The sequence below is a fragment of the Tauraco erythrolophus genome, chromosome 6 (assembly GCF_009769465.1).
Source record: "Tauraco erythrolophus isolate bTauEry1 chromosome 6, bTauEry1.pri, whole genome shotgun sequence".
In the NCBI taxonomy this organism is placed as follows: domain Eukaryota; kingdom Metazoa; phylum Chordata; class Aves; order Musophagiformes; family Musophagidae; genus Tauraco; species Tauraco erythrolophus.
Window position 1 is genome coordinate 54,813,625 of NC_141470.1, and position 65,389 is coordinate 54,879,013.

The window sequence follows — 65,389 nt, forward strand, 5'->3', positions numbered from 1 at the left end:
TAATTAAGGAACGAGTTGTTGAGAGATATACATTTTCACACTAAGCATTTCACTTATATTCCACTCCACTGCGAGAGTGAACTTTCTAGTTATAGTAGAAAAACTGTGGATCTTTAACAGAAAAGTTAACTTTTGCTAGAAGGTCTAACATCTCATTGTACATTAATTTATTGGTATCTTTTAAAAAAAAAAGCAGCACAGCTTCTATCATATTTATTACTTCTTATGAATGACATCAAGAATGGCTTCTTCTGAATTAAAGAAAAGCTTGGAGGTTGGTAATTTGGTTACTTGGAAGATAGTTCAGTTTCTTTGCTTAAAAGTGACCAAGGTTAAAATAGTAATCAGCTAAATTGTAATAAACCCTTTTTACTTGTTCAGTCGTTTAGATTGAGGGAAAAGCTTTGTGTGAACTTTGACTAGATAGCAGAAAAAAAAGATATCTTAAATCTCCAAAAGATGTAAAAAGAATCAGATATGGACTGCAATTTGGGTACTTATCTCTGTTCCTACTCCACATTGTATGACAAGTAACTTAAATATCTGTATGTCTGTTTTCCCAGTGGAAGAATAGCCATGGGAGTATTCACTTGTACATAATTAATATTTGAAAAGTATAATACATGTGGAATGTATTAAAACTATGTGTTCTGAATATAGTTCAGAAGGTTGCATTGCTAACTGTCTAAAAGCATTTTCAACAGAGAAGTAATATTAGAGATTATGGCTTGGTAGGTTAATCCATTTGTGCTTCTGCAATTTTAAAGTTACAATGAATTTTAGAAAAGTGAATACTCTGTGAAATGAATATTTAGTAGGGAAGAAGTCAGTCTGTTTCTTACATACAAAACTTTGCATTTTATCCAGAATGTTAAAGCGCATATCTCTGGCTAATTTATTGAAAGATTCAATTTGCATTTAGTGATAAAACGTCAATGAAATAACTCTTTGACTTTGATCTGCCTTTTGGGTTATAACTTAGAATTTCCCAGTGATAATAATCTTGGTGAGGCACCAGGAGGAAACAAGCTAAATTCTCCAGCAACTCAGATTTGAAAATGTTAAAAAAATAACTGTGCTTTGTGTTTAAATTTATAATTATCTTTCTGTTAAGGCTGAAGAGTTGATTTTGACAGGAGACTTGAAGTCTCTCCTTCCGGTTATGCTAAGAAGAATAATTCGCTTCAGCAGGCTGAGTATTAGTAATACTTCTGGAATGGCAGAGGGTAGGTAAACCTAACAGCTCTAAATGCCAAAGTGACTCTATTTTAGATTCATAGCTATGTATTTTCTTTTTTTTGTTTATAAAGGAATGGAAGAATACCAAAAGCACTGAAGTAAAACAGAAGAAAATGTGAAGTTGACTTACATTCTTAAGTCACTTGGGTGTATTTGAAATGGCATTCTAAGCACTTGACACTGTGTTCTTGAATCATAAAGCTACGTCAGAGATAATATATCATCCTACTGTGTAAAGTGCATGGACTTGTGTAAAGTACAATGGACTTTGTTTTCAAAGTTTGCAGTGCGTCCCTCAGCTCCCAGTTATTCAGTGAGAAATTACATATGCAGAAAATATTTGAAAAATCTTTAACCAAATCTGGCTTTTCTTACGTATGCTGTTATCACATTTGTTATGTTCTTCACAGAGACCTTGCTTTACTTAATATGTAGGGTATACTTTGGGGAAGAATGAGAGACGTATAGTTACAGAAGTGGTTTTCTCCTTCATTTGTTGCAGAAGTCAGAAATTACTGAGTCAGCAAGATGGGGAATTAGAAGGGGGAAGGAAAGAATAGTTTACATACTCAGATAACTGAATGCTTTCTGGAAAATTTATTTCTGTCTTGCATCTCATAGCTGGACTTCTGCAGAAGAAGAGAAGTCTGTGCTATTGTTCTCATCAACTTTAAAATGTAACTTAACATACTGTGGCAAGAAAATATGTTATAATGTTTAAGATTAGCAGCTTACCCTAACTGTATTTTAAGTGCGTATGTTGCTGCAGTAGTTTTAAATGTATTAGTTTTAACATTTGAAAAGAATATTGTTTACATACAAACCAATAACATTTGAAAAGATTATTGTTTACATAAGAAACAAGTTCAGATTTCTAGCCATGAGCGTACAGCTCAATTATACCAAGACTAAAAAAACCTAAGGTAATTGGAATTTCTCAGAATCCTTAGAGTTGTCTTACATCGTTGGGTGATGTGGCCAGCAGGTCGAGGGAGGCAATTCTGCCCCTATACTCTGCTCTCCTGAGACCCCACCTGGAATACTGTGTTCAGCTCTGGAGTCCCCACCACAAGAAGGACATGGAGCTACTGGAGCGAGTCCAGAAGAGGGCCACGAAGATGATCCAAGGGCTGGAGCACCTCTCCTATGGAGACAGGCTGAGAGAGTTGGGGCTGTTCAGCCTGGAGAAGAGAAGGCTCCGGGGTGATTTTATAGCAGTCTTCCAGTACTTAAAGGGGGACTACAGGAAAGCTGGCGAGGGACTTTTTACAAGGGTGCGTAGTGATAGGACAAGGGGCAATGGATTTAAACTGAAAGAGGGGAGATTTCGATTAGATATAAGGAAGAAATTTTTCACTGTGAGGGCGGTGAGGCACTGGAACAGGTTGCCCAGTGAAGTTGTAGATGCCCCATCCCTGGAAGTGTTCAAGGCCAGGTTGGATGAGGCTTTGGACAACCTGGTGTAGTGGAAGGTGTCCCTGCCCATGGCAGGGGGGTTGGAACTAGATGATCTTTCAGGTCGCTTCCAACCCTAACCATTCTATGATTTTATGATGTATTACCAAAATAATTATTTCTATTGCCCTCATTGTCATTCACCAAAGAAATTAAAAACTGTCTCTAAACTTCTCTGAATTGAGATAGAAGTGTGTTGAATTAATGCATGGGTTGATCAGCATGTTCAGCATGTTCATAATGATGGATACATAATGCAAGTATATACATAAGCTGATATGAGAAGGGAAAAATATCTTTTAATCTATAAAGAAAGTAAGGATAGTTGTCAGAAGGAGAAATAAACTTGTCAAAGAGTTAAAATGAAGCTTCTTGAGTTTATAGAATAACTGAAAGTTGCCTACAGATTCAGTCTGTCAGCTGTGACTAGTGTTTTAAGTTCAGCGTTGTCTGAGTTGAATGCACTGACTAAAACCATAATATTAAGAATTTGAAAATATCACCAGAAAAGTAGAAAGTGCCTGTGGATTTCCTATGGACAGCAGGGAATGAAGTTGAGGGGTTACTGAAAGTAGTATTTTATTCAGTAGTAAATTTAGTATGTTTATTTAACAAGAATGTATTTCTCTATTTAGCAAGAAACTATTTCTGTATTTAGTAACTTTTGCTAGGAATAAAACAGACTTTTGTGCCGAGTACTCCCAAGAGAGAAGTTTGTGGGCACATTCAGTATGCTAATACATGCTTACCTCAGCCTTTGCTTTGCATTTTTCCATTAGGAACAGAGTTTTATCTTTTGGTTTCTTTGTTAGCTTTGGTCAAGAGTAAGATTTGGCTGATTTTCTACAGCCTTTTAAGGCAGATCATTGATTCCAACTAAATGATTGCCTCTTGGATGACAGACTACCACAGTATTTAAGAAAGCAAAAGCTTCTACGCAGCTTCTTACTTGCCTGTCTAATACCAGGCTTAGTAACGACTTTTCAAGACAGTATCCATACGGGAGTTAGGGGCTGTTAATTTACAGTTTTATACACCACAGACTAGTTGTACTCCAGATTTCCTCTCTGTATTTGGTCAGCTGATGTTTACATGCAGGAAAAATAAAATGGCATTGAAATTAACTACTACTGTTTAGAAAAAAAAAAGCTAAATAAATGAATGCCAGTTTTCTTCGTTAATACATTAATACTCATTGCAGAACTGTTAATGTCTTTAAAAGCTATTGCATGGTAGCAGTCAATAACTTTTTAAATCAGGTGATTCCAAGTGAAGAATGTGTAGCAGTTCTGTTAATTTTGATTTTTAAAGTTAGAAGTAGTAGAAATGAGTAGTAGAATAGTTAGAATAGTAGAAATTGACAGGCAAGAATAGTTAGAATAGTTAGAATAATAGAAATTGACAGGCAAGTTTACTCCTCAGCTGTATTTTTGTCTTGTTAAATTGCAGCCCACAGTAAAACTCCATAGCCAACAAACTCTAAAGAATGGGCTACATAACATCAAGATTCCAGGAGTTTATTGTTTGACTGGCCATGATTTATAACTTGGTATTAAATGAAAAAAAACAGTGAAAGTGAGGTATGCAATAGCCTCTCTTTGACTCTGAGCTAACATTTGCAGAAGTAAAGCATTTTCCTATAGAATACTCATTTCCCAGGTTAGGTAACAAATTATGTTTATAAATAATTTCATAGAAGTTTTTATTAAAATAATTGTGCTGCCTTCATATTCTGGTACTACCCCTGTCTGCCAACTATTTTAGCTCTGAATGAGTTCGCATACAAAGTACATCTAGCAATGATTTTAAGAACATTGCAAAAAGTTGTCTAATTTAATTACAGAGTTCTGAATCAAAAATTTAATTTGGGTAATTTTTATAGACTATCTAAAGAAATCCATACAGAAAAGTTATTGTTTCACAAACAAAAAGCTGAATTGATAACCAGTCATTCTTACCTTGACAATTTCAGGCTATAAACAGGCCAACATTGTGATATTGCACAAGTCCCTGGCTGATGACTTTGAGAAGTTTTGCCATGCAAATAATGGACCCCTGCCACTGCTGTACAGAAGCAAACCAGGTGACTGGAAGTGTTCTCTGAGTAGTGATTCTGATATCAGGTAACTACAGACCAACTCTGCTTCTCAAAGTTCTGCAGTGAATGCTACTAATAATTAGGAGGGTTTCAGGGAACAGCCTGCTTACACTGTTGTACACTTTGAACAGTTTTTTTTTTTTTTGAGTTATACCTTTGAATGAAAACTATGCATGAGTATAACAGCCTGATTCCCTTCTTCTTGAGAAACATGTTATGATAATTGTCAGTATTACAAGTATTTCTCTAAAGCAAAAGTGATTTTTTTTTTGTGTAATTTCTAATATTTTGCAGTCTGAGCCAGCAGAATTAAATAATAGAGTTTTACCTTTGTTTTATTTATTAGTAATGTAGGCATGGTGACCACATGATATTTGTAGGGTCTCTGAAATTTAAAAGACATAGTCTTGTAGTAAACACTAAAAGCAAGACTTAAAACAGCTCCCTGATTTTTGAAGCCCCAAGACAATGTGTAAGAGACATTTACCTATAAAACTTAAAAAACAAACTCTAACACGTCCTGTTCACTGTGTTGTTTTTATGTGTAGAATAAGGTGTTCTGGGTTTTGGCATGCATTTGTTTCATTATTGCTCAGAAAGAAAAGGAATGGATAAAGTAGGCTGTATCTTGTGGTTTGGTACTTGGTTAATGTCAAGTCAAACAATTTACCTTGTTTTCGAAAATCATGATAAAGCTGTGATAACTTCTTATTTCGCTAGAACTGATTGCCTACAGTACAGAATGTATGAGCATGGAGCTTGTACTGGATCACTGAAAAGCCTAAAGGAGTATTCCGAACAACTTAAGGACATGGTGACTTTTTATTTAGGCTGCAGCTTCTCTTTTGAAAAAGCAGTCCAAAATGCTGGCATTCCTATAAGAAACGTTGAGCAAAAATGTAATGTAAGCATGTATAAGGTAAGTACATGCACACACATAGTCTTTGTTGCAACTTTGCCTTTGAGTATTTGTCCATGTTCACATTATGTGCATGTTTTTCCTACCTACATAGTAACTTTAGGCATGTGCTAGTGCTCAGTGCATAGAAACACAGGGTAAAATATGCCCAGCATCAATTCAGTGCTTTTGTCAGGTTCCTGCAAGGTGGATCTGCTTTATCTTTCATTTACGGTGACAAAGTTTTTCCCTGTGTGCTATGACAGCCATTTCATTTGGGTTCTGTTCTGGTTTGCCTTCTCTGTTTCAACTGATGACCCATGTGCTATTCTGACCATACCTTTATGCATGTCCTGCTCTCCTTACCAGCTCTGGCTTGCAGTAGGAATATTCCTTTTATGAGCCATGACAGTAGCAGTTTCTTCTGCACGTACAAGAGCCACATTTTGTGTTTGTTTTTTTTTTTCCTGTGACAATAGAGCCTTTCAACTGTGCATTTGCTATGAGCTCAGGCCTCTGGGTTAGAAGATGTTACCAAAAACTTAAGGTATCTACAATAGCACTGAAAATTACAACTGTGCTCAGAAAGTTTATAGTGCAGATTTTAATGTCAGCAGAAGTCCTAGAATAATTCTGGCTCCAGTACATAGGCCTTTTAATATTAAGCACACTTTAGTACACATCTGCATGCCATTTTTGTGTTGTTCATATGCTGTTCTACTAGACAAAGTAGTAGATCTTTTCACAATCTTCTTGCTATACTCTTGGTCAAAATGAAGGCGCAAACGTATGTCACGCATGAGTCCTTCTACCAAGCTTAAAGAAAAATACAACTATATATCTGCTTATAACATTTCAGAATTAGGAAAGTTTCATAGTTTATAGCAGATCAATACTGTGAAGAGCTGTACAGTGGGTTTCTTCAATGACAGGTATAATGATTTTTATCATAAAAATTGTTAGTGAACATTTTCTATACAGCTGTATCTGTCTACAGATCTTGTTTATGTTCAAATGCAACTTAGGTATCAGACATTTTGTTCTAAAAAGCCAGACTGCTACATTTCTGAATGGAAAAGGTGCTTCAGCATCCCAGTCAGTGAGGATGATGAATTCCATAGAACTTTTCTAGAGACACAAACGATTTTGTAAGTGTGCAACTGGCATGCTGCTTCTGTAGAAGTGGGTACTGCCAGCAGCAGGAGTTCTGACTGTTGCATGTTACAGAGCACTATAGCTCCCCTGAATTCAAATACAGAGGGCGGATTCAGGCCAAGAAGATTTGTCGCTGTGTGATACTTTTTTATTAGCTTTTTCCCTTTCTGTTTAGGGAGCACACCATTGTTTTTTGACAATTTTCAGAACGAGTGCTAGTATGCAGCCTTTCTAAACTCAAGTGCAGCACACAGTTCTAGACTTATTTCTTCTCATGCTTGAGAAGAATTATTTAATATTCCTGCTAACATCTTTGATTCTTTTAAACTACCAGACATCTGTGCCTTGCCATAGCGTTTCTACGTTTTGCTGCAACTTAGTAGTCACAATGAGGCCTATTCCTGAAAGCAAGTTGGAAGCAGCGGTGTTAGCAACATCTGAATTAAAAGAAGCCCATGGAGCACCAATTCACATGGGTGACCCTGGTCAGTGCTTTTCGTGTTTCACTCTGCATGCACTTTACTGTGTATAAAAATGGAGAGGGGAACCATGGGAAGTGGTAGGGCTGAAATATCTGCACCAGTAAATTTATTCTGTTTTAATCTTTCTAATGGTCACAAACCTGAATTAAAAAAAAAAAAAGAAAATAAAAAAAGAAATAAAAAGTAGGTTTTGAATGAGCTGAACGTGAAGACTTCTTGGATAAAAGTATCTGTCTGACTTAGATAAATTAAGTTATATGGCAGAAGTGGTTTTGGTAAAAAGTATAAGCACATTTTTCTAAAATGTCTGCAGTTTGGTTTATATGTGAATACTTTCTTGCTGTCAGAGATTCCAGTAACAGGGTAGCAGTGATTGACAGCATGGGGAGAAGTATGTGTGGATGCATTTTGTGTCTTAGTGAATGACTGTGAAAGTAGATAATGCATTATTTTTAAAAATACTGAAATAGGATACATTGAGCACAACACTTAAGACAGAATAAACAGAAATATGACAAGAATATATTTTTTTTTTAAGATCCAGCTCAAACAAGTATAAGCCTATTCTTTGCAAGGGAAAACTGAAAAATAATTTATTAAATAGGAGACTGTTTGGAAAAAAACAAAACCAAACACCTATAAGATTCAGATAGATCACAATAAAAAAAAAAAAATCCCCTTTGCTGAGGGGAAGTTGTCTATCAATATACTTATGGGCTGCATGCACAGAAGGATCATGTTGCAGGGCACGGAAGGTGTCATTGGTAACAGTACACCCCAGTAATACGTTTGGTTTGAGGGCTTAAATCTGAGGAACTAGCAGTAATTCATTACTTTAAGTAGAGCAACAAGCTGATTGAGCAAGTGAAGGTCTCCACTGTTTATTTGGTTTTAACAGAAAAGAGTAAATGATTATATATACAGATTATATAAATTAAGTCCAGAAAAAGACAGTGGCGTCTAGAGAATTTAAAACCAAGGGAAGAGAGCAAGTGCTTAGAATGACCCAGAATATTGCAAGTAGGTGTTAGAATAAAGCAAAAGACAACTTAGCAAAAGCTGGGTAAGAGTGAGATGTAGTTATCTAATGCAGAGAGGTAAAAGAGCGGTTACTCGTTTCTCTAGCTAAAGAACGTAGGAAGCTGAAGCAGAGGAAAACATGTTCTAGAAAGAACTCATTTTGCATTGCAGTCATTTATTCTTGTTTGCCAGTGTTACGAATATAATTCTTCTGTTGATAGAGAAGATTTATAATAGCTTGGAATTGGCATACACGTCTAGCTTGTGTTTTGTTGCAGAAATAAAGTAAATACATTTTTACTGATGTCATCAAGTACAAAAAGGCAGAACAAGTCAACTCGGGTTCTGGGGATAGAGACTCAAAGGCATACTAAATATGCCACTTCGGTGGGACTCGCCACTGTTGCAATTCCAGCTTAGCATCACGGAATGATGCTTGGGCTTTGCAGTAGTACTGCTTAATTGGAATCTCTCATGATTTCATTTTTGATCAATTCCAGGTCTGCTGGGAATACAAGATCTTTCCAAACCGGATTATGGAGATCCAGTTCACTTTCACCCTGGTGATATTCCAGTGTTTTGGGCCTGTGGAGTAACAGGAGTAGAAGCAGTCATCAACTGCAGTATTTACTATATTTGGAGACTTTTAAAATTATCCTTTAATCTCTTTTACTCGCTCTCTCTTTTCTACTTATTTTTTAAACATGGACTAAATCAGTTGGCTGATTAGCAGGCTTGATTTTAGAGTGAGCTAAAAACTAGCCCAGTCAAGCAACAAGAACACCTTAGGCAGGATTATTTTCCATTGTGAAATACAGGTCTACCTTCAAAGAAGTTCGTACTGAAATTCCATCACTTTTGTTTGAGTATTTTAAAGACAGAAATCTAAAGCTCTGGCACATTCAAAGCATCTTTTTAAAGGATTGTTAAAAACTAGAAAGTTTAAAGGCATTCTTATTTTGATTCAACGTTATCAAGAGCTAACAAATTGACCTGGAAAAGAATTTCAAGCTTTTAAGTTTTGTTCTAAAATGAAGTAAAGGTGACACACTTTACATAAATGAAGCTTTGTCCTCCACTTTATCCAGTCGTTTATAGAAGGCATGAGCACAAAGGGCAAGAAAATGCAACTAAATCGTAGTGACAGTATTATATACTGCTCTGAATCACTATCATATTTTAGTTCTTACTGAAAAAGAAGCGTAATCATCATAGGCAGTAGAATGGGAGAGCCTTGAGAGGTCATCTGCTTCGTCATTCTCTCCTTGCAGGATCTGCTCCATCCTTGTGGTCCTTTACAGATGTTTATCTAAACTGCTCTCAACACTTACTGTAAATATGTTCAGCACTAAGTGCAGAGACTTCTTTTTCTTTCTTACATACAGCCCCTTTTCTCCAGTCCCAAATCCAAACTGAAAATCCTTCTTTTTCCTGTGTTCTCCAGCAGTTTTATTGATCTTCCTCATGCATCCTTGTTGCAGGGAAAGGAGAGAACAAATTTGCCAACCTCTCTACAATCTCTTACCCAAAGCAGCTGTCTATCCTGCCTTTGCCTGGAACTGGCTTTTGCTTCTGTTTATTTCTCCATTTTCTATATTAAAACCAGTTGTCATTAATGCATTCCAGGAATTTTTTGGCAGTTTGCATCATCTTGTGCTCCTTTCTCATCTAGGTAGTTAAAATTCTGCCATATCACCAGTACCCATATGTTAGGTGAATCAGCTATCTTCTCATAAAATAATAGTCTACTCATGTGGTTTGGTGAGGTGTATTAAACCTTAACAACCATGTTCCCCAGCTGCTTTTAAATTACTAGACATAGACTCCCAACAGATCTAGCACAGACCAAGCATCTATGTACTTTTTAAAGAATTATCTTCTCCATTACACCATCCTAATAAAGTAAGATTTTGCTTGTTTAAGTATACTAGCTGTGATTTATCCAGAAACATACCAATTTTGCCAAATCAAGTATAATCTAGATCAAGACTTCTGGAATTAGCATAAAGACAGCAAATATTTTCAGCTTAGGGAGCTACTATGCTGTCGGGTCTAAATAAGCTTATTGTTCACCAGGGTTTTAGATGCTCCTCAGATTCCCTTTGCTAAAGGCTTACTAGTTACCTATTGTCATTATTCCTTGCCAGTTTATAGGTCTCCTAGCTAGTTCAGCAAGAAACTGTGCAGAGATGCTATTCCCCATTTTCTTAACTCAATAAAGGACTACTCCAAGTCAGTAGTTGACGTAGTTTTGTCGTATCGCTATTACAAGGATATTCAAAGGTACAAGAGAGATGCTATAGCTGCCAGCAGCACTCTAAAACCTAAAAAAATAATGTATTCTTATGGAAACATTTTCACCTACATGCTGTGCAAACTTAAGCATTAACTTTTTCTTCTGTGGATGACTAGTTTCTTCATGCATGTCAAACTCAATTTTCAGACTTGCCAATCCTGGACAGACTTCCTTAGAGGGTTGCAGTTTTCAACTTCTAAGTTGCCTGAAGTTTAGATGAAAGAGGATATTGTAGAAAAACCTGATCTCAGCTACCCACATGAGTTTTTAAAAGTGAAAACATTTTCAGATATGTATGCATACATTTATTTCTCAAAGAGTATTAACTACTGCAGTGTAACTTAAAATATCACCTGGTTTTCTGGTATGTGTCATCAGGCAAGGACTCTATGTTGTTAAATTAAATAGCTTTCTGTGATTTTATCATTCTGATATTTCAATATATTGCAATAACAACGTGTTTATTTAAGTTTTTTCACCCATTTTAGGAGCTCCATTAGCTTTTACTCATTCTCCTGGCTGCATGTTCATTACCGACCTAAAGAATGACAATGTCACAGTTGGATCCTCAAGAGAAATCCCACAAGTCCACTGCATTTCTCATGATCCTCTGCATTATAGTGTTGTTTCAGCAGAAGCAGCCCAGAAGATACAGGCTCTAGAGACCCTAATTGCCATAGATCCAGGTAAAACCAAAAACTTTCTTCCTTTAGTGGATTTGTTATGAGACAGATACAACCTAGCCTGATTTTTTTCAGATATTCATAAGGTTCAAGAACACAGTAAGGATCTAAAGGCAATTTTAAGATTTTAAAAATTCTTTATGACATACAGAGAGTTCATATAACTAGGTCTTACATTTTCTGTTGCTGTACTTAGTATCAGAGTCTAAACAAAACCATTCAGCCCTACAGGTAATGGAATATCTGATCTTGATTACTGTATACTCTCAAAGTACACGGAAGCATTGATGCTTACAGCAGACTGGAGAGTCCATAGGGAATAAGAACTGTTACTGAGTAGAACTGAAATTGGTATGTAAAGTACAGGGCACCTCAGCATGCTGGTAATAGCTACATGGGTATTCACTAGTCAGTAAATAGCACGTTTCTTTACATATATTCATGACTACTGTGCTTGCACCAGAAAATTTAGTTGCATGTGCTTCTCAAACATCCGTCTCTGATGGGTGCAATTACATCAAGCTCTGCTGACATGTTCATTACAGAGGTGTTATGTGATGGACCAAAGTGACCTGATCATCACAGAAAGTTGAGAGATAGGGCTGTGCGTGTGAACAAGGAAGATGAGAAGGAAATAAAAGCAAACCGTATAGCGTAACCATTCCTAAATACACAATGAATTAGTCCCCTCTGTCTGCTGTAAATTCTGGTCTCAGTTTCCCATCAATTTTCTGAAATCCGCTGTAGGCAGTAGTGGGAAAACAACTTACATCCAGCTCTCCCAAACTCCAGGTTGGGGCTGTGTGCATATGTTTGAGTCTGTTTATTTTTACTCACAAGGCCTCTCCTTTTCCCAGTCTCAGGAGTTCAGCTTGGAACAATGCCATGCTCTGCAGAAATACAGGACCTAAGTTAAGAGTTAGCTGATTTTATTGCTAAAGGAGAGTACGCTACTTTATCTTAACTATAAATAGTTAATATATTTGACTTCTCACAGACTTATAGTCCCTGCTTCTGTTACTTAAGTTTTGTTCAGAACTTTTTTCTGTGTCCACTATTTATATATTGCCTGTACATTATGTAGGAGGAATAGAGGGAGAAATGGCAAAGGGGAAATTGAGGACAGAAAGAGGAAAGAGCGAGGCAGGGAGAAATTTGAAAAAGATGAAGATGTGAGGACGCTAGAAAACAGTAGTGAGGATTTACCTCTCGCTATCAGCTCGTGAATATTAGCATATCATGCTGGCATTTGTGGTTTTCAGGGGCGCTAGCAAATCGAAAGGACTGCACTGTGAACTTGTGTTTCCAAGTGCCAGGGAAGGGAGAGGGTATAGGAAGCGTTTGAACAATGAAAGACATACACGGATAACACAGCGTTACCTCTTAGGGACTGATACATGAGAATTGACATCCTGTTAACATTCACATATTTTTCAAGGTCAGGTAACATGGTTCTCTACAACACAAAGTGTTAAAAGATCTTTTAGCAGTCACCTGGATACCACTGTATTAATTGTGTTTATAGAGTCCCCTGGTAACTTACAATGTCTCTGAAACCTCTCTTCTGCGAGTAATCATTTAATTAAGTGGAATTTATTTGGGAATTAGCTCTTCCCTAAGGGGATTGAGTTAAAGAGAGACAAAGGACCAGCTTACTCATCTGAAGTCTGCGTCAAAGCTTCTGTAAGATCTGGAATGCTTGCATTGCAATCTAGCTTCAGTAGCTAGACATGGTCTAGCATGACTGTCACCACAGATCAGAGGAAAGCAGAGGGCCAGAGGAAAGGAAACAATATGCAGTAAGCTCTTAGAAAAAGAAAAAGCTATGTATACTAATACCTAGAAATGCTAGGTATGGTAATTTTCAAAATCCAGTTAACTAAAATTCTTAACCTGGAAGCACAGCCCATTATCTTCATTACTCATATCCTACACCTTCCTAGATTTCCTGAGGAAATTACCCCAATTCCTGCCTTGACCAGAGGTTTTTCTTCCTCTTTTTTTTTTTTTCATTTTAACCCATGTTATGTCATGAAAGTGTGCAGGTTTACCCACGCAGAAACTTCAAAAGGAGAAGAATATGTTGAACTGTATTGCTCTCTTTAAAAACACTTTTGTAGGAGACCGGGGTATAATTCACCTACACCACCAGGGCGAGCTGCTGAAGGCTTGCCTGTCCATCTCCCATGCTCGGTCAGTGCTGATAACAACTGGATTTCCTACTCACTTCGCTTACGATCCGCCAGAAGAGAATGATGGGCCCCCGGGAGCCCTCGCTATTGCGGCTATGTTGCAGGCCTTGGAGAAAGAGGTTGCCATAGTAACAGATCAGAGAGCCATGAATCTGCATAAAAAGATTATTGAAGAAGCTGTTCAACTAGGTAAGACACGTTTTTGCAGGTTTTATCTTGCCAATTTGAGCCAAGGTTTGCTGCGGTTAATCTCACTGTCGCTTAGTACAGAATTTTTTTTTTTTTTTTTCCAGAGAACAAACCAGAGTTCACCCTCCAAGCTCTGACCAGTGTTGCTAGGATGATATTTTATTAAACTTAGCTGGCACGAAGTTAATGCTTATGTGCCTGGGTACTGATTCTGGATGTCTGTTCTTATTCTTGTAGACCTGTTTTCTATCTCAAGGTCTCATTTACTAGCATTAACATCCAAATTACTTAAAGTAAGGATGCAGGGAGCTTACCAGGAACTGTGTAAAGACATTGAGCCCTTAATATTCTAACTGTTTTGCCTGCCTTTTTTTTTTTTTTTAAAAAAAAAAGTTACTCAAACACACATTAAAAAAAAAGTATATAGTTTCTGAATTGTATTTTGTTTTCCTGTAGGAATCCTGAAGAAACCTGTCCCTCTATTGAGTTATCAAAAGGAGAGTGCTGATTCAGCTTTAATGTTTTTGTGTGAGAATGGGAATCCTGAAAGACCTAGGTATGTGTGTTCAGTCATTGAAAATGGGTCACACCTCTACTGTGAAAAGTTAGAATAAAAATAATGAACATCATCTAAGAGAGAGTAATGGTTAAATCTTTAAGACTTGGAATAAACAGAACAAACTTTGAAGCCTAACATTGGTATTGGAGCACACCTAGAGTACAGAATTCCACGTTATTCTGCAATTATGCATTCTGGAGTACAAAATAAGAAGCTATGCTTCATATATCAGTAGCTCTTTTCCTTTGAAAAATTTTTAAAAGCTTTTCAGCTGTTATTCTATAGATACAGATGTACACACACACACTGAACTATTTTATCCATTTTAAAATCAGTGGGAAATCAGAAAGAGGAAGTATTACGTCAGAGTCAGAGAGAGCTAGGAAGAGAGTTGTGGAGTCTGTTCACTTTGTAGACCTTTGGCTCCAGTCTGACAACTGGGGGATCTGATTTGATTTAATAAAATATCATGTGTTTGTAATAGTGTGAAAGCAATCATCTTATTGTCATTAGGCAGCCAAAGCCAAAATTACAGATCCATGTATGCACTTCTCAATATTGATTTGAACTGTTTGCATATGCGTTGTTGAGAATACAATGTTGGGCGAAAGTTCAGATTTATGTGTGATTAGGGTTAATGCACTGGAGAATTTGCTAAGTCACTGTACACACATTTCATTACTTAGCAGGCAACTTACATTTCCTTTAAGTAGGCATACATTGCTCATTTTTATTGGTCTTTCACTGCAAAGCATTTTAATGTAGTTGACTTCAGTTTGTTCTCTTTAATGAAAAGGATCTTTCACCCTGATATTTGCTTCACTGACTTAATCAATTCCCATTTCTTTCCACAGGTTAGTGTATGCTATAATTGTATGCTGTAACAGTATGCACAATACTGTTTTCATTTTTTCTATATTGTTTTAAAAATGTGTTTTGTAGCTATGCATAATATAATTACAGCCGGTTTCTGTTTCAATTGATCCCACAGTCCCAAAAAGCTAAAGTAAGTGTTTCTTTCCAGTAGACAGCTAGCCTGCTTGAGTCACCTCTGGAGTCATCATAGATACCCACTCACAAAAACATTTAAGTAATTCAGCAGAACTAGTAACCTCTTAACAGTAAAACTGAAGAAACAGAAGCAAGATAACTTAATTCTAACATACAGTGGCAGAAGTGAGTACTAAAATTCCGCTTAAAATGTAGGATATTTGCAGTACATCCATCTACTTTCATAACTAGCGAAATAGCCATAGACATAAAGAAAAATCCCACAAATCTAAAGACCCAAACCAAAAAACTCCCTAACTAGAAACAAATGAACATTTGCCAAGCAATGTACTTTAAGCAAAAGCTATATTTACACTAACAAGGATTTAGATGATCATTAATTTGCTACTTTTTAGTTTTCTTTGAAAACACCTATAGAGACTGATGTCTCTATACAAGATATGTTGTATTTGAACATGAAACAGACCAAGGCCTTGTGGCTGATGCAAACGATTGCTGGTTCAGAGAATTTCAGGAACTTCTCCATTCTCGGAGGCAAACGTGGTTTGAGGGAGTTGCACTAAAGCTATAGAGAAACTAGACTAACCTTTGAAAACAAAACGCAGAGAACTACATTCAGAAATAAAACAGCATCCAAGTTTTACCTTGAATCCCAAACGGTCAAAAAGTAGAACCAAGCACAACAGGAGAAGCAGCCAATAGAAGAGTTTGTTATGTGAGAATCACAGCTTTGACCCCTCTCGTCTCTTTTTTTCACTCATCTCTAACTAGATTTGATCACCTGATAGCAATAGAGCGTGCTGGGATGGCTGCTGATGGCAATTATTACAATGCCAGGAAAGTTAACATTAAACATCTAGTGGATCCCATAGATGAATTATTTTTAGCTGCACAAACCATTCCAGGAGTCACAACAACAGGTATGTGCGACTTTTTGTGTTACATTCTCAGAAGCAAGAGAAACACAAAACAGGAACTCTTACTGGAAGTGAAGGAGAACAGGAGGCAGGTGCTGAATAACTGCTTGTGGGCTACAGCTGTTTGTCGTGGCTGAATTTAGAGAATGTTGCTGGAGAAAAATTAGAGGTTTCTATTGCAGGATTCTCACAACCAAAAAAAAAAAAAATGGAGGAGTTGATTTCAAAGTTAGTTAAGGATGAAAAAGCAAGCCCAGATGTGTGTATTATCTATACATCAGTGTGCATACATATGCTTCTCTAGCTGTAGCTTTTGATACTGACTTCATTCTGTATTTTATGGGTGAAAGGCTGCATAAAAAGTACGTGACTACTGAATGGAAACATTACATATTAAAAATATTGCAGTTATTTTTATGATTGTTATACTTGCGTTAAAACAGCAGTCTGGATAGAATCTTAGTTTATGTTGCCTTTCAGCAGTACATTCTTTTGACCAGGGCTTTCATATTTGCATATGTTATAATAGTGCCTTCTCTAACAAAATATACGTATACAATAATAGTCTTTAGAGGACTATGTTGTCCTTCCTGCTGAAACTACATTGGCATTGACTATTATGTCTGAGAGTGCCATTGTCAACATGGTGCTCCTCTCTTTTGTCAATAGTCCTTTTTTTCCTGAAAACTGACTTGTATCTGGATCTGAAAGAATATGCCATAGGTCAAAGATTTCCCAGATATATAGAGAATGTTGTTATACTACATCCTTGTACAATCAAATGCTTCATGCTACGCTGTGTGGCCCAAAACGGAGGTAGGAGATAGGAGATATATAATCTAAATAAGTATCAGAAACAAAATTAGAAATAAATGTCACAAAGTAAGTTTCCATGCAGGGCTGATTTCAGTCACATCAGAAGATGTCTGCTGATCTGGCTTTTTTTTCTTCTTGTAGTGCTGTGGACTCACTCCTAAGTATTACCAAAAGCACTGGAGCTTTGACTTCTCAATAGTGATGTTTTTCAAATGTTTCCACAGAATTTAGAGAATTAGAATTATCTCCTGCAGAGATAATGCATAGTCTCATTTCAGTGTAATGGAATCATTTAAAAGCTCTATAGCAGAAGAGTTCACTGGTATTTTTTGTATTATCTTAAAACTTGTAATACATTTTACTTAGATTTAATTCAAATTTTTGTCCTATTTCTAAACAGTAACTTTCAACATTCAAAAAGAGTCACTCTAGATGGCACTCTGTTGGCAATCTCAGCAGAGAAGCTGAAGATTGACTGAACAAGGATAGAAAAAGATCTTTTTCATAAAGATGTTTAGCAAAATGCCTCAGAGCTCTATCTGCTGCAGCTAATTTCAATTCTTTTATCCCTGATTTTAGTCTGTTGATACAAGGACTTGATCTCTCCAGCTACTTATGTAACATCATATCCTGATTCCTTTAATAAAAATACCTTAATCTCTTAAAATATCTCCCAGAGTGGCTCAAAGTAAATTATTGATTTGGTGGAGTTTGGAGTGTTCTGCTCAGTGGGAATTTGAATCTGGTCAACAGAATTTAGTTCTTTTTAAACACTTTCTAAATATTCACATATACTATGAAATGTCATTAATTAAAATATCATGAGCTTGTGCATGAGAAGGAAAGCAGTTCTCCACATCCACCGTGTCCCATTGCCGTGCATTTTCTCTGAAGAGCTGTCTGCATAGAAATGGTATCACAAGTCATAGGATTCAAAAAACAATGAAGATATATGGTCTGATCTTCCATGGAATTTGAGTACATGGATATTATATGCTGGAGAGCTAACTGAGTATCTATCAAAAAACGATGTGATTTTTTTCTTACATTGTCTTTTACTTAGTTAGCATTTCTTATTTTGCTTATCACACTAACTTTTTGTGTCTGATTTTTAGTTTGATTACGATTTCTTGGGATGGCTGTTGGCTTCTTCAATGTATTTCTGCAAAGCCTAGCTTGACAAGGCACAAATCTGGGCTATGGCCTTTGTGTCTTGTCTCTCATTACTGACGATGAAGTATTGTTACTGATGATGATAAATTTTTCTGGTGAGGCTGTCTTTGACCTTCTTCATGGTCAGTAGGAATTTGGAGGCATATGTCTAGTTCCAAAAAAAAATGCAAATATTGTGCAACACCCATTAGGGCGGAGTACTCGGATAACTTTATGGACTAGAAAAGGATACCAGAAACATCAAGTTTTCAGCCTTAGTGAAGTTTTTATATAGTGTGCTCAGTGGCAGAAAGTACTGTGTTAGTAGGTGGAGAGGGGAAATATTAACATGCTGATTAATTGCTGTCAAGTTTTACATTTAAAACAAGATCTATGTTAAAAAAAATCTGACCTAGGAGTCTGGCTACAGACAAATCATGAACAATATCTGCAATTGTATGAGTACCAATGTCATAAAAAGTCATGGAGTAAGCAGCAACCTTCAGAAACATACAAAATAAGAAAACGCGAAAGGCTGATGTTGGAAGCACTCATTTTCCACAAAAGATTGAAATAAAAGATTGAGATGTTGCCAAAACCACATGCTGGTTTTTTTCAGCTGCCATACACTTGAAATAGCTATATGCTATGTATATGGGAGCTAATGAAAAGCTTTCCAAAGTACTGCAGGAAAAAAATGTGGTTACACTCATTTCCCTTTCATGCAAATGATATTTAACACAGGAGACTGACGTTTCCTGCATTTTTCATGAATGTAGTTTCAGAAACCGATGTAGTCAGTGAAAACTTGTGTGGAAGATCTGACAGAACTATTTTTCCTCTTCCTGGAAAGCACTCAGGCCTTTAGGAGAAGAGGATTCGTCTCATCTGTTTTCAGACATCCATATTTGAGATGTCTGCCTTGGGCTGAGATGAACCGAATGTTTGAAGGGTCTGTTTCTCTCTGCTGACTTCAAAGGAAGTCTAGCTGACTAGCTTGTGTGTAGATGGCTGCATTTTGTCTGGTCAATCTTACTCTGGAAATCTACGGTAAAATGTAGTCCTCTGCCAATGCATAGAGGAAGAAGAAAATGGATGGAACAGGAAAATTTCAGTGTGGTGTTCTTTTCCTCCCGCAATAATGCTAATGGGATCCATCCACAGCAGTAGATCTACTAAATGCATAACCATCCTGGTGACAGGACTTCCACAAAGGTAAGAAAAAGCAAAGCAAGGCTGATACAAAAATCCCCTGAGCAACAGATTAGTATCTTTCAGTTAAAGAAACTGTTGATGATCTTCAAAGGACAAGAATTCATTTTAGCCTTTTAAAGAATGTTAAGGGCACAATTTTGGATTTCAAATATAAGAAAAATCAAAACGTTGTTGTGGATTCTTACAAAAGAGTGGTAACTACCATATTTATATATGATGATTATGATATATATGATTATTATTATTACCGTGATTATGTCATTACCTGTTTGAAAAGTACTACCAACAAACGGATTTTAGGATGCATCATTAAATCCCAAGACAAAATAAATGTGAACACATTATTAAAGCAGATAAGAAAAAGGATTAGCTGTTCCAAGGCAAATCCTTTTATGTAAGTTGTGTGTCACTCCGTTACACTCCCCTTGACTATATAGCCTTACGGAGTTCAATAAAAAATTGCTACTGAGAAATAACTTCCAATTTCACTTAAAGAAGAAATTTGCTACAGACTTATGTGAGATATTTATACAGTTACTAAAAGTGTTAAATTTACCAATTTTCAGGGCTTGAAGTGTAAGTTACAGATACCATAATTTCTCTCCTGTAACACATGCTGTGCATTAGAGCACAGTCACATTTCAAATTTAAATACGATATATTGCAGTGAGGAGGACTTGGAGCTCTTCACTATTCTGTTTCATGGACATTAGCTAGGATTTTTCTATAAAATTGTCAAACTTGAGAAGATGCCATTTAGGCTAACAGGTGAAAGAGAAATGTTAATTTCCATTTAAATAGGTGGATTATTTTTGTGGGTTTTTTATACATTGGTAAGAGACTAAAGATGCCATCTAGCTTTCATGTAAGCTGCTAGTTATGCTATCTTATCTCCAGATCTCTGAATGATGTGTAACAATTTTATGTCTTAAACGTAGCGTTGCCCAGAATTTTCCTGAAATAGCATATGTCCCATTGATTTTACTGAAATCACTGAGACAAATACTTAGTGTTTCTTGCTGACCAGCAAAAATCAAGGCCCTACACCTTGAATAGCTGAACACTTAAAAACAAAACAAAACAAAAAACAACAACTGGGAGGCTGTGTCGATCTGCTCGAGGGTAGGGAGGCCCTTCAGAGGGATTTGAACAGACTGGATCGTTGGGCTGAGGCCAATGGCATGAGCTTTAATAAGGCCAAGTGCAGAGTCCTTCACTTGGGGTATAAAAACCCCAAGCATCGCTATAGGCTCGGGGAAGAGTGGCTGGAGAGCTGCCTGGCGGAGAAGGACCTGGGGGTGTTGGTCGACTACCGGCTTGATATGAGCCAGCAGTGTGCCCAGGTGGCCAAAAAGGCCAATGGGATACTGGCGTGTATCAAGAATAGTGTAACCAGCAGGAACAGGGAAGTGATCCTGCCCCTGTACTCGGCACTGGTGAGGCCGCACCTGGAATATTGTGTCCAGTTTTGGGCCCCTCGCTTTAAGAGAGATATTGAGCTCCTGGAGCGAGTCCAAAGAAGGGCGACTAAACTGGTCTAGGGGCTGGAAAATAAAACTTATGAGGAGCGGCTGAGGGAGTTGGGGCTGTTTAGCCTGGAGAAGAGGAGGCTGAGGGGAGACCTGATTACAGCCTACAAATACTTGAGAAAAGATGGTGGGGAGGTAGGGGAAGGGCTCTTTACATTAGTGTTGGGTGATAGAACAAGAGGAAATGGGCATAAGCTTAGTCAGGGGAGATTCAGGTTGGACGTTAGGAAGTATTTCTTCTCTGAAAGGGTTGTCAGCCACTGGAATAGGCTGCCCAGGGAGGTGGTTGAGTCCCCATCCCTGGATGTGTTTAAGAATAGGGTGGATGAGCTACTTGAGGATATGGTTTAATGGGGATTAGGGATGGTTGGACTCGATGATCTCTAAGGTCTTTTCCAACCTAGAAATCTATGAAATCTATGAAAAAACAACTCCAAAACTGGCTAGCTATTTTTTTCATAAATTACTAGAAAAAATGAAAACAGTAATAGTACACAGAGTTGGGCTGTTTGTACACTGTGGCAGAATGATAGTGATCTGTATAAAACAGATTGCCAGTGCGGTAAGTCCTACTTCTGTCAAAGTCCTTACGTGTATTTTTCATAGAATCACAGAATCATAGAATGGTCTGGGTTGGAAGGGACCTCAAAGATCATCTAGTTCCAACCCCCCTGCCATGGACAGGGAAACCCTCCACTACACCAGGTTGCCCAAAGCCTCATCCAACCTGGCCTTGAACACTTCCAGGGATGAGACATCTACAACTTCTCTGGGCAACCTGTTCCAGTGCCTCACCACCCTCAGAGTGAAAAATTTCTTCCTTATATCTAATCTAAATCTCCCCTCCTTCAGTTTAAATCCATTGCCCCTTGTCCTGTTACTACACGCCCTTGTAAAAAGTCCCTCTCCAGCTTTCCTGTAGGCCCCCTTTAGGTACTGGAAAGCTGCAATAAGATCACCCTGGAGCCTCCTCTTTCTGCAATAGTTGCTACTTTTAATCTCTTTTTTTAACTGAGGCTTGTAAGAAGCTGAGGTTTTCTATGTTTACTTTATTATAAAATTGTAGGCTAATTTCTCTGGTTTATTTTGGATTTATTTTCTGTCTTCTTTATTTATTTGTGCTAATGTAATTATGATAATGCACTATATAAAACACTCATTTAAGGCCTTCTGTAAGGAAAGTTTACTATCTTAATTCTGTCTGCAGTTCATGAGCACTTGATAGTTTTGATTTCTTTTGCCTGCACCAGTACAGCATATATTGCATATATACACTTAGAGGTTAGCACGTAATAGGTGATGGTTCCAGCTGTTTCATTCACAGTCTTCTGGTTTTAGACACTATGATGAAAAAGAGTAACTCACCTTGCATGGACATATGAACTGTCCCAGCAACTCCAGGGAAGACACTGGGTGCTTTCTAAATGGATTGTTAGTTACATGCTGGGTTCATACTCACTCGGTCTTTTTCCCTTTTAATAAAGGTGTTGGAGATGGAGGCAATGAATTAGGAATGGGCAAAGTAAAAGATGCTGTAAAGAAGCACATAAAAAATGGAGATGTTATAGCTTGTGATGTTGAAGCTGATTTTGCTGTTGTAGCTGGTAAGAGATTTTTTTGGGGGGTGGGAGAGTTCTTGATGTTGAAGAATAGAATTGACGAGACCATCTGTCTTTCCAGATAATTTGTATTGGCCTTTTATTTGTAAGCCCAAATCATCATTAGCAAACAAATCTGTCTCTGTATTATGTCCATTTTCTGAATAGTTAAGCAACTACAGTTCCAGCAGAAATGACTGAAAATTGAGGACGTTCCATGAAGAAAGTGAATTTGATTGGAAATAGCTGGGCAAATCCTGAATACTCTTTAAAAATCACACCTTAAATAAAAAAACAAGTAAGACTGCAGAAGTGGCCTGTGTGGGAATTAAAATATCTATGCACATATGAATTTTAAGTATAACTAACTGATGAGCTTCTGTGGATGTCACCCTGTAAGAGTCATCAGTCATATTGCTCTTACATGAAGAGATGATAAGTCCTTTCAACAGCTACTTGAGGAGAGATGTACATTCTTAAGGTACAACAAAAGTTGAATGCTATAGTTAAAATTCTCTTCTACCCTAATGTCTTAACGAGCACAAAATAAAATTCGCAGTGAAAGAGGCACGTTCAGCAAGGACCAATTTATGAACTGAATGGTCCATATTGCACTTAGGCTCAGGTTTCTAGGTTTCTAATGTAAATATCTAATGCTCTCGATACTAAACCAGCAGTTTTGGGGGAGAAATGAGAGTGTGGTGATAATTACATCTACTTTTTATGCCTCTATGTATAGAGTATCTACAATGGCTGTTAGGGCAATTCTGATTATTTTTACTTTGAAAGTAACTGTCACACCCAAACCCTGCAAAGGGAAGCGAGATGGAGGTTTGGACATGTTTAAGTGTAGAACACTACATGCGCTAAGACAACTTCCACAGTTTTTAAAAATTTTGCTAGTCTATATTTCTGGAAGAGGTATCAGGCAGCAGAGAGAACTTCTTATAGCAAGATTCAAACCTAATGATCTCCAAGACGGTTTTGCCAAAGAAGCCATCAAACAAGACTGTGTGGACTGATTTGATAGCACCGTACAGAAAGTTTATGGGTATTAACTACATTAGAATGTCTTTTTTGTATATGACACTTACACCAAGGACACATCATCAAGACACCCACAATTAGTTTCACCATGTCTTCAATACCTTATAAAATAGCTGAACTCTCTAATCAGTCATCATTTGTGACTAAAAAGGGATTCTCTGCAATGGTACAGCATTCTGCTATAGAATCTGACACCAGTGAGAATTTGTCTGGTTTAGGACACTTTGTCAAAATCTCCTACCTCTGTGTGGTTAAAAGCAATAGACACTGGACTGTAACACAGCTCCTCATGGTTCATAGATTTCACATTAAGCCGAGTTTAATTGTCTCATAGGCCATGCCTGTTTCGTAGAATCATAGAATGTTTTGTGTTGGAAGGGACCAGTTTTTGCTTTGTTGGAAAGACACAGCAAACTAAGCTAGATGGAAATTTGCAGAAAGTCAATCCGAAATACTACTGAAAGCATTTTAGTATGTTAAGCAATTGTGTATTTCTGAATTAAATGTTCCAAATTCATATCAATATTTAATTCAAATTGACGGTCCATTTCACCATCGCTACATGAGAATCAGTTGTCTGTGCCTAATGACTTGTGCAGGTGAGGTAGGTATCTTTGCGATAACCATTGTTTATTTATTTTACAGTTTGGTTTCATGGTGACATTCTGTTGCAGGGGTCTCCAACTGGGGAGGCTATGCCATTGCTTGCGCTCTGTATCTTCTCAGCACTTGTGAAATACATGACCGCTACCTGAGGAAAGCTGTTGGGTTTCCACAGTTGTCGAAGAAGGCGGTCTGGCTATCAGCACTTCCATCAGTTGCCAAGGTAATTTCTGTAGGGCCAGGGAGTTGTGACTTGCTCGTGACGTGTAGATGGAATTGGCTACCAGCCACTGAATCCTGCCCAGTCCAGTTCAATAGCTTACTTTCACATGGTCTTTTGGTAACTTTTGGGAATCCCTGGTGAACGAGCAACCACACTGTACTTAGAATATTCTATAAAGCATTCAAGACAGAGTGAATATAAAAATCCTCAAAAATGGAAGTATTCGTGTGCTGCGACTTCATGCACAAGACAGTGCTGCGACTTTATGGGCAATACAAGAAATCCTTGTATTGCGATACAGTGATTAAAATTCCCTGTTTGCTTCCTTAGCATCGTTCATGATTTTATAAATCTCTGTTGTATCCTCCTTTACATGTCTCTCTTCCAAAATCCAAAGTCAGAGTCCTAATACAGAAGCCGCTCATACTTCCAATCTTTCCACCTTTTCTAGTTATGTTAGAACCTTTCTATAATTAGCTTTGAATATTTCTGAATTAAAGTTCGAGAAAGACTTGCAGATAAATATTTTTAAATGTGTTTTGACTAATGCAGCAGTGTGATATTCTGGGAATGCAGACGTTTCAAACTGAGAAAAAGTCAAATAGCTGAGAGGGGTGAGAAGCCACTGTGATCTGTGCCCATCCTGCTAAGCATGTGGCTCTATTTTTAACTTGGCATTGCTTAAAAAAAAAAAAAATTATATATACTCAGCACTCAGGTAAGGTTTGTTCCACCATATTTGTAATGACTTAGGTATATGACCAATAAAACTTCCATTTTATTGGCAGAGTATCTCTATAAAGACTTGGACAAAACCAGTTAAGTTTGTGACCTCTAAGAATGCCAAGCAAAACATAATCCATCTACCACAGATTTTGCCCATGGCAGTGGAGTATTTCTCCTGAGCTGACAGTATGTTCTGCGTGAACTTCCAACAAAGCATCTCTTCAGTATTTTAGAGTAGGTCTTACTTTTTTTCTAATTCCTGCGATTTTTTTTTTCATCTAAAGGTCATAAAACTGAAACCAATCCTAACATTTAGCATAGCCATACAGACACTTATCCTTTGACTTAACAAAACATATGGCACCTTTCAGTGCAGTCTTTTCCAGAAGTATATTACTTTTCACTTTTCAATGTTTTTTTCCAGTTACATCTACTGGTTTTGCCCTTTAAATTAACATATCCTAAAAACTACTATGATGAAAGTTCCTGGTAAATGAGATACTGTAATTAAATGTGATGTTGTGTACAGGAAATCCTTCTTGTTTTTGTTTTACTAAGCTACACAGCTGGGAATATTGATAATGATCCAATAATGGGCTGTTGAAAGCGCAATACTAAAATCTATTGAGGTAAAATTAATGGAAACATTTTTGTGGAGAAGAGAAAATTACGAAGTGTCTGACAAGAGAATATGGTATCTTTAATTATAAATCATGCAACAGTAAACAGTGCAGAAGATTGAACACATTAGTGTTCGCATACTCCATTAGTATAAAAAAAAAAAAATCAGACCTTTTCTGTTTATATGGTTACTTTCTGCCCAAACTAGCTTCATAGATTCATAGATTTCTAGGTTGGAAAAGACCTTAGAGATCATCGAGTCCAACTGTTCCTAATCCCCATTAAACCATATCCCTAAGTACATCATCCACCCTATTCTTAAACACATCCAGGGATGGGGACTCAACCACCTCCCTAGGCAGCCTATTCCAGTGGCTGACAACCCTTTCAGAGAAGAAATACTTCCTAACATCCAACCTGAATCTCCCCTGACTAAGCTTATGCCCATTTCCTCTTGTTCTATCACCCAACACTAATGTAAAGAGCCCTTCCCCCACTTCCCCACCATCTTTTCTCAAGTATTTGTAGGCTGTAATCAGGTCTCCCCTCAGCCTCCTCTTCTCCAGGCTAAACAGCCCCAACTCCCTCAGCCGCTCCTCATAAGTTTTATTTTCCAGCCCCTTGACCAGTTAGTTGCCCTTCTTTGGACTTGCTCCAGGAGCTCAATATCTCTTTTAAAGTGAGGGGCCCAAAACTGGACACTTCCAGGTGCAGCCTCACCAGTGCCGAGTACAGGGGCAGGATCACTTCCCTATTCCTGCTGGTCACACTATTCTTGATACACGCCAGTATCCCACTGGCCTTTTTGGCCACCTGGGCACACTGCTGGCTCATATCAAGCCGGTAGTCAACCAACACCCCCAGGTCCTTCTCCGCCAGGCAGCTCTCCAGCCACTCTTCCCCGAGCCTATAGTGATGCTTGGGGTTTTTATACCCCAAGTGAAGGACTCTGCACTTGCTTTATTAAAGCTCATGCCATTGGCCTCAGCCCAACGATCCAGTCTGTTCAAATCCCTCTGAAGGGCCTCCCTACCCTCGAGCAGATCGACACAGCCTCCCAGCTTGGTGTCGTCCCCAAATTTACTGAGGGTACATTCAATCCCCTCATCCAGGTCATTGAGAAAGATGTTAAACAGAACTGGACCCAGCACTGAGCCCTGGGGAACCCCACTGGTGACCGGCCTCCAGCCGGATTTAGCCCCATTTACCACCACTCTTTGGGCCCGGCCATCCAGCCAGTTTTTAACCCAAAGGAGGGTGTGCCTATCCAGGCCAGCAGTTAGCAGTTTCTCAACCAGAACACTATGAAGCTTCTTTCTTCCAAAACTGGCATTCCTTCCATGAAAACTGTAGATCATAATTACTAAATGAAGTCTTCCCCTGAAACACAAAGGTTAATTCTTTGCAGCCTTGTGTTCAAGGCAGTCAGGATCGTACTTCAACAAAACCCAGAACTGTGGAGCTCTCCATTCCCACTGAACAAAACGCTAAGGCTGTTTTAAGTGCGTGGATTAGTCTTTACATATATTTTAATAAGAGATACTGCAGAGAGTTTGTTTCTTGCTGAGAACTTGATGAGTAAGAAACAATTTGATCTAAACAATCTTTACTTACCTTTTGGTTGTGGAGTTGAATCATAATTATGTTGGTTAATACAATATTGGTTTGATTTTTCAGATATTCCTGGTACTATTTTTACCAAAGTGACTGTAGGAAAAGATATTAATTCTTACATATCCAAACAAAGCTAATAACTGAACATCCTACAGTCGACTCTGCATTTTCTTGCATCTCACAACCAGGTTAATGTATCAGGCAGTTGTTCTTTTACTGAACTCTTTATTAATGGTAAGAAATTAACTATATAGTATTTATTTTGAAATTACGACCTAAAAGAATATAAATTACTTTATAAGTGACCAATATTTGATATATAAAACAAATGTGACATTTGTTTTAGTATTCTTTACTAGCTTTGTTATTCACAAAGGAGGTTTTGTTTGTGAATAAAATGCAAATTTACAAGTTCTTTTTCTATTAATTTGATTGTTTTTCTGGTTACGCCACTCCCAACATAATTATTTATTAAAGAGAGAACTGTGAGCAAATTGCAGCACTTTACCTTGTGTATGTTCCTTACAAATGGAAACAATAGCATTTGATGATAGAATACAGTTTATCAGGCGTAGTTGTACAGCATTAAGCAAGGAGGCCTTTTTTCCCCGTGTGAGCAGATCAGAGAGCTCTGACGTGTGTAGGAGAAACAATTCAAATAAGCAAAGACATTTTGCGTGCCCAATTCAGGTGTCTCGCCCAGGACACAAAAAATCTGATCTGCCACTTTGCAAATAGCGGCCCAGCGCTAAGAAAAGCCTCGCTCACGCAGAAAGATCAGGTGCTTGTATTTGCCTTCACATAGCTGATCACCGGGATGATAGGAGCCCATAGATTTGCTCGCTTCTATAAATTACAAAGTAGCACTTTTTGCGCTACTGATGTATCCAGATGATTGCCTTAAATAGCTGTATCATTGGTGTATTGTTACATGATGTCAAGAGTGACACCATGCAACTATGCATATTTTTTCTTTAATAGAAAAAACAGGGCCTCATTTAACTTTGTTGCAGCTAAGAGCTAGAATGCATTACCAGGAAATATAAGACGAATCTTCCAAAGTGCGTTCAGAAAGCAGCTTACCAAATTACATTAAAATCTCTGCTAATTGACCATGCGAAGTATGCTTTAATTCTTTCAGAAATGTTTCTATTTTGGCCATATACTGTATTATGTAAAATACAACTGTATTGTGTTTAAATGCAGATCCAAAGCTGTTGTATTCTTTATGGTTTGGGTTTTTCCTAGGAAAAAACCTAACATTTAATAAAAGAATATTATACATTTTAATTTTATACTTTTTTCATCATTAATTTGCATCCAGGAGATAAGGGACTTTGCTAGCAGTTATTGCGTAGGAATATTAAACAAGAAGTATTTCCACTTATAAAACTGTTTGTCAAGGACACCATAGGGCTGTTTCAGAAGCAGTTTCCATCAAAGCAGGGTCTCACACAAATGGAAACAGATCAGTAGACCAAAGACCAGCAAAGGCATTCCTAGCAAAGAAAGGGAAAAAAAAGTTAGGTATATAACTGTTTCAAGGTCGTATGTAAATCACCACAGGGCTGGGGCAGGAGGAAGCTAAGATGTGACTAGGCTTTTAATTTTTCTTAGATTTTTATTAACAGAGAAATTATTTTTATAATAAATATTAAGACAGTAGAAAGAGTTTTACTGTGTACATTTCATGCCAAATGAAGAGCAATGAGGATTATGGTAGGCAGACTTCCAGTTGAAACCAGGTCTTCTGTTTTCACCATTCAGAGAACTAGGGGTTTTTCAGAGTTTTTCATCTTGCAATGCTAACTGGCACCTAGGTCACAAACGAGGATTTTGTTCCCACTGTGTGCTTTAACAACTTAACGTGCACCATGCTTCATTGTCTGCTTATGTTACTGTTAAGCAAGAAAATAACTGTTACAAACATGAACTTGAGTTGCAGGTCTAAACAAGGAAAGTACATACTATTTCAAAGAATCTCCAGGAAGCACAATTTCAGGGTTTTATTTTTTCCCCCATCCCTTTTCTAAGCAACCAGAATTCTCATAAAATCGATAGGAAAAGAGGACAGAGAGCAAAAGGCACGCAGAGATCATAGAAGATGCAGGAAGGCGATTGTGCAGCCCATTCAAGTTGTCTCTGTAACCTTTTTTCCTGATGTATTCTCTTATGCCTTCTGTTCTTTTTCTTTAAAAATACATCTGCAGCCAGCTGCTGTGCTGGGGAAATGACAGGTTTTTGGAGATACTCTGGGTGGAGGTTCCTCTGATTCTGTTTTGTGCAATATGGGAACTTGAAACCAGGCAGAAAGGATTTGTGCTTCTCAGTTGTCACCAAAGTCTTGTTTGAGGGAGCGTGGAGAACATTAATATCATTGCGTAATTAAATAGTCATCAAGAATGTAAGCTTTTTGTCAGTCTCTGATTTTCGGATACTACGTATATTCTTGGGACAATTTAACAATGGTGTTTGCAAATTGCTATCCAAAATTAATATGGAGGATGTAGTCTGAGCCTCCTCTAGGTTTAAAATGAAGATCTTGATGAATGCTGTTATCTGATTCAGGACTTTAATTATATTCTATTTCTTTGTTTTTTAAGGAAGAAAAGCTTCTGAAAACACTTGTGCAGCATGGGGTCCGCAGTGGAAAAACTGCCAGCCTAGAAATGGAAGTGGACGCGCTGCCTTTCTACAACACCCATTCGCTGATGATTGAAAAGCTGCTGCAAGAAGTGCAGCAGTGACTGCCCCTAATGATTCCTATATCAAGAGTTGCTCCTGTGTTTTTTAGAATCATAGAATAGTTCGGGTTCGAAGGGATCTTAAACAGAATTGAATAGAAATAGAATCATAGAATCATAATTAGGGTTGGAAAGGACCTCAGAGATCATCTAGTTCCAACCCCCCTGCCATGGGCAGGGACACCCTCCACTACACCAGGTTGCTCAAAGCCTCATCCAACCTGGCCTTGAACACTTCCAGGGATGGGGCAGCCACAACTTCTCTGGGCAACCTGTTCCAGTGCCTCACCACCCTCACAGTGTAAAATTTCTTCCTTATATCTAATCTAAATCTCCCCTCCTTCAGTTTAAATCCATTGCCCCTTGTCCTATCACTACATACCCTTGGGAAAAAGTCCCTCTCCAGCTTTCCTGGGCTGCAAGCGCACACTGCACATAAATTTCCTTATTCCCTAGGCTCTCTCAATGTATAAAGATTGGAGAAAGATGGCTTTTCATCTCTGGTATTTTGGCCATACACAACCTTTCATTGTTACCCATACAACATCTCAATGAAGTGAGAAGATGATATAATCATGATGATTTGGTCTACCTTTCTTTTCTGTAATTTAATGGATAATGGATATTAAATAATATATACTAAGAGGTGATCTGGCTTTTACAAAGAAAGCTTGTCATTAAAATGAATTGTTATCACATTGCTGTTCCTGTTTTACTGACCTCGTAACTGCGACAGGAAGTAACTCTTGTAGGAACTTGGATTTAAAAATACTTTGTGGTGGGGAAAACAGCTGCAGCAGAGAGGGGAGGTTCAAAACAAAAAAGCCCCAGTAAGTGTTACAGTAGTGAAAGTTGTTAAATACAGCCCCCCTGCACACCTCCTGTGGGCCCTCTGACACTGTCTTCTTGTGGTGGCGGATAGTTTGTGGAAGCGTGAGGAGATAAGGGGAGCTTTAACAGAGCTAATGAAAACAAGGGAAGTGTTGCAGATGTTCTGTGTAAAGGGTAGGCTGCACCCTTTGCCTCCTTCATATTAATAGTTTGCCATTTATATATTTTGTCCCTTTCTGGGTAATACAGAAAGGTTGTAGACATTTCAGGGTGTCCTCTTGTTAAGAGTAAATGAATTAAATACATAAATAGTGATTAAAAATTAATGCTTAGAAATTAAAGCATGTTTAGAAATTTAAAACATTTGCATTCGGTATGAAATAGAATTATGTAAATGAACATTTAGATGAATTACAGTTATAAATTCCGCTCCTGACAAGACTGAGTGAAACAAAGTTGAATTATATCTCCAAGGCCTACTAACGCTGAACCAGTACCTTGACAAATGGTTGTGAATCGTGCCTAACTTTTGTCATTTAAAGCTCTGATTGTCTTTAACTCCAGATGAGTGTCAGAGCTGAAGTTCTGCTAGTTGTCCGCCCTCGCAGCAGAGAGGACAGGGTATATTTGACACTGCACCTCTCAGGCTTTAGCTGTCATCAAATTATTATAATGGTACAAAAGGCGAGCGTCGAACCATTGTGCTTTTAACAGGATGAGACTGGCCGTTCTGTTTAGCCACTGTTTAGCCTTTTTCCAAAGGATAGTGGACTTGCAGCAGCACACACCTTGTGTCTACTTTTCTTTATGGCAGGTGAGTTTATTTTCCTTCTTTTATGTCAGACAAACACAGAAGTTTTTGAGAACAAGTAAAATCAGTTCATACCACAAACACCAGCGTACTTTGAACATTATTCTTCTGAAGTTCTTGAGGATACACAGCCTTTAAAGACTTAAAACAGTTGAACATGTGTGAGAGAAAGAAATCTTAATGCCAGACTTGCTACTAGACATTCAGACTCACCAAAGCTGCCAAAGTTTATTTTATGGACTGGTCATTTTTTTAGATTCATTTTATTTAGAGCCTTCTTGAAGGATGTTGCAGTGAAACTATCTTTGAAGTTTCACAGTTAGAAAATAACTCCTTTAGGAGACTCCAAACTCTCTGAACTATAACTATTAAGCAAAATATGAATGCTTGAGCTTTTTGCCAAAGCCAGTAACCCCGCAGGATGGCATATGGTCACTGCTGCACAGAACCCACAAAATGTAATTAGCATAATTTTAAAATGTCTGTTTGGGAAAAGAGGCAGCTGATTTCCTTCTCTGTGTGCTATGTGCTCAGTAACTTACTGACATATTACACTAACAGGTGCCATGTATATTATTCTTTCCAAACACTAACTTTTGTCAAAAAAACTTCATTTAGTAAGTTTTTCCTCTTTTTTTTCCCCCCCAAATACAAGTTTTAACAGTCAGATTTCATTAAGAAATACAAAATGTAATAATTTACTTGTCTTTTTCTCTAATGTGTGTTTTGAAAATCCCTTCCCCTGTGTAGTCCAAGCACTATGTTTAATCCAATAGCAATGTGTAGCATATTTCTAGCAACCATAGTAGGACCCTTGATTGACTGTGTTCTGGTTGAGATGGAAAGAAAAGCTCTGAGTGGGAGTTACCTTCCTCCCATATCGGTTACAGTTCTGCAGCCTGAGCCTAACAGCTACGATATAAAAGAATAGATTAAATACTTACTTCAGGAAAAAAGAAAATAAAAAAGAAGAAAAATTTCCCCCTTCTCTTGCAGGTTAGCAGGTTACATGCTGAGAACTGTAGCAGAATGCCGGACACTGTTACTCAAGTTTCCATCTGATTTTAAACTGCAGCAGCTGACCAAAAGCTGACCGCATAAAAGTACAAACTCAAATAAGCCTTAATCCCTCAGATGACAATTTGATGTAGTATGGCATGTTCTGCATTCCAGCTGTCTAATTTAAACAACATGGGTAACTGTAAAGAAGTAAAGCATAAACAGAACAACAAACATGTCATCCTAGAACAAACCACGTGTGTGTCTCGCAGCCGGCCAGGTCACGGGAGTCCAAGTAGTTGGCTCGGTGCTTACTGACATACGAATACGGCATTGTGGTCGTCAGGAGCCCCTGCCTTACAGCCCTGTCGGTGCAGACAGGAGATTAGAGGAGAAAGTAAAGCTAAATGGTACTAATAGTCAGAAGAAAAAAATGCATGTATAAGGTAATTAATCCAGCTTGGTGATTGGTCTAAGTATAAAGAAATGTAAAATAATTAAACAAACCAAATGTTAACCTGAGCAAATCTAATTCCCTCCTGGGAGTGGCGACATGAATCCTTTCTGCAACAGGAGGAAGGAGAGGATCTGTAGACTCACAAATACAAACCGTGGGCCAAGGCCGTAAGATAGTTATTTTAAACACAGTGTGAACAAATATAAGAAGAAAATAATAAAAACATATCTTTATTAAACACATCTCCTAATTATTTCTAATATTGTACCCTCAAGGTGGTTTCCAGAAAACTGTTAGAATATATTGCCTTTTAGAAACTGATGACAAGCAAGGCTGTGTTACAATGTCATACTTCAGGTACCAGGAGAAGACCATCTGTCTAGAGAATCTTTTGGTGTTTAGAAAGAGAGATAGGTATACTGCTGGAAGTTATCAGCTCCAGGTTGCAGAGAGAAAGGTGTTTCAAGAAAGGTTTGAAACCAGAGAAGTGAAAGAACAAGGCAATATTCATGGTGTAACAGTTACAGATAGAAGAATGTATAATGAGCAGATCACAAAGAAGAATCATACACAGGAATCACTAGTTTAATAAAGGAAAAACAAAAACATAACAAAAAAACCCCACCCACCTAGAGAGGAGATAGTGGTAGAAACAATACTATAGACCACAACTCCCACACCTTTAACTGCTGTTATCTCCACTTATTCCTGTAGTTTGTTTCCTGTCTATACCAGGACACATAGATCATCCATACATCATATTTCTGATACTGTATTTACTGAACAATGACCAAATCCTAAGCTATAGCATCTATGGGAGAAAACAGAGCTTAAACAGAGTCCATTTAACAGTTTCCCTGACAAATGCATTGTTATGTAATTGCTTGTATGGTCTATGCTGCACAAGACACACAAATTGCAAAGGACACAATCCAAACCTTAGCAAGGTTTAGCAGAATTTAGATGTAACTAAACTTGTCTGTGAACATAGCGACTCAGAGAAGCTCAGAGGGTTCAAAGTGGCTCACGTACTACCAACCTCCTGTTCTTCACCAAGTCAACAGAAAAAATTCTTTATCCCCATCGGAGCCAAGAGATCTCATACCTCTGGAAGTCAATAGGAGCCTTCTGGTGGGGTTCAGCACTCTGAGATTCAACAGTCAGTCAACAGACTGAAGGTCTCAGCAGATGCTGAGTTCCTTGTGCATGTTCTCCCAGGACATCTGTCATTATTGGGTTGGTTGTTTTAGGTGGTTGGTTCTGGCACGGTCTCTGCGGGCCTCGAAACTGACTGAAGGAGAAGTTATTTTAGAGAGTTACAGGAATGTTACAGAAATGCAACTTTTTTCTTTTTAAAAGTACACATCGGGACATTTAATTTGTTCTGTCTCCAACCTTCTCAACAGATCATGACAGCTTGTAGAGAATTATTTTCTCTAGATGCTACAGGGGCAACCAGAAAGCAGCTGAAGGTGAATTCAGCAGAATCACACACCATGAGTACTAGCTTGTTCCAGTCGATGCAGTCATCACAACAACAGGTTTCGAGTGGTACCACAATGACAACAGACATGTGACTGTAACTGAACCCACTTAGTGTGTGCTTTCCTCACTATTGCCAAGGTCCAAGAACTTCAGAAATGCCCTCACTGTACTGCATTGCTAATAAGCCTTTGGAAGGTAACACTGGTAATACACCGATAAATCAGATGGATACACAACACAGCTACAGCTGCAGATTTTAGATTAATGTCATTAATGTCCTTTTTTGATGAATGCTATAGGCTCCCTATGTTAGTTCTGGAGGAGTCCATCATTTCAGTACTGTCATGGGATATTTGTAGTAACCCTGGTTGTTGCTCATGCTGTAGCCTGTTGGGAGTTTCTGGAGCATTTAGTGGATAAGATTCCTTTGTCTCAGTCCTCAGACACCCTAAACATCTTAAACAAGAGTCTCGCATCTTGACAAAATTCTGGTAAGTGCTTTCACTGGAAAAACAGTACAATACTGGATCAGCAACACAGTTAAAAGTAGTCAACAGGAGAGAAACATGGTAAATATTAAATATTTTCTCAGCAAACATGCAGTTGTTCTCCAACAAGCTGCGAACCACAAGTAGGACATGGTACGGTCCAAAGCAAACTAAAAAAATGAAAACAGTGCTTGAAACGAGTCGTTTAATTTGGATTTTCTTCTTCTTTTGAGTGCCGTGACTCTTGTGGACAACTCGTAAAATCCCACAGTAAGAAAAGGCCAGCAGAAAGAAGGGGAAAAGGAAACCAGCTGAGAAGCGGTAGTAATTGACATTGTGTTCCCATTCTTTGATGGGGTAATGCTCGAAGCACACCACGTGGCTCTCGGCATCCATACTGATCTCCCCGTGAGTAAAGACAAAGCAACATGTCAATATTTCTTTGGTCCAGATAATGATACTCACAACCACAGCAGCCTTCATTGTCCGAAACCGTTGAAACTGAAAAGGGTGCACTACTGCGAGATAGCGGTCAATGGAGATGCAGCAGAGGAAGCCCACACTGATATAGATATTCTCATACAAGAGGATGCCACAAATTTTGCACAGGACCTCATTGTAGGTCCAATTATCATGCTGTAAAACATACTGCAGCCAAAAAGGCAAAGAAAATATGTAAAGCAGGTCTGCTACAGTCAAATTGCAAAGGTAGATACCCAATTCATTTTTAGCCTTGATCTGTAAATACCCGTAGTACAGTGACAGGCAGTTAGCTGGCAAGCCGACTATAAATACAAATATATATACCACAGGGGACAATGTCTGGTGGATATCATGATTAATAATGCACTTCTCAGTTGCATTCTCTGTGAAATTCACCATCTTCTACCTCTCCCCGTGTATCACTCATCAGAGTCCCGAATGAACAGATGTAAAATCTAATTTCATCCAGTTTCACGTATCACTTATTTCTTCCACAAACGTTTAGGTTGAGGCGATGACTTGCTGCAGGATGTTAGTAACCTGAAGATAAAACACATGAAAGTCTTCAGAAGGGATATGATTGTCAAACATATAGTTTTGTTTTCAGTAAGCTGCCTTTGCCTAGCCCTAAATTTTCTTATAGTCTTTGACAGAATATGAAATCATGATTCATGTGAGAAAGTCCTAGTACTTACCAGAAAAGCACCAGAAAATTTTGCGTCCAAGAATCCCAAAGCAAATCACAAACTTTTGTTGCTTTAGCTTTGCAAGTATCTAACAGGTGGAGAAATACCATCTCTGTTTTGCAGATGAAGCACAAAAGCAGTAATCTGATTTGTCCAAGATGGAAAAATGTCTCTGGCAAACCAGCAGTCCACTTAGACTTCCTTAGAGGATGCAGGGTGCACAAACTAGTTGATTTTTAATTTCCATTTCTTAAGTTTCCCTTTAGATACAAGATACCATGGAACACACAGTTCAACGCACCAGTATGAAAAAAATGGAAGTTTTAGCAGGTCTTTCTAAAGTTACTTGTAAACAGTCCTGAAAGCAAACTATCTTTCTCTATCAGAAGGACACTGTAAAAATCTGGGTACAATGTATCCCCATGGCCTCAGTCCTACAGGACATGCTATTATAGATTACTTATTTGCTATGACTCTCAAAACACACTCATTTACTATTACTATCTATACATGCGTATCTTTCCTTTTTATCTTCATTGATATCATCTTTTTCACCTGAGGAATCTTCTATGATTCAAGCACATACCCATATAAACCATTCCTTACTATACTATCACTATTTAAGACACTTACAAAAACTTCTGACAAAGGGTTAGCACTCAGTTCAATTAGGACAAGCATTCAGCCTCGAGTCAGCTCACAGTGGTTAAATCCTCGACTAAACCAAAGTCTCACATTCAGCATTTTATCGCCATGTGATATATTCACCTTGACACAACGCTCAGGCCTGGAAAACAGCGGGGCAAACTGTGCCCGGTCTGAAGGAGATGTGTGTTTTACCTGACAATGCAGAACAGCAAGACTGTATTTCTTTCAATCTCTTCCCTGAAAATGCACAGTTGTAATATGTACTCTGTGTACTCTTCCTATAGGTTCAGTTAATAGGATTCAAAAGGAGACAGCACTATCCAGGGACAAAGATAAGGGCTTGCTGCTTTTTCCTGTTTACTATCCTAATTTGTATTTTTGTCATCATCTTCTCTCCTGTCTAGGAACATGCAATTTTTTCCAAGGCAACCCTTATGAAAACATGACCATGCTACAGTACAATTACTGTCAGCTGCAGCATTTGAGGATGTTACTGTCAAATAATTTTTTTAATAAATGTTTTTTTTAAATAGTGGTGGGCTTTACTCGTATACAAACTGAAAAGAAAATAACTTGATTTTGGGCCAGAAAGTAATTGCCTGGCTGAAATAAGTGACCAAACCTGCAAAGATTTTCAATGTTTACCTTCAACCAGTGTAGCACAGTCCCACAGAAGTCACAGCAAACTTAAGGACACATGTAAATATTTAAGAATCAGAACACGGTTTTCATTCCTTTGCTTTTCCTCTTTTTTTTTACAGACAGAACATTGGCCTCGGTTTTGGTGGAAGTATTCTTGGGGATTTCAGATACCTTCAGTCATGGAACAACAGGCCAGCATAAGCTCATCTCTCTCAAAACTTCCTTGTTGTCCAGCACAAGTTATGTGAAAGACTGGTCAAGTGTAGTGCAGCGCGAGCTCTGCTCTCCTCTCGCTGCTTTCCTCCTCCCACTCTCACGCAGCTCCTTAGGAGGTTAAGAGACTCAGCCCCTCCACTGTGGGTGGCACAACAGCTATTACCGATAAATGAAGCACAGCAGAAGAATCGCTGCTTAAGGGACCCGCTCACAGAAACCTATGGTTCAGTTTCCAGTTTGCTCCAAGAGACTGCCATAACCTTCCCACGGAATAGTGATGATGATGTTAGCAGCACAGACGTGTACAGCAGGAATTAATTGCTAAGGTTAGGTACTAATTTCTGAAACGACTGTTACTTAGGGGCCATTAGCTCTCCTGTAACACCATCCAGTGCACTATGCATTTCTCAATGGTTTCATAACCATCACACAGCTTTTCTGTCTACAGGAGACCTGCTCCACACCAGCAAGGAAAGCACACAGAATCTTTGCCGAAGCAGGTTTGATAACCCGCTTACCCCACACCACCTTTTCCAGTCCAGAGCTCCAGACCAAGTACAATTGTATTTCAGTTTGTATTTGATACCTTTCATTTCTGTGTAATAATTTGGTGACTTCTATGTGTAAGAGTTTGCCTGCACAGGATGATTGGCACATCTAGTTATAGACTATAACACCTAAAAATCTGAGATCTACCATCCAATCTACCAACTAGAAGTGTCCAGTCAGTGTCCAGCTCCTGTTGATGAGGTCAAATGGTGATTCAAAAGTTGACAATTCTGAAAAGCCAGAACTGTCTTTCTATGTCTAGTTCAACAGCACTAAGTTTTGCTCAGTGTTACCCAGTGAGTCAATATGGATCACAGTATGAGAAAAAACAGATGTACTCGACAACTGCACTGTTTTTTGAAATTGTTTCTTTTCCTCTAAGAACCAAAAATGTTTTTATAAATTATGTTTATGTCACAGAGAACATGATTGTAAACATAATTTCTGTTTAGCTTAAAAGTCTTGCCAGAATGCAGAACGTGGAGGAGACAGCAAAAGTCTTATTGATATGACATTATGCTAATATACACTTATCATTACAGCAACATTTCCTACTCCCTGAGGAAGTGCTGGAGTGGGCTGTTTCAGCAGGCAGGAAGAAAAGGCTGGCTGTTACGAATCTCTTTGCCTTGCGCTGACAAACCCTCCCTGATTTCAAAGATGGGGATGAAAAACAAAGGTCCAGATTCTTGCGTGTGCAACAGCTGTCTTATACTACTACTCTGGTCCGCGGCAGCAGCGAGCCAGGAAATCCTTCCCTCGTTTGGGCCTCTTCAGTGCCTGGGCTCTGGGACACCTTTGTGCCCTCTGAGCCCCTGTGCCTGGCTAGTGACAGGCTCGGTAGCCAAATGGGGAATATAAAGGTAGTTCACCTTTCCCCCAGCACTGAGTATACTAAACATAGCTTTGTACCAGCTGGGAAGTGAAATTGCATTTTTCCAACAAACCTGGTATCAAAGTACCGCAACGGCAGTGTTAACAGATGGGTGCAGAAAAGCCCATCCTGTTATTAAGAAAATAATATATAATACCTGACAAGCTGTCTGGAAAAGTGGAAACTGAAGGAAAGGTGATGCAGAGTATGGGAGAAAAAAGGCAAATAGCTCTCCTCTCCCATTACTCGCTGACCTCGTCTGGATAAGAGGAGGAGAAAAATGAAAAAGATGCAGTATGAAAAACTTCTGAGTGCAGATGATCATAAAGCTGAAAGCAGTATGAATGGGAACACACAGGCATTCCTTTTAGACAGCTTTAATATGGAAATAGTGCAGCTGTGTGATTTTTTAGAGCACGGTTTATGTAACACCTTCAGTATCACGAGTCTGCAGTTATTTCCAGGCCATATTTCTCTCTCATATATGCCCACATCTTTTAGGTGATACCCACCTAAGCACGAGTCTTGGAAACAAACTAGAAGACTCTTGCCATCTACATGAGCTCTAAACAATTCTCTTGTTCCTGGATGAAATATACAGCCAAGGATCCCTGGGTTTCAGAGAGGTTCACTTTTTCTTGGTTTAAAGGAGTTAACTCTCATTACTCACTGGACAGTTCAACAACAGGTGCTTTTCTTTCCAAACTCCTTTGTGCCTCAACTGTTGACAAAACGTGACGCCCCTCCTGCACTGCAAACCATGGAGCAGCTCACGTGTTAAGTGGCTATCTGCTGGCAACCGCAGAGGAAATAGCTCAGAGCCACTTACAACAACAGCCTCTTCTGCTCAGACTGAGTACCACCATGGAGCCTGGGTGGTTTTTTTTCAGTTTCAAAGAACATTGCTACAATTTTCCGCGTAAGAATCGGTCTGCAATTAGACCTACACGTTTTTAGCAGAGACAAATGGATTATGCCAAAGGACTTTCTTGCAGGCATTTGCAGAAAGTTGTGCACACAGCTGTCTCATCTGCAAAGCACTCGCTTCTATTAACAGGGAGCATAACGTGGTCGTGTGCCTTTATGTGGCAGTAGCTCGCTGGCTGTTTAATCTGTCCCCTGCACCTGTCATATGCCAAGACAGGTCTGAGTCACTTGGCTGTCATAGCAGGCCTGGGACTGTGCTGTGTATCTTGGAATCAGAAACCTGAGGTTGTTTCAGTTTAGGATTTGGTTCGGATCATTAACTACACAACATCAGACCATAAATTCACATACTAAGCTTCCCCCAACACTTGAGGGTTTGTCAGCTTTGAAGAATAAAGTCAGGCTGGGAAGCAATGACCGGCAGCATAGACAAGGAACTGGTCAAACAATATAAAATGGGCAGAAACTGGCTAATATCCTTACAGTAAGTTTAAAAACAAACAAACAAAACTTAGAAGAAAGAGGAAATCGGGGAGCATGACTGAGCATGAAGAAAAGACACAACGATGTTTTGAATTCAATTGGAAGAATTACGATTTAAAAGAAGAACCTGTTGCAGCGGTCCAGAGAACCACAAAAATGATCAGAGGGATGGAACACCTCTTCTATGAAGACAGGCTGAGAGAGTTGGAGTGGTTCATTCTGGAGAAGAGAAGGCTCCAAGAAGACATTACTGCAGTCATTCAGTATTTAAGGGGGTTTATAAGAAGGACAGAGACAGACTTTTTAATAGAGCCTGTAGTGACAGGACAGGGGATAATGGTTTTTAAACTAAAAGAGGGTAGATTCAGACTAGATATAAGGAAGAAATTTTTTACCATGAAGGTGGTGAAACACTGTCCCAGGTTGCCAGAGAGGTGGTAGATGCCTCATCCCTGGAAGTGTTCAAGGTCAGGTTGGACGGGGCTCTGAGCAACCTGATCTAGTTGAGATGTTCCTCCTTGTTACAGGGAGGTTGGACTAGACGATCTTTAAAGGTCCCTTCTAAATCAAGCCGTTCTACAATTCTGTGATTTTAAAAGGGCCACGAGTAGAAGAGTCATAAAAAACAATGAAGGATGATTCTATTAACACAAAGAAAAGGAAGGGTAAAAACAGACAAGTACATATGAGGCACGAGCACAAATTATAGATCTAAACATAGCTGAAATATTTGCTGTCTTTTTTTATTTCAATCTTCAGAACCAAAATTGTGACCCAACGTTTGATAAAATTGGTTTTAATGGTAGGATGAGGGCACAGAAAAAAATAGATAAGTAAAGGCTAACAGAGTAGTTAGAGAATTTTAAATCAGTCAGCCTAGCTTCAACCAGAACAAGTCATCAGACAATCAATAACATATCCGTGCATTTACAGAAGTGACTCCAGCTGTGGAGGCTCACCTCAAGTGAGTCCTGCCATACTTCAGGAGATGAAATTGGGCTGGGGTTGGCAGCTGTACTTACTTCACATCCTGTCTCGGAACTATGGAGAAGCTCCAGCCTCAGTCCTACCTGTTTTCTGCAGGAGCAATAGCAGAGGCATGGATGGCCCTATTTCCCTGTAACGTGCAGTCATACCAGGCTGCAGATCCTGTTGCTAGTCCACGTGAGTAGAAAGCAAAGGAGAGTTGGAAGGAATAAAGGACAGTAGTGGAAGCTGGCCTCATCTCCCTTGATTAATCCATGAACTGTTGCCTCCCTTCCTGCCAGTGGTCAGTCTTGCCCCACACAACATCCCACCAATATCATCCTACTCACCTCAGTTCCCAGCTCCCAGAAGCTACCTGCCACAGCTCAGCGCCATCCTGTCCTCATAGCCTCTTCAGCCTGACATGACAGCCTCCTTCTCGACAGCTTTCAGCTCCCATGATACTTGAACAATCCCTTTCTTACACAGAGTCTCACGGACCAGAGCTGTTGAGGCACAGAGGGAAGGCAGGACTCGAGGGGAATAGAATCAGCCGCTGCATTTCAGGGCTCATGAAAGCCAGGGAAGGAACATGGAGGGGAAAACAGGAGGCAGCAAGGGCAGCAGCACTGCAGCCAAACAGCTTGGAAGGCCTGCTTTAGAGATGCCACTGCAATACGAGACACACAATTCAAAAAGAAACAGTAGCGTCCGACCAATCTCATTTCTGTATCTGATGAGGTAGGCAGCTGAAGAGCTAGACAAGTGCAATACATCGTGATTTATCAAGACTTTGACACATCCCAATGTACACACTCATCAACACCTGGGAAATTGTAAAGGCGTTATGTACTGCTGAATGTGTACATGAGCACGCTTGGAACGCAGCCACCTGTAGTTTACTATTGATCTGGAATGATGGACTGAGTTGAGTTTGCAATAATCTGCCTTTTTCAGGATGCTCGTCAGTATTTTCATCTACTTATAATTTCATAATTTCTATCCTATTCAGAATGCGATAGAAAATGCACTTAGTAAATCATCAAATGATACTGACTTGAGAAGAAGTATATAATACAAACCAGATTTAAGATTATCTTGGTGTGAAAACAAAACAAAATCCATTGACAGCAAATGTAAAATTACTGTGCTTGGAAAGGAAAAAAATTATCAGATTGTCGGTATGCAATGGCTATGCAGCACGATGGATAACTGCACTCAGGTTCACTCTGTACTGCTGAGAAGAAAAGAACTACAGTGGGATGCTAGTACTTAAAGGAACAAAGTCAGGTGTTCTCTCTACTCACCACTGGTGAAGTCTCTAGCAGTTTTACACTCTAAGAGATACACAGGCAAATTAGAAAAATCCAAATCTTTTAGGCAACCAAACTATATAATCGCCATTTCTCTGTCTTCACAAATTCAAAATTATATTCTTTTACAGACAGGAGTTTTCTGAAGGCAAGTGGATAGTGCTCGTGAAGCACTCAAATGCCCTACCAATGACTGCTGTAGATAAAACAAACAAATGGAAAATAGGTCGTTTATTAGAGGTGGAAAAAATTCTAGGAATACTGTATTTTATTCCTGTTCATCACTTGGGAAAAGGCAACATATTACACAGCTACTTTTAGGAGCACAAGGCAAAGCCATGGAGATACACTCAAGCCAGCACTGACTGTTATTTCAGGGACCAGAAACAGCAAAGCTGCAGCGGTGTGATACTTGGCCTGGCAGATGAAAGAAAAAGTGTGCAGGAAGAAAACCAAAGTAATTCCAGTCTACTGCACTATGTTTCTACAAGAAAGGTGCTCAGATTTGACTCAAGCATCTCAGCAGGGCACAGGTATTTTTGAGCTCAGAGGTGGCCTGGCTCATATCGAGACAAGAGTCCAGTATTTAACAATCTATATCATTAAAGATCATAGTCTGGTTTACATATGCAAGTGGTCTAAAAACTAGGTTGCGCTAAGAGATCTTAAGATTTCTAATTCCTGACTCAAGTGTACTTGACTTGATGCTCGCTTGCTTTTAGCGCAGCTAATTTATGTGCATCATTAATGTGTCTTTTCAGGGCATGGATTAATATCTTACTGACCACCACCATGTACTTTTTAATTGGATCAGTTTCTAAACTATTCTCAGTGAATCTGGAATTAAACACGTACTCTTTAAAGGGAGATACATGGTCCCTAAGAATGTAAATTAGAAGTCACTACAACAGAAGTGCACAGAAATGGTGTTTTTGTCAAACCTCTGTGAGAAGAGCAGTTGGCTGCAAGGAGTTTTGTTTCTGTCCTCTGCTGGTTGTGTTGTTTGTAAAGCAGAAAGGCTATTCTCTGCTGTCCTTACTTCCTTTTTTTTTTTTTTCTCCTGTCTGCTTTAGTAAAAACTCTGTATGTCCTTCTCTTTGCAAGAGAGTCTTACTGAAGACATACAATTAAAAAAAAAAAAAAGGACGTATCCTTTAAATCTCTGAAACAATCTTACACAAATGGAAAGAAAAAAAAAAAAGATAAACCTCGATTCCTCCTTAAAATGAATTCCCTCTAAAGTCAAGTCTATATACACCCATTAAGTGTTTGTTAACTTGCAAGTGGACTTCTTCTAACATGAACCTCAGTGTTACAATAATTATTACTCTGTGTATCTGTTTCAGTGGGAGGAAACCATAAAAGTATTCCGTAAATTACAATCACTTTACTTTTGTCATTACTGTATTGACTTCATTTATAAACCTATTGTCAAAGAAGGAAGCCAGCAACATTTTTTTCAGAACCCACATAAAGACTAATTAGTCAATGATGTCCAATTTTCCAATAACACAGACATGCAATTATTCTCAGTGTTGGGTAAATCATCAATTTGCTCCAGCTTTGATACCCTTGGAATTGTCCCAACTTCTTCATTCTGCTTACCAAATTCCTCTGAAGTCTGAAGTAAGACAGTTACATTAAATATTTCCTCACTAAACTTCTGATCCTATCTGGCCCACACTGGTGCAGTAGTGAGGGTTTCATGCACTTGACTTGGAATTTGTCATTAGGAATTGATCATGTGGATTTGAGTAGCAGATTCATGTTAAGATACTTGAATTATGAATTTTTTTTTTTCTCATAGTGAATTTGGTGCTTGTTGAAAGCACTGGATTGGACATCATCATAAGCTGAGAATTTTGACCTGTGCAGTCTAACGTAAGCAGTGTGGGCTGATGAATGCAATGCAGCTAGAAGCCAATGAAGATAGCCCGTATATATTAGCCATGTAATTAATTAAATAATTTCATGACCTCTAAATGTAGTTCAATGTTCCTTTCCCCATCAGCAATGACATGGCAATGTAGTTTAATCTTACAAGTGCCCTGACCTGCAGATCATAAAGCTCTGTAAAGAATAGCTCAATCAGTATGGATCACAAACTTAAGTGTTCTGTATTCAATGCACTTCATAAATCAAACAAACTCACTCTCAATTAAGCAGGAAGCCACCTAGAAAGCAAGTGGCTGCAGCACTTCTGAATGGCCATAAGAGAGCTAAGGTACCACACACCAGGCCTTTACACTGGCAGAGGTCTCAGGGATGACTTGTTGAAATACAGAATTTACATTCCTGGAAGATGTCAGTATTTTCAGAAAAAAACACCTGAATATACCCAGGAGATTATCATCCTAGGCCTCACATCTTTTATTTTAATTAGAGCATCAAGCACCCGGCCTTTCTTTTTCACCTGATGTGCAAACTGCTGTATATGACACATTACATATTCCATATGATACAAGAAGTCAGTAATATAGCATATTCTCTTCACAGTAGACCACCAGGAAGAATGTGGGGATTCCAGGGGTCATATACTGAACTGGAGTCAGCAAACACTTTCTTGTGAAAACACGGAACACCCACCCCCTCATATCACATTGGATGTCCCAGCAGGCTGTAGGTACTACCCCTCCATACTGTGCACCTCTGTAATGCTCTACAGAGGTGCATAGATCCTCTGAGATCTGCTGACTGTGGTCAGGAGAAGTACAGAGGGAAGGTCACGAGGTCTTAGCAAAGCTGAAGACTGACGGAGTCAGGATGCTTAGTCTAAGAAGACCAGATTGAGAGCGAGCAAGCAACAAACTTCAAACTTGTTAGAGATGTTGCAAAGATTAGAGAGGCTGGGTTATACGTGATGAAAAACTTTCAGTAACAAAGGCAAAATGGAGCACTGGGATAGATGGTGCAGGGATGTAGGGCTGTCATCACAAAAGTTCTTCAACTTTGGCAAACAACCTGAGAATGGTTCAGCTGATGCCCCTTGAAGGCCACAGAAAATCTATGGGGCCGGATGAGATCCACCCTAGAGTTCTGAGGGAGCCGGCAGAATTGCTCACCAAGCCACTTTCCATCATTACCAACAATCCTGGCTAACAGGGAGGGTACCAGCTGACTAGAGGTTGGCAAACGTGATGCCCATCTACAAGAAAGGTCATAGGGGAATACCCAGGGAACTACAGGCCTCTTAGTCTGACCTCAGTGCCAGGTAAACTCATGGAGCAGATCATCCTTAGTGTTATCACGTGACATGTACAGGACAGACAGATTATGAGGTTCAGTCAACATGGATTTATGAAGGCAGGTCTTGTTTGAGCAACCTGATCTCCTTCTATGATATAATGACCCGTTAGTGGACGAGAGAAGAACTGTGGATGTTGTTTACCTCGATTTTAGCAAAGCCTTTGACACTGTTTCCCATAACTTTCTTCTGCAGCAAGCTGGCTGCCTAGGGCTTGGATGGGTGTACAATTTGCTGGATCAAAAACTGGCTGGACGGCTGGGCCCAGAGAGTGGTGGTGAATGGAGTTAAATCCAGCTGGCGGCCGGTCACCAGTGGTGTTCCACAGGGCTCAGTGTTGGGGCCTGTTCTCTTCAACATCTTTATCAATGACCTGTATGAGGGGATCGAGTGCACCCTCACCAAGTTTGCAGATGACACTAAACTGGGAGGTAGTATTGATCTGCCTGAGGGTTGGGAGACTCTACAGAGGGACTTGGACAGACTGGATCGATGGGCCGAGGCCAACTGTATGAAATTCAACAAGACCAAGTGCCGGGTCCTGCACTTGGGCCACAACAACCCCCTGCAGTGTTACAGGCTTGGGGAAGTGTGGCTGGAAAGCTGCACAGCAGAGAAGGACCTGGGGGTGCTGGTCAACAGCCAATTGAACACGAGCAGCAGTGTGCCCAAGCAGCCAAGAAAGCCAATGGAATCCTGGCATGTATCAGAAACAGCGTGGCCAGCAGGATCAGGGAAGTGATTGTCCTCCTATACTCAGCACTGGTGAGGCCACATCTGGCATACTGTGTCCAGTTTTGGGCCCCTCACTTCAAGAAGGACATTGAGGTGCTGGAGTGGGTTCACGGGGCAATGAAACTAGTGAAGGGTTTAGAGAACTTGTCGTTTGAGGAGCGGCTGAGGGAACTGGGACTGTTTAGTCTGGAGAAGAGGAGGCTCAGGGGGGACCTTATCACTCTCTACAATACCTGAAAGGAAGTTGTAGGGAGATGGGTGTCGGTTCTCTTCTCCCATGTTTATGAACGACAGGGCGAGAGGGAATGGCCTCAAGTTGCACCAGGGCAAATTTAGGTTAGATATCAGGAAAATTTCTTTACAGAGAAGGTTGTGAAGTATTGGAACAGGCTGCCCAGGGAGGTGGTGGAGTCCCCATCCCTGGAGGTGTTTAAAAAACTTGTGGATTTGGTGTTGAGGAACATGATTTAGGGACCCGGACAGTGCAGGTGGAATAGTAGGACTTGATGATCTTGAGGGTCTCTTCCAACCAGATGATTCTATGATAATGTTTGAGGAGCTCTCAGGACCTTCCCATTCTGTTCTCCAGTATTGTTTAACCAGATGACATGACACAATCATCCCTCTTTCTTACATGCAATAGCACGGAAACAAATCGTTATAGATCTGACACGAAGAAAATCATATCACAAAGGAATTTTGTTCTGAAACAAATAATCATTTTCCAATTATTTTTTATGAAATATTTTTCATTTTCAATGTTCTTTTTCCTAGAAATGAAAGCTATATCAAGTGAAATCTATATGACTTTCACGTGCACAAACTAATACAAAAATTCCATGTCAGCGCATACCATTTTATTTCAGGGTTTTTACACCTTTCTGACTTCTTAGATGAGGCCTGCACATACGAAGGACAATTAACATGAAGAGTAAGGAAGGCAGATATGATAACAAGCATAGTAGTTCCAATATCTCTGACTACTTCTTATTGTTTATCTAGGATTAGGGCCTTTTTACCAAATGCAAGGTCTGAACAATTGGCCAAGCACAAGGAAGTGCTGAAAGAAACTACACTTTGGAAAATCCCTATTTATGGTTAATAAGAAGTTCATACAATGTGTAATCTCAGGCAAGCAGTCCAAGTAGTATCAGGAAGGTGAATCACATAACAGGAATTAGTCATGCCATGGTTGCCTCAAAGCTTTTAAAAATGACCCTCATCTGCCCCCTCCTCCTGCTGTTAAAGATGAGCCAGGTGGATAACATGACCCTTCAAGTATATCACTGCTGAGCTACTGTGACTAGCTCCTACCCACAGAGAACATCTCCCTGAGGCTTCTGGATGACTTGCTTGAATACAGGACAGTGGGTGGAAAAAAACCCATCACACTACTTTCTGCAGAAACCTTGAATCTGTATTCCTCAGAGAACAACTCAAATCTTCCTTTCCCTGCAACTAAAACCTTAGCCAACTGAACCTCCCTCTCCCTCACAACCCTCCTTGACACAGAGGCCAAAGCACTGTCCTATCTCTATTGCACAGGAAGCAGGCAAGTAAATAACTATCAATCATAGACAACAGAACTTCTTATAATCTTGAATCTGTGTACAGATCCTAATTTAAAACGACAACATAAGAAAAGCCAAGATTACACAAGTCTTACTAGATCAGAAGCCACACAAGCCATGATCAACATGCAATATTACTAGTAAGGAAGAAGAACTGAAACGACTGTGTTGTAGGCTGGGATTGAGAAACAGGAACTTCGGCCTTCTGAACTAAATGAGTTCTGATTCATTTTACCATCTATAGCCTTGGGGAAAATCACTCTTCTGATTCATTTTCCCAGACTCTGTATTACTGACTCTTTTGATACTGCAGCCTGCTCTGACACCAGCACTGTGCTCCATCAGGCAAAGCCAGATGTCTTGCATGGAATCAGTGACTAAGGTTTAGGTCATACCTGTACCACATATGATGATTTTTCTCTTCTTTGGTTTGCCAGCTCGCCCCTCTATCCCCAGCACTGCCATATAGCCCCTAGCCCCTGCTTCACAGAGCAACTGCCCAACAGGAGCCATGGCCCCCGTGGGAGTCACCCCACAGATTTCTCAGCAGCCTGAGCATGGCCACCCGTTTACAGCACATGGGCCATAGCACACGACCAGCATCCCGTACTGGTCAGCATGCATGCACCAGGGCTGGGCAGAGTGAGTCAGATGTTGGCCTGTATGTTCACCCAGATGCTTATGGCACTATACAGACATAGCAATGTGTTATATTGAGAACAACTTGCTCTCTGTACCTATATGCTCTCCACAGAAAGGGGAGAGTGCTGACAAGATACAAGGCAGTCCCTTCTGTCAAGCCCTTACATCATAGAATCATAGAACGGTTAGGGTGGAAGGAACCTAAAGATCATCTAGTCCCAACCTCCCTGCCATGGGCAGAGAAATGCTCCACTACACCAGGTGCCCAAAGCCTCATCTAACCTGGCCTTGAACACTTCCAGGGAGGGGCAGCCCACAACTTCTCTGGGCAACCCGTTCCACTGCCTCATCACCCTCAATGTAAAAAATTTCTTCCTTATATCTAATCTAAATCTCCCCTCCTTCAGTTTAAATCCATTGCCCCTTGTCCTATCACTACATGCCCTTGTAAAAAGTCCCTCTCCAGCTTTCCTGTAGGCCCCCTTTAAGTACTGAAAGGCTGCTATAAGATCACCCCGGAGCCTTCTCTTCTCCAGGCTGAACAGCCCCAACTCTCTCAGCCTGTCTTCATAGCAGAGGTGCTCCAGACCTCGGATCATCTTCGTGGCCCTCCTCTGGACTCGTTCCAGTAGCTCCATGTCCTTCTTATGTTGGGGACTCCAGAGCTGAACACAGTATTCCAGGTGGGGTCTCACAAGAGCTGAGTAGAGGGGCAGAATCACTTCACTTACTGGTTACAAGGGAAAACTTATTGTTCAAAAACTAACAAGTTGGAGACCAGAGCAAGGACCAAACTCTCTTTCTACTTGCATCTTTTGTAATGTCACTGCCTCTCTGCAGAACAAAGTATAATTAAACCCAAGTATCAGCATATCATGCCGTCCAAACAGAACTATCTCATTAACCAAAAGTAGTTTGGAAAGCAACCAAGCATCCATATGTACGATTTTTTTTCTCCTCCTTTACCAATAATTCAGTGGATAGAACTGATTTTTTAGTGCTGTTGACAAGCAATGGCTTGGGACATCAATAATCAGTGTTTGACTAATAACTTTTGACAAGTAACAAAGGCAGTCCAAAGGAAAAATTTTACATGCTAGGTGTAACTGAAATGCAGTTGAAACTGTGCCATGTTTAAAGAGATTGAGCACATCACCAGTTCAAGGAGAACGTTAACATTTTCATTATTCCACGCATCAGCAATAATGATACATTCAATAAAGTCATCTTTCTTTTAAATGCTATTTTCTGCATATATGATTCAGTATATGATTCATTTTGTACAGCAAAGTTCTAAGACACCGTAAAGTGAAAAACCGTTTACAATATTTGGAGATTTTCCCTTCCTCCCTTCATTTTTCTTTGACTTCATTTTTTTCTTGTGTTTGGATTTATTTTAATCAAAGAGACAAAATTTGTCACAGGATAGAAGCCTGTTCAACTGAAGCACCTAACATTGCATGCACTGTCACCATTTAAACCGGAAAAATTCTTTTGTGCCTTTGTACTATGTTTGTGTTTCTGGCTTATACTGATCCCTATTGTGTGTTTCAAGCATGTTTCTGTTCTAGATTCCAATTCTTCTAGTCTAGCACACCATCCGCCCTTCCACACACTGCTGTTCAGCTGTGCTCATTTCCTTTCAGACTCAGTTGAGGCTTTTTTGGCCCCTGTTCTGTATTTCTGTATTCCTTCCTGGATCCAGCATTGGTGTGGGTGTGTGTGCACATGCATTTGTGCCTGTCTTTAAATAGTGCCCATCTAGCCTGTAGAGATTTAACTCTTCCCTCCTTTTTGCAGTTTCCGTTTTGGAGATTAACCAAGTTTCCTGTAGATCTAAGTCAATATTCGCATGTAGACGTGTCTCCAATGTTATTTCTCAGACTTCTCACAATTACGTGGAAGTAGTATGCACTGCAGAAGTTCTTCCTCTGTGCTCTTTCCCTTGTTGCTGCTCTCACTCCCTAGATGACTATTGAAAACTTTGGTCCTTTCTACTTTTTTTTTTTTCATTTGAGGTTATAGGACTCCAACAACTTAGTCTCTACTGGATAAATCGTTCTAAACAAAGTGCAGACATCTGTATATTGCAGGCTTGCTTACATTTTCATTTGCTAAATTTTTATTTCTTCAATTTCCCTTAGTTTTCACTAAAAAAAATATAAATTTTAGTACTTACATGACTTTAAATGCTAGTGTCTTGCATTTCATTAAGATTAAACAAAGTCTGGCCTTCCCTTATTCCTGAGTGCCCTCATTGCTCCATGTATATGAGCCCATGTTCCCTCCTATATTTTCTTTGTCATGCCTCTCTCTATACCTTTGTTCTGGCCTTGCAAATTCTTGAGAAGCCTTTCTCAGCACAGTGCTGCTGAATTCCTGTACTTCAGTGTCCTGCCTAAAAGCCTAAATGTTCTTTCCAGCACCTCTCCGTTCCACTCTCTGGATGACATTGGCATCCACACCAGCAGTGACTGCCCACTTCCCCTGTGTCTGAGCCCCATCAGCTTTGTCAGCTCTCTCCTGGGAGACAAATCCCAGCACTCTGCCTGGAGGCACAAACTCAGCCACTCAGATGGTTGGAAACCTGCTGACCCTTCTTTGGCCTTCTTTTAAAGAAAATTGGGAGGAACAACCTACCGATAGTGATGGTATTAATCTGGACAAAAGAGGTTCAACACAAACACTGAAAAAAAATAGTTGAAAAATCACGACGTCATAGAAATGAAAAATCTCTTCTTTCATAGTATCCAGAGAGCAACTCACAGCAGAAGCACCTTACTGTAAACCATTGTGCTTCCCCATCACACATCTGACTAGAGAAAGGGAGAGAACCAAATACTCGTTACAGGGGAGTTCTGACAAGCTCTTAGGTGGGAGATAGAAAAGCTGGCATAGGAGACACAGGATTCCAAATTTGAGAGCCGTTCAGAAATCCAGGTCCTACTCTGGGTGGAGGTGTAAGACCATCTCTGAAATTTGGACACAGTTCGAACTCCAAATAATAAAGTCCTGACAAGATAAGATTTTAGTTTAAGGGATTTTAGTTTAAGCCTCTTGAGAGATTAAAAGACAATTGCTATTTTGAAAGCTATGTCTGATCACTTCTTTAATGTGGAGCATAAAACAGATATGTCCTCTCATTAGATATGTGCATAAACATCAAATCATTATCCATCACAGAGTAAAAATTCTCCTTCTTCCTTTGGCAGATGGAACACAAAATGTTTCCAGATATAAAACGATCAAATTCTAATTGTTACTAAAATACTGAGTTATAAGAAAACCAAACCAAGAGATCTCTATAATAATATTTCCATTCTTCCCTCCTGATGTTACCCATCTTCAGCATTTTATTCAGATATCATTAAAGTGACTGAAGTTTGATAGTTTGACTGCTTTTGCTTTTGTAACACATTTGGTTTGGTCTCTTCTTCCTCTGTTAGCTATCTAACCTCTCTCCAAAGCTCATGGATCTTTACTGTCAACCCATAGCAAACAACGTGAGAGAAAGTAAGCTTGAAAGCTTGTGGAATAAAGCAATGATGTTCAGAAACGTGAGACTAGGCATCCTAGCAGCAACAAGCTGTCTGTAGCAATTCTGAGTGGAGAACATCAGGACGATGCCTCTCGTGGAGAGACAGCAACAGCAGCAGAGTGCCCTCTCCATTACCTGTAGACCAGAAGACTTTGGCATTTCTGTTCGCCTCCGGCATGATGACAGATCTAAACCAAGCACCCCAGATCCAACTCTGAGACAATCCAGCTGGAAACAATTTGTTGCCACAGAAACAATTTCTAGCAAGAGGGCTCCATGAGAGGAACAGAGTATACTTTCAGTTGAGCCTGTTTCTCAAACCTTCCTCTAACTAGTTTTTTTAAACCTATTATTAGTCTTTTTCTCTTTTTCAGACAGACTAGCTACAGCTTCCAGATGAAGTGGCTAAAAAGCTCTCTTTTTGTTACCTGCTAGATAACTGCGTTCAGAGCGTGGCTTCTAGTGGAGAAAAAGGAATTACAGTGGATGCATCCCTCAGAGAAAAAACTGCAATGTGGTTCTTAGCTGCTGCTGATTACTAATATTTTACTTAAAATTATTGGCCATTTTTTTCTAAACATTAATCTGTTCTGTGTCTTTTCAAAACCAATTGCCATCAGCTGTCAGGGACAGCAGCTCTGCAAATGCTTCAGCTGCAGAATAATTAATAACAAGCATTAAAAGCCACTCAGGATAAGCTTTATAGAAAAAACAAACCTCTTAGAGGAGACGTTCTGCTAATTATAAGGTAATGAGCCTCACAAGGTCACCACGTCTGGAGCTCTCTTTCCACAGTTCTTCACTTAAAATAATTAGCAAGTTGTGTAAATGTCCTTGCAAGTCCAAAATAACTTTTCTTCAGTTATCACTACACCAACACAAGAATAGTCAGTGGGACTGAAGCCCAAGGGTAACGTGAATGCACCCTCAGGTCAGGTCTAGAGAAACTGGCAGGGAAAAAATTTTCTTCTCTTTGTGCTGTTCAACGGAATGCCAAGCAAACTTGCAGTTACAGCATTGGCTGGTTCATCTGGGTGACAACATCCACAGGGCCGGTTAGGGGAGAAAAATTTACATTAACGCCCACAGCTTTGTACACCTAGTCCCGTGCAACTGTGCTCAGCCACAGGTAAGAAGTTTCCAGTCTGTCTGACTTCAGGAACCAGCTGTCCCCCAGGCTCATCCTATTCGATATCTACACCTAGTTCAGCTGGGACTCATTTTCCCCCCCTTCTCTTTTCCCACTGTCTAGTATTGCTTACACTCCTCAGGCCCCAAAACAAAGGAAGTCAATTTTTGCCAGCCACAAAATGAGAGAAATCCATCTCACTTCAGATGTCAGTGAGATGAGGGGTTTTTAACAGGATATTGGAACCTCCACACTTTCATTTAAAACTGTGATATTCAAATCACAATGCTGTGATGTAGACATTGTCACCACCCCACCCCACTCCGGGCTGTGTCCCGCTATCACAGAGCACATACTGGTCTTATCCTATAAATCAACATTTTCTCGCAGCAGAAAGACTCCTAAAACTTTGAGGATGTACATTCTATGTTATCACCTAAATTTCAGCTGTATAACACTGAGCATAAAATAAGCTGGAAACTGCTACCTTCTGCCTCTTCCCTCATTAACAGAAAGACCTTGCAATTGCACGTGTAGAAGTGGTGCGATATAGGGGAACAACAACATACTAGCAATAAGATGGAGAGGCAGAAAAGGATGGGGTGAGGATAGTAAAAAACTTCGTTTCCTCAGAAAGGAATAGAAGAGTGGGTGTTAAATATACAGGATGGACTCACTTGTACTGGCTTCTTGATTAAAGCGAACCCAAAAGAAGAAGTGGTCAGACACCATACTCTTCTGGAGCCAATGTGAACACAGGGTGCTACTGGTGGAAAAAGTCACGGAGGGAGCTGACTAACAGACTGCTTAGAAAGTCCCGTAATGCTCACAATGACAGTGTCACACCTTATGAGCCTACATGTAGCCATTTTTCTCTGCCTCACTGCTAACTTTCCTTAATTTTTATTAATAAATATCTGCACGTGTTCTGAACAGAAAGGACACAATAAGGCTGTTATATTCTTCTATTTTCTCTTTCTCCGCTCCCCTCCCCATGCACACATGCAGCTGATCATTCAGTGATTCACTTTTCTTGTTTCTTTACAAAGGCTGTCAAGAACTGGAAAAATGTACTCGTAACACAGGCAACCTACAATAACAAACAAAGGTTTTTAATCCTATTAAAAAAAAATAATTCATTTCTGACCGAATGGATTTCATTTCACTAAACAAACTTCACATTTCAAGTTCCCAAGTCAAGTCTGAACAGCAGCACGAAAAGTGGCTCGCTGTTTGGAAAATATAGTAATGACATACTTTGAGATATGGAGACAAATCTATATATGTGTACACAGAGCACCCACACATCAAAGTATGCGATCTAGCAGTTTCCTGTTAGGTGTAACTTTTGGCTTGTGTTCTCAGGGGAAATGAGTATTTAAATCGCTCATTAGTCATTCAAATAGCATATATATAGTCAATTTATATAGTCCTACTAAATTATCTGAAATGACTACTGGAACGTATCTACCAGCTACTGCTCTGGTTCCCCGCTGCAAACATGAAACAGTTTCTCAGCGCATCTTAACAATTCCCCTTCATCAATACACTTCAACATTCAGCTCTCCTTGCGGCTAAGTGGAACTCAAGAAAGTTTTTGTGGAAAAACTTTGAATAAAAGTTCCCACTAGTGGGAACTTGCCGAGGAAATTTATTTTGAAGTTGTGAATTTTTTTGAACATGTTGCTTTGTTGAGTCCTCGGACTGCCTCGTTGTTTGTTTTAACGACCTAGCCAAAAAACTGTTCTGCCACCTTTCAGGGGCCATAACCTTGTATAACCTGGCTCGATGGAAAATTAACTTGCTTTTAAGAATGGATGAAAATGAAAACTCACCTGTGAGCAGAGTTTATGCAAAGAGGTTTCCCTGCAGTGTGAAGAGCACAAAACTTCCCTTCTGCTAGCTCCTGCTCAGGCTGCTGGTGAGGCTGTCCTCCTTCCAGCTGTGAGCGAGGCTGCCGGTGGAGCAGCACAGGGAAGGAGGAGGAGGAGACTGTGTTTCAGCTCCTGTGCTCTTTATAGTTCAACTGCGAAGGAGTCAGCCCAGCCCAGCCCTCTCCTCCCTCACCCACTGATTCACAAATGAAAGAGACTGAAGTGCCAAAACAGATGCTAAATACGGGGATGGCAACGCAGGCAGAGTGGTGTTCACACCCGTACCTACGGTCGCAGACACCAACCGGCAGATAACTGCACTGTGACCACAGCAGCTGGTGCAAAGCCCAAATACTGCTGCGTACAGCTTATCTAAACACACACAGATGTTGCCTCATGCAGGCGTACTACAAAGTATACGGACCATTAGTGTTGTTTTTAGTATTATTTACAGTAATTTATTCCTAGAGCTTACTGAGATCAGACCTTCATTACGTCCAGACACAGCAGAAGCTGATCTGTGCACAAGGGAGCATCTTCCTCTGAGTGTGCAAGAGCAAGGGCTGCGAGGGGGGTTTCCTTCCTCTCTGGTCTACACAGCAAGACCGACTGAGGCCCAAACAGATCAAAAGGCTTGTCCAAGGTCATTCAGGAAGACTGTAGCAGATGTAAAGCTGACCTCCTGCTAACTCACGCCACGCTTCTTATTCCCGCAGGAGTGAAAAGCTGCACCATGTGATAGGTATTAAAGTGTCTGTCATTGAAACTGAAATGCGCTACTCTTTAAAAATTACATCCCTGAAGCTGAAAACAAAGCTGTTACCAGTTCAGGCTCCAACTGGTACAATAACTCACCTGATGTAGCGCTCTGCCATGCTGCTGTAGGAACACCGGTGACTCTGTGCGCTCAGTACAGCTCCTAACGAGCGTTCCTGTCTGCTCACTGTAAAGGGGCAGCAGTGCTCCAAGGGTGGTCAGAAACAGTAAATCTGGAATAGGAGTCTTGCGCAGGGCATTCTGAGACATGTTCTCCATTTCCAGCCTGGTGGAAAGCAGAGTGACGTAAGCACAGAAGCAAAATAGAAAAAACCAAAACCAAACCAAAATAAAACAGGGAGAAGATACAATAACATTTACAAAACTTAGAAATATTCCAGGAGTACCTTCAGTTAACGTCACAACCTGTATCAAAAATAACTCCTCTTTCTAAATACAGGCAAAGGGCTCTTCAGGTATGACAGGCTACCAGATGGCAGAGCCTTTCCTCTGCCAGGGCCTTCGGTAGATCAGAGATCTAAAATTATCTGTAGGGTTTAAGGGAGCTTTCTGAGGAGGGACAAGCAGAAAAAAGCATGAAATTCTTTAACATGGCCAGAAAACGCTGCAAAAAGCACACAACAGTCTTTGCAGGCTCACTGTGCTGCTTGGAGGATGGCAGAGATGCAGACAGCATAACTGGCTGAACAGGCAAGGCTCTGGCTCCCAGGAGCACAGCCAGAGGCTGAAAACCCTGTGCAATTTTGAAGAATATGAAGGGCTGTTATGAAATTTATAAGGGGCTACTTGGAATGCTCCCCTCTCTGTTTTGGGTTTTGTGGGGATTTTTTTGTTTTGTGTTTTTTTTTGTTGTTTTGTTTAGTTTTTTGTGTTTGTGAGGGTTTTTTTGTTTTGTTTTTATTTAGTATTCATTTAGTATTTATTAGCATTTACATGTATTTTTGCAAACATATATAAGAATGCATATATCAAGAAAGATGGGGAGAGGCTGTTCAGGAGGGCCTGTTTGTGATAGGACAAGGGTAATGGTTTTAAAATAGAGGGAGGTAGATTCAGGTTGGATATTAAGAAAAAATTTGTTTACCATGAGAGTTGTAGAACACTGGAACAGGTTGCCCAGAGAGGTGGTGGATGCTCCATCCCTGGAGACGTTCAAGGCCCGGTTGGATGAGGCCCTGAGCAACCTGATCTAGTTGGAGATATCCCTGTTCCTTGCAGGGGAGTTGGACTACATGACCTTTGAAGGTCCCTTCCAGCCCTAACGATTCTATGATTCTATGATTCTAAGATCACACAGACTGGGATCCTTCAAGAAGCAAAGTAAAACGTGTTGCAGTGCCTTTTAATATCCACAGTTATGTACTCTTGGATATGGCAGCTCTTTTATGAAAGAATTTATAAAAGAAGACATTAAGAAAATGAAGTGCTGTTACTTCCTTACTAATATGTGCGCCTCTCTTCAGTAAGGAGCAACAGGGCTTTATACTGGACTACTTGCCTTCCCCAAGAGCCTGCCAAGGGCAGAGGTCACTTTGGTAGCCAGGTCTCACTGGTGGCTGCAGGGAAAGCATTTCCACTTCCTGCAGGGTCCAGGCTGCAGATGGGGAACCAGACCTGAGAAGACCTACAGACAGCGATTAGCCCTTTGGGTGCCAGAGACACTGGTGGAAGTGACATTGTGGGCAGTATCTCTTCCCTAGTTCCCACCTTGGCTGCAATTCTCTGTCACACTGAACTGTGAACATGCTCAAAGATGAGCTAGACAGATGCTAGATACAGGTGTCTAGAATATCCACAAAGCAGAGCCAGAGCCTTGGTCATCAGACACAACATAGGCCTGTCAGAGCATGCTAAAAAGGCAGCACTTGACCAGCGCAGTTGGTAAATCAGGCCCTGCAAGTGGAGCAGAAACAGTCACTTCTACAAATCTCCTTTAAAAAAAATTACAGTGTAAGATAAACTCCAGAAAAATCCACATGCTTGTCCACATGCTTGTCTCAGCATGTGGATGCCGTAAAGCAGGTCACTGAAGTAAAGGGATTTGGTGGCTTGGGTCACCCTCTCTTTGTCACTTCCAAGGGGGCAGAACAGAATGTGTTGCAGACCACAATCTCCATCACACGCACTCAGCAAGTACATGTTGGGGTGTATTTAAAACTCTAAAAATGAAAAGAAATGACAGTTTTTGTAGCCTTTTATCTCTATGAATTATACAGCAGCTATTAAAGCTGACAAATATCTATTATTTGGTGCAAGTGGCAGTTGTTGCTTTTCACTCCCTTCAGTCAAATCATTTTAATGTATTTGATGATTAAGTAACTCCACTGAATTGAATAGCTCCTGCCTTGCATGTGTCACAGTCAGAAGCAGGAAGCTTCAAAAAGAATGGAGCTAAACTGGTGCTATAAATGTCACAGATGCCACAGAAATGTGGCAGGAAGAAAGTCATCTAGACCGTCTCCTTACTCTGAGGCCCAGTAAGGAAAGCTAGACTACCTCCTCCAGACCTTTAGCTTTTTCTCTTAAATTGACATTGAGGAAGACTCTGCCTCTTCTCTGGCAATGTCTCCATCGCATGGCTAGGCTTATTCTTAAAGAGCTTGCACTAATATAAAAATCTTAATCTCCCATGTTTCTAATTCATTTATTTTCATAGAATGGTTTGGGTTGGAAGGGACCTCAAAGATCACCTAGTTCCAACACCCCTGCCATGGGCAGGGAAACCATCAACTACACCAGGTGCTCAAAGCCTCATCCAGCCTGGCCTTGAACACTTCCAGGGATGGGGCATCTACAATTTCTCTGGGCAACCTGTTCCAGTACCACACCACCCTCTGAGTGAAAAATTTCTTCCTTATATCTAATCTAAATATCCTCTCTTTCAGTTTAAATGCATTGCCCCTTGTCCTGTCACTACACGCCCTCGTAAAAAGTCCCTCTCTGGCTTTCCTGTAGGCTCCCTTTAAGTACTGGAAGGCTGCAATAAGATCACCCTGGAGCCGTCTCTTCTCCAGGCTGAACAGCCCCAACTCTCTCTGCCTGTCTTCATAGCAGAGGTGTTCCAGCCCTCGGATCATCTTCGTGGCCCTCCTCTGGACTTGCTCCAGCAGCTCCATGTCCTTCTTGTGTTGGGGACTCCAGAGCTGAATGCAGGAGCCAGGTGGGGTCTCAGGAGAGCAGAGTAGAGGGGCAGAATCACCTCCCTCGACCTGCTGGCCACGCTCCTTTTCATAGATTTCATAGATTTTCTAGGTTGGAAAAGACCTTAGAGATCATCCAGTCCAACCGTCCCTAATCTCCCCATTAAACCATATCCCTAAGTAGTTCATCCACCCTTTTCTTAAACACATCCAGGGATGGGGACTCAACTACCTCCCTGGGCAGCCTATTCCAGTGGCTGACAACCCTTTCAGAGAAGAAATTCTTTCTAACATGCACCTGAATCTCCTCTGACTAAGCCTGACTAAGCTTTTGATGCAACCCAGGATACGGTTGGCTTTCTGGGCTGCCAGCGCACATTGCCAGCTCACGTTGAGCTTCTCATCTACCAGCACTCCCAAGTCCTTTTCCTCCATGCTGCTCTCAATCCATTCTCCGCCCAGCCTGTACTTGTGCTTGGGATTGCCCCGACCCATGCGCAGGACCTTGCACTTGGCCTTGTTGAACTTCATGAGGTTCTCACAGGCCCACCTCTCCAGCCTGTCAAGGTCCCTCTGGATGCATTCCTTCCCTCCAGCGTGTCCACAACACCACACAGCTTGGTGTCATCTGCAAATCTGTTGAGGGTGCACTTGATCCCACTGTCCATGTCGCCGACAAAGATGTTAAACAGCACTGGCCCCAGTACCGACCCCTGAGGAACACCACTCGTCACTGGCCTCCACTTGGACATTGAACCGTTGACCACAACTCTTTGAGTGCGACCATCCAGCCAATTCCTTATCCACCAAGCAGTTCATCCATCAAAACCATGTCTTTCCAGTTTAGAGACAAGAATGTCATGTGGGACAGTATCAAATGCTTTGGATAAATCCAGGTAGACGATGTCAGTTGCTCTTTCCTTACCCATCAAGGCTGTAATCTCATCATAGAAGGCCACCAAATTAGTCAGGCAGGATTTGCCCTTAGTGAAGCCATATTGGCTGTCACCAATCACCTCCTTATTTTCCATGTCCCTTAGCATAGTGTCATGGTTTGATGTGGAGGCGGGGGGGGGGGGCGGTTCTGGTGGCAGGAGAGGGGTTTTGCTCCCTGCGACCTCCCCGGTTTTGGAACCGGGTTAGGCTTAGTTCTGGCCACCAGATCAGACTGCCATCCCCCTTGAGGTTGAGCCAATAGGGCGCCTCTGCGAATTGCCCTATTTAAGTCAGGACAAAGGAACCGGAAAAGGTGCTTTGCCCAGGATCGAGGAGAGAAGGGAGGAGGGCACTGCCCCCGCTCCCTGGCTCCCAGCCGGGCAGCTGCCTGCGTCGGGCCGGCGCCGCCCACGGAGAATGGCGGCGGCGGAGCCAGCTCGGGAACTCGGGGGCACCCCACTCCCGGGGTGCCCACTGGGCTGAGTTCACCTGGAGAGGACTGAGATCTGAGAGAAACAGCCACATCGACAGCAGGTCAGTGAGGATGGAGTGGGAAGAGGTGTGCCGGAGCCGAGTTTCCCCTGTGGCTGATGGTGAGATAGCAGGCGGCCCCCCTGCAACCAGGACGGCCTCGGTGGAGCAGAGACCCACTCGCAGCCCGTGAGGAGAAGATGCCTGAGCCTGAGGACGGTCGTGTTGGGATGCATGACAAGGCAGAGAGGCATCTGGAGTCTGCATGACGACCCACGCCGGAGCGAGTGGCTACAGCTCCCTAAGTACCCGAGACTGTGGTAAAGCCCACACCGGAGCAATCTGTGGGGAAGGATTGTTTCCTGTGGGCTGGACTCACGCTGGAGAAGTTTGTGGATTTTTCCTCGTGGGTAGGGGATCCATTGGAGCAGGTGAAAAGGGTGTAAGGACTCCTTCTCCTTTAAGAAAGAAGCAGCAGTAACAGCACGGAATGAACTGACCTGCACTCCCCAGTCCCTGCCCCCTGTGCTGCTGGGGGAGGAGGTAGAGCCGGGAGGAAAAGGAAAGGGGGGGGGGAAGGTGTCGGTTTTAAGATCTGGTTTTGTTTCTTTCTGTCCTCTCGAGTAATCGGTTCTGTTTCCCTTTGTCCTTCTAAGTAATCATTAATAAACTGTTTTGATTTGAGAAAGCCCTGTCTGTTTTGCCCAGGACCATGGTTGGTGGGTGCTCCCTCCGTTCTTGTCTCAACCCTCAGTCCCTTTTTTTTTTTTTTCTCTCCTCTCTACTTTACTGGAGAAGGAGAGACTGCGTGAGTTTTAGTTGCTGGATCAGCCTAAAACCACGACACATAGCCGCCAGGAGGATATGCTCCATGATCTTGCCGGCACAGAGGTGAGACTGACTGGCCTGTAGTTCCCTGGGTCTTCTTTTTTCCCCTTTTTAAAGATGGGAGCTATGTTTCCCCTTTTCCAGTCACTGGGAACTTCACCAGATTGCCACAACTTCTGAAATATGATGGATAGTGGCTTAGCAACTTCATCTGCCAGTTCCCTCAGGACCCGTGGATACACCTCATCAGATCTCATGGACTTGTCCACCTTCAGGTTCTTTAGATGGTCTTGAACCTGATCTTCTCCTACAGTGGGCGGTTCTTCATTCTCCCAGTCCCTGCCTTTGCCTTCTGTGACTTGGGCTGTGCAGCTGTAGCTCTTGCCAGTGAAGACTGAGGCAAAGAAGTCATTGAGAACCTCTGTCTTCTCTGTATCCTGGGTAGCCAGGTCCCCTGTTTCCTTCCAGAGAGAGCCTACATTTTCCCTAGATCTCTTTTTATCACTGACATACCTATAGAAGTTTTTCTTATTGCCCTTGATGTCCCTGGCCAGATGTAACTCTATCAGGGCTTTAGCTTTCCTAACCTGATCTCTGGTTGCTTGGACAATTGCTCTGTATTCTTCCCAGGCTACCTGTCCTTGCTTCCACCCTCTGTAGGCTTTTTTTTTTTTTTTTTCTTCTTGTCCTCCGTGAAGGGACATGAAAAACAGTCTATTGCTACCTTTCTCCATGTTAATCATTTAAATGTCTGAGGATTAATCAAGTCATGTCTCTCAGACTTTTTTTTATAGACTAACATGTTTTTCTGGACCTCTGCTCACTTACATGGGTCTTATTTGCAGTCATCAGCATCCCTCTCTAAACATATTCCAGCAGATGCCATCTCTGGCAGTGTTAGCTCCATTTACTTCCAATTACCTGATCTATGGTTTACCTTTCGGAGTCAACTTTCCTATGTAAGTTTGGTTTAAAGCCTTTCAAGCACCCCTTTTTTGGAGGACAGGAGGAAAATAAATAACTTCTCTCTCTCTTTTGCAGTGATAATCCGCGTGCACATTCCCATTTTGTGTAGCTGAGAAACAAGGACTTGCTACTGCTCTTCCTTCTATCCCCATGCCATCTCTAGAGCCTTTGCAGGTCCGGCTCTTACTCTGTGCTGAGGAGTGGCTATGCAACACAAGGCTTCACTTGTTTCAGCTGCCAGTGCAAGAGGGAACACTGCTGCAGGTTTCACTGCAGCCCGGGCACTGTGCTTAATCTATCTGCCCTCCTCCTATTTTCTCTGGTGTCTGTTCTTGTCCTAGTCTGCACTACATCATGTGTTATTTTTAACCTTTTCCACAGGTCTCAGTTTTCACTCTGCAGGACCCACGTGCGGTCCTCAGATCTGCACTCCAGATGCTTTGGGAACATGCATGGACCAACGTCCTAGAATTTATGCCCAGAATGTGCCCCAAGTGGTGAGCTTGGCTTCAAGAGCTCCTAGTGGAAAATGTCATTGCCTAACACACATCTCACAAATGAGCCCAATCACCCCCTACCTCCAGAAGAAACTTCCGGTGTCTCCCCTTGTCGCTGTGCTGGCAGCTGTCAGGTCAGACTTGCTCTCCTCTCTCTCCATGCCTGACTTAATGAGATTTCCCAGCTCTCCTTCAGTGCCTGCAGGGTTCCTATTTCCCCAGATTCAGCTCAGCTCCATCTTCCAAGCCAACAGAAACGCACCAAGCTCGTATCCCCAAGAAACAAAAGAAAGAAGATCCGAAGTGCTCGCTCAGCAGAGCACCTGTGCGACAGTGATCTGCGGGAAGCAGGGCAGGATTTGACAAAGCCAGCACCAATGAAAGCTCTGTCCTGGAGAAATGCAAGGCCTGTGACTGGAGTCACCTGCAAGTAGCACCCTGATTAATCCTCCTGAGGCCTTTCACGTGCGATGCTGGCTATTTGAGAGCTTCTGTTCTTCAAATAGTGAATATCTGAAGATGTACCCAATCCTTAACTATTTTAAAAACTTTCATTTCTGCTAGTAATGTATGTTGACCATACTTTTATCCTATTTACCGTCATGCCCCACAGAGGAAGAAAGAGTCAGAATATGCATGAGACCCCTTCACAGCCTCCACTGCCAGTGACCAGCACCTTTCGGCTGACTTGGTGGGTTAGTGCCTCAGATCTATCTCACATGGGCTAGCACAACTCTGGCCAGGCATCAGCCAGGTTCTGCAGGGCCAGAAATGCAATCTGGGGCCAGGTAATTTAGCTTGGGGTACTGATGTTTTCGTAATTCAACTTACCTTATCCATTTCCAGGGATCCTCTTTGTTAGAGCATCCTTCAGAAGTTATGAACTCTCTCCTGGCTCAGAGGTTACTAAACTGGCTCTCAATTGGCACCTTCAGCAGCTACTTTCTGGAAGGTGGAAAAAAGACTGGCAACACGTTTGGGAACTCTGAAAAAACGAGGATCTGGTGTCACAAACTAAAGCTCAGCATGGTGACACAGGCTGAGACCATCTCAACTCATCACAGGAATGTGTTCACACCACGTAACCAGCAGGAAATTCTCTCTCTGTCCTCACCATGCTGCTGTTTCCCAAGATCCTTCAGCATGTAAATTCAGAAGTGCTCATGATTTCCACTTCTGCCCACTTCAGCAGAGGTAGGAACCTGGAAGGGCAGCAAAGACTCTGTAAACTAAATGCAGACAGCAAGCCATCCCCATAGGGTTTTTTTGCCAGATAGCGTATACTTGTCTAGTTTCTTCTTGAGGCAGGGAATGCGTTTCGTTTATGCCAAGAGTGTAATTTAACCATCTTTTGCACCTAGACTGCAAACTTCCAGCACAGAGACTTTCATTTCACACACTGGAAATGGGCTTCATGTGGCTTAACTTGGGGCCCTGCTAATACTGTAGGGTGTCTACGTGTGGCTTAGCAGTCACCATCCACAGAGGCTTAAGGACCTGTAGAGGGTGAGTTGACTTGTCCTAGAGCGAGCCTCTGTGGTACAGCCGCAGGTACCGCCTTCTCCCCTTTGCCTATAAAGGGAGAAAGGCCTCACTCTGTCAGAGTGAAGAGTAAGGTGATACAAATATGACGCAGCCATCCAGGAGCTCTGCCTGTTTCTATCCACAGTACTAAACAATGCAAAGACACAGACACAAAGAAAGGTGAGAATGCAGGAATTTCTATGCAAAGACTCTCAGAATGAATTGAAAGTTTTGTCAAAATCTAGGAGGCAGGGGCAGCAAAATCATGTGTAGTCATCTCAGCTATTCCAAAGTCCAGGCTAGAACGTCTCTCTTCTTTCTATCTGCACAACAAGAGACTGAATTCATCCTTCCCTAGTTGTTACGCCTCTAAAGAGACACTGGCTTTGATTGTAGCCTTGCAACTACCAGTTGTGTGAAGGATCCATGGATGATTGTGGATGTGTTGGGAGAAACCAGCTGGACGCACTATGAATACACACAAGAACTTCCATTCAGATATGGAAAAGAAGGTTGGTCACAGGTCAGCGGAGTTCTTCCAGATGGACAGCCATGTGAACTTGAACTCCTGTGCTGC

General features: G+C 40.6%; 2 protein-coding genes across 2 annotated transcripts; one reads left to right on the plus strand and one right to left on the minus strand.

The window, feature by feature from the left end:
* Positions 1–229: 229 nt before the first annotated feature.
* DGLUCY (D-glutamate cyclase) lies at positions 230–30,298 on the plus strand. The gene is made up of 13 exons (XM_086612869.1): positions 230–274; positions 1,115–1,226; positions 4,667–4,817; positions 5,513–5,711; positions 7,180–7,330; positions 8,848–8,970; positions 11,132–11,329; positions 13,447–13,707; positions 14,164–14,263; positions 16,049–16,197; positions 22,391–22,510; positions 24,226–24,377; positions 29,942–30,298. Exons 1-13 carry the CDS (start codon positions 230–232, stop codon positions 30,083–30,085), a joined length of 1,905 nt encoding a protein of 634 aa, XP_086468995.1. The 3' UTR covers positions 30,086–30,298.
* Positions 30,299–34,889: 4,591 nt separating this feature from the next.
* Positions 34,890–36,104, minus strand: GPR68 (G protein-coupled receptor 68). Its single transcript, XM_009983042.2, has one exon. The coding sequence runs from the start codon at positions 36,033–36,035 to the stop codon at positions 34,959–34,961; it is 1,077 nt and encodes a 358-aa protein (XP_009981344.1). The 5' UTR covers positions 36,036–36,104; the 3' UTR covers positions 34,890–34,958.
* Positions 36,105–65,389: the final 29,285 nt, after the last annotated feature.

What these genes read in the sequence shown, in the direction of transcription:
- DGLUCY (XM_086612869.1), top strand. Translation starts at nt 230, where the DNA reads ATGACATCAAGAATGGCTTCTTCTGAATTAAAGAAAAGCTTGGAG. An exon ending in AGAAGCAGTCATCAACTGCA is followed by an intron (nt 8,971 to 11,131) that starts GTATTTACTATA and finishes CACCCATTTTAG; the next exon opens with GAGCTCCATTAGCTTTTACT. An exon ending in TGATTTTGCTGTTGTAGCTG is followed by an intron (nt 22,511 to 24,225) that starts GTAAGAGATTTT and finishes ATTCTGTTGCAG; the next exon opens with GGGTCTCCAACTGGGGAGGC.
- GPR68 (XM_009983042.2), bottom strand. Translation starts at nt 36,035, where the DNA reads ATGGTGAATTTCACAGAGAATGCAACTGAGAAGTGCATTATTAATCAT.